At 40.8% G+C, this 71,031-nt stretch overlaps 6 protein-coding genes and 3 pseudogenes across 6 annotated transcripts; 6 read left to right on the forward strand and 3 right to left on the reverse strand.

Moving 5' to 3' along the window:
• Positions 1-699: 699 nt before the first annotated feature.
• LOC146629932 (protocadherin Fat 4) lies at positions 700-24,097 on the reverse strand. The gene is made up of 30 exons (XM_085355485.1): positions 24,022-24,097; positions 20,147-20,218; positions 19,189-19,352; positions 18,653-18,700; positions 18,459-18,548; positions 18,201-18,287; positions 17,769-17,876; positions 17,572-17,685; positions 16,934-17,027; positions 16,725-16,843; positions 16,320-16,493; positions 16,067-16,195; positions 15,709-15,864; positions 15,254-15,434; positions 14,633-14,766; positions 13,531-14,478; positions 13,223-13,348; positions 12,467-12,718; positions 10,977-11,075; positions 10,629-10,801; positions 7,617-7,768; positions 5,994-6,301; positions 3,811-3,921; positions 2,888-3,079; positions 2,566-2,663; positions 2,323-2,484; positions 1,844-2,032; positions 1,019-1,096; positions 899-935; positions 700-780 (listed from the first exon to the last, which is right to left on the reverse strand). Exons 1-30 carry the CDS (start codon positions 24,095-24,097, stop codon positions 700-702), a joined length of 4,752 nt encoding a protein of 1,583 aa, XP_085211611.1.
• A 13,974-nt stretch (positions 24,098-38,071) lies between these two features.
• Positions 38,072-39,839, reverse strand: LOC146629933 (pre-mRNA-splicing factor SLU7 pseudogene; annotated as a pseudogene).
• Positions 39,840-40,170: 331 nt separating this feature from the next.
• On the forward strand, positions 40,171-40,593 carry LOC146629934 (histone H3-like). Its single transcript, XM_085356712.1, has one exon. The coding sequence runs from the start codon at positions 40,171-40,173 to the stop codon at positions 40,591-40,593; it is 423 nt and encodes a 140-aa protein (XP_085212838.1).
• A 438-nt stretch (positions 40,594-41,031) lies between these two features.
• On the forward strand, positions 41,032-41,821 carry LOC146629935 (uncharacterized). The gene is made up of 2 exons (XM_085355386.1): positions 41,032-41,106; positions 41,198-41,821. The coding sequence occupies exons 1-2, from the start codon at positions 41,032-41,034 to the stop codon at positions 41,819-41,821; spliced, it is 699 nt and encodes a 232-aa protein (XP_085211512.1).
• An 895-nt stretch (positions 41,822-42,716) lies between these two features.
• LOC146629936 (histone H2B) lies at positions 42,717-43,284 on the forward strand. Its single transcript, XM_085356715.1, has one exon. The coding sequence runs from the start codon at positions 42,734-42,736 to the stop codon at positions 43,106-43,108; it is 375 nt and encodes a 124-aa protein (XP_085212841.1). The 5' UTR covers positions 42,717-42,733; the 3' UTR covers positions 43,109-43,284.
• Positions 43,285-45,915: 2,631 nt separating this feature from the next.
• Positions 45,916-46,536, forward strand: LOC146629937 (histone H1 pseudogene; annotated as a pseudogene).
• Positions 46,537-47,333: 797 nt separating this feature from the next.
• On the reverse strand, positions 47,334-47,769 carry LOC146629938 (histone H2A). Its single transcript, XM_085356719.1, has one exon. The coding sequence runs from the start codon at positions 47,738-47,740 to the stop codon at positions 47,354-47,356; it is 387 nt and encodes a 128-aa protein (XP_085212845.1). The 5' UTR covers positions 47,741-47,769; the 3' UTR covers positions 47,334-47,353.
• A 312-nt stretch (positions 47,770-48,081) lies between these two features.
• LOC146629939 (histone H3) lies at positions 48,082-48,492 on the forward strand. Its single transcript, XM_085356714.1, has one exon. The coding sequence runs from the start codon at positions 48,082-48,084 to the stop codon at positions 48,490-48,492; it is 411 nt and encodes a 136-aa protein (XP_085212840.1).
• Positions 48,493-55,872: 7,380 nt separating this feature from the next.
• Positions 55,873-56,717, forward strand: LOC146629940 (SAP30-binding protein pseudogene; annotated as a pseudogene).
• The last annotated feature ends 14,314 nt before the right edge of the window (positions 56,718-71,031 follow it).

Consider the following 71,031-nt stretch of genomic DNA (forward strand, 5'->3'; position numbering starts at 1 on the left):
TCAAGAATTAGAACAGACAGAGTCGGCCCTCCCTGAGTCTCTTCATAGGCTTTTCTGTATGTCAGTGTCTCTTTATCTATTTGTATGTGCTCTGTCTGGTGTGAGTGTTTAAAAGGGAGCACTAAAACCTTTGCATATCTAGAATATTCTCGTTCAGAAAGGCTAAACTTTTATTGGCCAAAGTTTTGCATTTGTGTTATGAATAACTTTCAGAAAATAATAATCATTCTTGTAGTTTATTTCTGTACATCTTGTGCATACACCGAGTGCCTCTCAACTTTTATTCACTGTCATTTTCATTCATGTTCATTCATTAAAAAATAAAATATCAAGACAAGTGGAAAAATTAAATGCATGTTCAGTTATTGTGTTTATGGCATAGGTGTCAAACTCTGGCCCGCAGCCTAATTACATTTGGCCCGCGAAGCCATACCAAATGACTATCAGAGCTGGCCTACTGGTATTATACAGCTAATATATATATTGTTTAGTATTAAGCTTTGCTTGTTCCATATTCAGTTTTCCAGCAAAACTTATTTGAGTCCATAAGAAAAGATTCATTCTTATATCTGGAGGAAGATTTTTTTTTCAATAAATATTGACTTTGTTCCAGTTTTGAATTTTGGCCCACTGTGTATTTGAGTTTGACACCCCTGGTTTATGGTGTTGATTCTTATGTCATGTAGAAACACTTTCAGCTCAGAAATGGTGGCTGCTGGTCATAGACTCAGACGACGGACTTGAAGGTCTGGAATCTGATGTGTCCCCTTTCCCTGGAACCTGTCAGGATAAACACATCAATCAATAAACTCATGTGAGCTTTTCTGTAACACAAATCACCGATCAGCAGCAGCTGAAGCAAACTGTGGTTTTTGGATTACATTTGGGTAAAATGTACCTGTTCAGAGGTGTGTGAAGGTTTTCGAGAACTATTTCTGAAATATAACAGGAAGTCAACATTTAAAAAATGCTTGACATACACAACTGTGATATAAAATTAATTTCTTAGACATCTTACATGGAACTCTCAGACTGTTCGTTCTTGGTAAGATGTTCTTTGTCTGAACTCTTCTGATGTTTCCCCTTCCTATGGAACCTGTCAGGATAAACACATAAATCAATCCCACTGTGAAGTTGCAGTAGAGGGCTTAATACATTCCAGTGATCCCAGAAGCTATGCTTTTGGGTGCAATTTCCCCCTGGGTAGGGGGGATCTTCAATATGATCTTTAAGGTGACGCAATATAGACTCAAAATTATTTGTACTATTTGCAGTTTGAACAGCTGTCGCAAAACAGTTATCAAACTCTACAAAGTACTGAAATAGTTCAGCTGATGCCAGGCAGAGAATTAAAAAAACCTCAACATAAGGTTAATTTATTCTATATATTCATACTTTTTTTTTTTTTTAAATCACTGTGTGTCTTTTCTCCACTCCAAACCAGTTGAGGTCTGGCCTGGTATTGCTTGCATGTTAAAAGGGCGTTTTTCTTTCGCACTGTTGACAAGTGCTTGCTCATAGGAGGTCGTGTGAATGTTGGGGTTTCTTTCTAACGTTGTAGGGTTATTACCTTACAATATAAAGCACATTAGGGCGATTGTTGTTGTGACTTGGCAATATATGAATAAAACTGATTTGAATTGAATGATATACAAATTGTTTTGGTAAACTTTACCATTTTTAAAAACAACAGTATAGAAATAATGAGTTAAATTACAAATCTGAAGCGGCAGTATTTTCTTTTTTGTCCACTTGGACAATTATTGTCTGCTTTTGAGCCGAGAAAACAATTTAACCAACTTGAAGAAAATGTGTAGCAACAGTTGAAACACTGCAATCTCACCTGATGAGAAACGCAACAGCAAGAATCAATCCCAGGGTGCTCAGCCCAAACAGGACGCCCAGAGCAATGACCAGCGCCTGATTGGAGGTGGACCCTTGAGGGTCCACCATCTCAACATCAAAATGAAGCTCCTCCCCAAACAACTGAGACAGCTCTGCATTCACAGCATTTGATTGGCTCTGCAGTTTCCTGGTGGATCAGACAGCAAGAGGTCAAAAGAAATCTGTCACATGACCTTTTTACACAGTTCACCAAGGTGATCTTTCCCTGATTATATCTAAATATAGAAGTTAATTTTTATGAGACCAGGTTTAGATTTCAAACTGGTCAAAATGGTAGGTGCCTCTGGAAAATTACTCAAAATCAACATTACTCAGACTAATGAATTTCAGGCAAGTTTGCTAAAAACCAAAGCAAAACAATACTGAGTGTCTAACAGATGGGCCTGATGTAGAACACATTAGAAGTCAGTCTCTTACTTTATGACTGCTTCAGAGGAAACAACCTCCCCTCCATCTACAGCAAAGAAACGGACCAAAGTCCTCACAGAAACTCTCAGGTTTCGGGTGCCAGTGGATCCATCGTTAGCGCTGAACACCTGAACGATGTTCACAGTCCAGCCCAGAACTTTGCCCAAAGACCTGGGAGACACAAAAATCTATTAGAAGTAACAGAAGTGGATTATAGAAAGCAATCTTTAACACCAGCTAAACCTGTCTTACGTCGATAAATCTTCAACTTTCTTCTCCACAATGTTAGCAGGCTGATTAAGTGAGATGGTCACAACGTTGGAGCTGCTTGCACTTGCCTGAACCATCACCTGGGGGCAGAAGAGAGATTAATTTAACTTGGAATTTAACTTCTTATTAACCTGTTTTATTGAACAAAATAAACAAGAAGATGAATTAAAAGGAAATACTTTGTATTTATGCATATGAAAATCAGCTATCAGTTCTTTTTTGTGTAATTATTATTAATAAAGACTTTTGCCTTTATTCGTTGGAGCAGAGTGGACAGGAAAGCAGGGGGGTCTTAAACACTCACCTCCACTACAGCGGTAGCATGAAGATCGTGGGGATCAGTGGCCTTCACCTCCATTTTAGCTGTCTGTCCAGCCAGTTCTGTTGCTGAGATCACATAGACCAGACCCGAGGATGGGTTAATGTCAAAATAAGGACTTTCTGCTGTCAAACTGTAGACCAGCTGCCCCACATCTCCAACATCAGGATCTGAAGCCTGGAGGTAGAGAGCAAAAAAAGCACTTAAAACCTTTATGAACTAATGTAGTCGATTGTAGTTGATACTAATTTGTGAGCTACTGGATTAAACCAAAAGTCTAAAACTAAGTTATCCAAACTAGCTGCACATCAGTGAGTGACAGCAGTATAATGCTGCTTAATCATTTATGCTTCAGTTTTAACAATGTAATTTATTTAAATTTGTAATAATTGTCATTCTTTTGCAAATTGTTCTTTTTATATTCTAAGCACAGTTAGCCAATAATATTGCTGTATTTTCATTTAATACACTATAAAAGCTTAATACTCGTTCCACTTAGGAGAAACAGCTTTTAGTTTTACATTTTTAAGCATAAATCTTCATCTTTGACGTATCTTTTTAACTTCACTAGATGTTTCTTGTCGCTGTGTTTACTGGCAGTGCACACGTCACACTGACTGATTTAGTGTTTTCATTGGTGATTACTCAGCCAGGACACTTGACATACTGGAAGATGTAGGAAGTGTTGCTGTGAATGCTTTTCTCTGATTCCTGGTGATGTGGTGTGTTTCATTGCTGCTCACAGACACATTAACCATGAACAGATTACTGAGTGGATTTCAGTTCAAAGTACATTGCATGATAGCAGATGCCTTTTATGTAAACATAAAATCAAAGGAGGCAAACATTCGCAGAACCATTATATTATTTCCAGACAGATGGAAACTGAAAAAGTTGGGTGTGTTTACCTTCACTTGGATGACGGGAGTTTTATAGGGGGCGATGCTGAATACAGAGGCACTATAAACCTCTGGGGGAAACTGTGGTGACTCGTTCACATCCTTCACCTGAACTCTAACCTGAGACAGAAAGAAACATTGAAGAGAATTTCTGTGCAATGCTTAAAGCATTTCAATGTCACATTCCTCTAGTTTGTAAAATGATTAGACGGCAATGAGAGTCTTTGGCTATCTTAATGCTTAGGTAACCTTGCCTAGAGCTTAAAAACAAGGCGATAAGTAAAGCATGATTTGAATGACTGTAGGTATTTGACCTTACAATTGCATTATGGACTACTTTAATATCTGTGTACATAATGCCATACCCACCGGGACTGTACTTTGTTTCTCTAACAATAAACTGTGGATCACTCATAATATCAAGGCTGCCCTTAAGCAGAAAAGGAGAATCAAGTCCACGCTCAAGTGAGGAATCAAGGAAGAAATGAAGGTTGTAAAGAGATCGCTGAGGAGAGGGGGAGGGGAAAACACCTTCAATCTCGGGCTTTAAGAAACAGAATTTTCTGTTGCTTGTTTGGATTACAGTGAGTAAACTCAGATAAGGCAGATTCATCATCTGCCGGGTCTGCTCCCAGTGCAGCAACTACTGCCACAACCATCATCATCTTGGCATTCTAGTGACTGCCCATCCCACCTTAACTCCTTTCACACTTATCCACTACATTGCCTGTGTGCTGCCCCTGACCTCCAGTACATAGCTGAGTATATCAGCATAACTGAGTATATCTTTTCCTATTGCTTTGAACACTATCATACCCACAATCATGGCAGGAGTACAAAGATGTGGACCATCACCTCACCACATGAATTCTGGACTACCTTACCAACAGGCCTCAGTACATATAGATCGAGAATTGTGTTGGTGATGGGCTCCCCGGCAGTATAGATGACCAACAAGCAGAAGTCCTGGATCCGTTTCTTTTCACTATATGCACCGGATACTTCTACAACTCGGCTAACTGCTTTTGAGTCTCTGATGACTCAGTTGTTGGCCATGTCCCCCATGGGTATAACAAGGACTTTTGCAGGCGCCAAACATCCTCCACTTTCAGAAGAAACCATCCATGGAACGGATATTGAGATCATGGACTCATAAGTACATGGTTATTAACGACTAACACAAATGCCATCTACAGAAACAGCTGGTATCTCCTACTGAGACTTGGGTGTTTTGGAGTGCAGGTATAGCTCCTATGACTCTGTGGTGGCATCAGCCATCTCTTATGGTGTAGTCTGCTGGGGCAGCAGTAGCTCTGCTGGGGACAGAAAGAAACTAAACAGTTTGATCAAGAAGGCCAGCTCTATGCTGGGATAACCTCTTGATTCAATGGAAACAGTGAGCAACAGGAGAACAGTAGCTAAGCTACCATCCTTGTTAGAGAACACCTCCCACCTCATGCAGCACTAAGAAGCTCCTTCAGTGACAGGTTGCCGTACCCAGGAGAGATTTTGGATGCCTTTTTTTTTCCAGAGTCTACTATGTCTAACAGAAATGAACATGAGGATACACACATGGTCTGTACATATCTCAATGTGCAACGCTGTCCACTGCACTATGAAGCATTTAGTTTTTGCTAGACTTCTCTCTCTCTCTCCCATCAACTGTATTTTGTATCATATCTGTGTATATACATATGCACAGATATACAGAACCAAACAAAAAACAAAACTCTGCAATACAGTACTACAGTATTGTTTTGGTATAGTATTATTGTAGTTAGGTTATGCTGTATGTATTTATCCCTGCTGTGTTCACTCTGCTACTGTAATAATAAATTTCCTGACTTTGAGACTAATCTCATGTTAATAACACTACAAGTAAACTCAAAGGATTACTTTACAATTAATTAATTAAAATTTAAAATACAAGGACACGTATTTGGTCATGCTTGGATTGCCAAGGAGCTCTAGTAACACTTCATGAAAACTTTATGCTAGTCTGTTGTAGACACACCAGATCACATTTGCTGTGCCATCTTGACATACCTTCTATCTAATTCTGTTCCCTTCCTCTGTTCCTCTGCAATCAGTGAATTTTATGAAGCGCCTTGAGGCGACTTATGTTGTGATTTGGCGCTATATAAATAAAATTGAATTGAATTGAAATAGCTCATTTTTGTTAAAGTCAATACCGTCGTCATTGCTGATGTAGGTGGATTCCGTGTGTCCACAACCTCCACTTCCAAGAAGTACCATTCCTGCTGTTCTTTGTCGAGCTGTGCTTTGGTGAAGATAGCTCCACTGAGGTTTATGGAGAACAGGTCTTTGTGTGTATTCAGCGAATACGTGACATTGTAAAGGTTGCTTCCTGAGGAGGCAGTGACCTTGCCTACCAAAACCCCTGCTTCCTGGTTCTCAGGCAGGCTGAAGTTATAGGAGGAGCTCAGGAAGGCCACAGTCTCAGTCAGACTGGAAATGTGTAGATTCACCACAACACGAGCTGCAGGGAAATTATAGCACAGAATGCTCATGGGTTAAACTCCCACACAGGTGAAGCTAATTTTTTAAATGCATCGAACAGGATCTTCACATGAACAATTAATTTGTTAATTTTTAGAAACTTAACGGTCCATACAAAATTTAGGATTTCTTAGTACATACTGAAATTTCTGTCGATTTTTTTGTGTAATTCGTAGCTGAGTCGAATAATTTTCCATGCTATAGAAATAAAACTGAACTGAACTGAATTGGTTAACATTGTGAAAAGATGCTTTTAAAGTCAAATCATGTTAACTTCCAATAAATCATTATTTATTAATTTATTCCTAATCCTGATCAAGCAGTGACTGGAACTGAAGACTAATAAAATATAGCATTATGTCTAAACATACGTTTTTCAAATGTGTCCAGTGTTTGAGTTATTCATAAACATTTTTACACATTTCTACATACTGCAGATGACACCTATGAGAAGATATTAACCAAGGAACCAGTTTACCCTGCCAGGGATAAGCTTATTGTGTCCCCACCCCCAGAGTGGAGGCACAATTAGCTGAGAAGGGAGCTCAAGGAAGAGCGTCTGTTTGCCCCCTTTGCTCATGGAGCCTGGCTGGGTGCAGCCTTAGAGGAGTCATGGGCCTGCCCTTCTGTAATTCCACCAATAGCACGAGGCACCATAGGGGTCAGGTGCTATGTGTGTTAGGCAGCAGTCAAGGGTGGTCCAATCCACCCTTGACAGACTACTGGGTCACCTACTTAATGGTTTTAATGGAATCTCCTACCATTACTATGCAGATAACACAGAGTTACACTTTTCTGTCAAGCCCAACAACCTCAACAGCCTTTGATACCACTGCCTTTGTAAATACAGATGTTGCTCTATAGACAATCCTACACTCAGGAATCCTGCTCATGTTGGTCACTTTATTTCACTCATACTGTAAACTTTAAAGCTGCTACATTGGTCACTTTAAACCACTTCAAGGTCACTTTAAATGTCAATTGTCAATTGTAACGTTAGACTGTTATCTCTTCATGTCAACTTCCTTTTTTTCACAGTCTGTTTTTGAAGATGAATTTTCCGCAAAAACACAACTCTAGATTGTTTATGCCTCACATTTTCCCCATGCAGGGCTGTAACATTTCAGTTTTACTTCTTTCCTTTCCTATCAATCTGTTCCCAATACAAAGCAGGAATGCATTTATTTCTAAACTTGGGAAGGTTAAAATGCATGCATACTATGATGTTATGGTTTACAGTTAAATCAAAAAATAAAGCTCAAATAACCAATGATGCCAAGAGCCGTTAGACTGACCCGTGGTGCTCAAAGGGGGCTGGCCGTGGTCTGTGGCCACAGCTGTCAGCACCAGTGCGGTATCTTCTGTTAAATCAGCAAATTTAGAGGTCAAAGTCACATTCCCAGTCTGGGTGTTTAGGTCCAAGTATGGAGAACCTTCTCCAGAGAAACTAAAACAGCAAAAATGAAAAAAATACATTTAAGGAACCTTAATAAATACTCCTGCTACAACAACATACAACAACACTAAACTATCTTGGAATATGTTTAATCCATGCATTTTAATAGATAAAAAAATTAAATACAAACAAACAAACAAAAAAATATTCACGTACACAATGACTCTTCCGCCAATACAATACTATAGAAAAAAAATACATGCTTCCCTCAGCTGAAAATAAGAACATGCTGGATCTACTTAATTCAACTGTGGACTTTGGTTGCACACATATGTTTTGCTGTGGCTATGGATGCTGTGCCCTGCCCACCGGGAGCAGCATGACAGTTAGGGCAGGAGTGCTGGACGTGTGGGTGGCCAGGAAACATTTGCCAAGAATGTCCACTCGTGGAAGCTGCGCAGATGATGTGCACCACCAGCCTTCTGACACCCTCACCCAGCCCAGGAGAAACATACAGAAGTATGTATGCCTGTGCTGTGCTCAGTTGTTACCTCGAAGTCATCAGACACCAACTCTGGGGAAGAAGAAATGGTGGGGCCTTCACGTGAGAGCCCACTGGCTCCGGTGATTTGCTCCACAAAAGATTTCCCACAAGAGCAGTGATGACAGTCTGAGCTCAGCCTTTCAGCAAGTGATCAAAGTTGATGTAGCACTGAAATTTCTGTATTTTGTAATGAGTGACAGTTTATATTGAGTGAGTCATGAGTAGGGATGGGTATCGTTTAGGTTTTATCCGATACCAGTGCCAAATCGGTACTTTTGAAACGGTGCCGGTGCTCAAACGGTGCTCAAACCGGTGCTTAAAGAATGGAGAACACAAAATTGGTCCAAAAACCTCTCATATTCAGCTGGTTTTATGTAAAAAGATAACAATGTTAGCCTTTTCTGCAGCTATGGGGCATATATGGTATCACTCTTGGCTGGAAGCAGTGCTTAAACAATGGAAAAAATACAAACTTTGTCCAAAAACCTCTCATGTTTAGCTGTTTCCCTCTTTTTCTTTGGTCATTTTAGCCTTTTTGGCCAGGGTGAAGGGAGTATCTGCCATCAAACAAGAAGACAGCCGCATGTAGCTATGATGATGTTTGCTAGTTCACCTTACATGCATTAATGTAATAACGTGGTTAGCCTACTCAACGTAAATTACACGCGAACAACAAAGAAGAACGGCTGCTGCTGCCATCAAATACGGTGCATTTCTCGGCTTTTAAAAAAAAAACGCTATGCGTCGCCAGGTGTTTCATCGGATTCTTGGTGTTACTTCCTTTGACAGTATCACAGTATCAGCTTAAAGCACTTGTTGCTGCTGAGTTTGCATATTTTGCTGTGAAGTACAGCCAGACTTTTGACCGCTTCGCCTTGGGCATTTCTAATCTGTAGCTCTGCTCTAACAGAACGTACGTACCTGGCCCCGCCTACTATCCTCGGAAACGTAAAATGATTGGCTAGAAGTGTATCACAGCTCAGGAAAAAAAAAGCACCGAAATGTGCGCTGCTTTTCGGTCTGGTTACTACCGTTTATGTCAGAACCGGTACCCATCCCTAGTCATGAGACTCATACACAGGAAGAGCACGCCTAGTTGTTGGTGCCTAAAAGCAGGCGGGAATTTATTTTCCAGGCTATTTTCCATTTACTCCAGAGTTATGATAAAAATCTGGAGTAAATCATTGCCCAATTTTAGTAGCTGGACATCTGAGGGGATGTGCGCCAGTGTTGCGCAGGTTGTCACGGGAGAATTTGTTCCAGGCCCAGGAATGTCAGCAGTGACTTTACAACATTTACAACTCAGACAGTTTTCACTGGGAGATAAATTGCTCTTAGCCCTGCGTCAGATTTGTGACCAAATCAAGCAAGCCACACAAATCATATCACCTGAGCCTCCTGAAAGCATAAAGACAGGCTGAATCCATCTCTGGCGAACCGATTTAAGGAAAGAAAGAAGTTGGGGCCAGAAGTGCCAAATTTAGCTTCCATCCTCACTCCATTGTGACAACCATCTCACACAGGCTCAGAGAGCAGATGTTGTTGCATTGCAACAACGTTTTGGAGATGTGTTTCTCACCTGCCCGGTCTTTCCACTCACATAGAGCACCATTTTGAAACATGCCCTGGCGTGACGATGCAGTCACTGCATTGCAGTGACTGCAATGCAGTGACTGCAATGTGAATGTTGGAAAGCAGAAACTGCGAGAAATTGCGTCAAAACCCTGTTCAATAAAACGCAACAGCATTCACTTTGGTGGTACCAGGTCTTTACTACACAGACAATTAAACCTATACTTAGAGCTGGATCAGGTAACCCTGAACTCTGCCATTGCAGAGTTGCTAGAATGTTGGGAGACTTTTCTATGATGCACTGAGCATTCCTCCTCTCCTCTTTTCACTCACGATGCATTTACATGCTTCTACCTCATGTCATTAACTTTTAACTCCTCTCTCCCATAGTATGATTTTTTGTCCTTGTCTTCCTATGTAGCAGATGGTTGCACCTCCTTGAATGTGTTCTTTACACCATAACCAGGTGCTTGCTTATCAGGGATTGCCTGATTGTTTGAGTGTTTTTTCTCTAATATTGTAGAGTCGTTTTTGTTGAGAAGTAGAATGATATAAGGAAACCAGAATCAAACAGAAAAGTCAGAATCATAAAAATAGGAGTTCGTTTAAAAACAGCCCAAAAAAGAATAACACTCGTAGTATTTATAGTTTGTAATGTATTATCGTGTTACAAAAAAACATAATTGCAGAGTCCCTGAAATTTCCCAAAGCCTTCCAACTTTCAATTTGTTACATAAAGAAGGTGAAATGACTTTGCAGTCACATTCCAAAAGCGTCCTGTCCATCTGAACTGACCTGTAGGTGACGAGAGAATTGTTCCCGGTGTCTCTGTCAGTAGCAGACAGCGTGAGCAAAAGCTTTCCTTCCTCTGCGTCTTTCAGCAGGATGGTGCTGACGTAGTCGCTGGAACTGAAAACGGGGTTGTTGTCGTTCAGGTCAGCTAGGCTCACTCTGATCGAGGTGAAGTTCTGGTGTTCAAAGTCCAAAGTTCAATTACAATAGTAATTGTCAAGTACAACTTAAGAGTGCCTTTCTGATGTGAAAATACTCAACTGGACCAAAAGTAGACCTAATTTTGTAAAATACAAGAACTTTTTTGGAATGTTGGCTGTTTCAGGGTCTGTAAGCATTTTCTGTAGTTACCTCTCTTGGAGGGTTGCCTTTGTCTAAAGCCGTCACAGTCAGGTCATATGTTTCCCTGCTCTCCCGATCCAAAGGACCAATAGCCAGCAATGTCCCATCCTGTAACACAACACATGAAACTGCAACACACATCCAACATAATTATACTATACCTACAACATAACTACAACCAGCCCAAGAGCACTCACATAATAGTGAAACAATCATTTTGCCCCTCTTTAGGACAGATTTTTCCATCCAATCCTAAAATATGCAGCACTGCGAACAATGTCTATACTGTAACTTTTGTTGCTGCTTCCCAATACAGTGCATTGTAGAGCCCACAACTACTGTAATTGATTAATTAATTAAGGCCCTATTATACATTTCTATTGTGAGTATGACTTTCCTTATTTTCTGTCATATACACTAAAATAAAACCAAATAAAAATAAAATAAAGGAAAACTTTTTCAATCAGAGTAGGATATTGATCTGGTCAGTTAAGTAGCAAAGGGGATTGTTAATCATTTTCAGCTGCTTTGGTGTTAACAGAATTATCATCAGGTGCTTTAGAGGAGCAACAAGGAGAGAAGCCCCCAAAACATGAATGAATGGTTTTACAGGTGGGGGACACTGACCTTTTGACCCTCAACATATTTTCTGACTGTTTTTTCACTGGGTTTACATTCAGCTTGTATCAGTAGCATGGCAGTGTGAGGTGATTCTTGGACTCTACGGAGGTTGCACAGGTATTACCACTCCTCCAGGATGGCACATCAACATGTGTCATTGACAGAAGGTTTGCTGTGTCTCATAAAGTCTCAGTAATATGGTGGAGATTCCAGGTCACAGGCAGTTACTCTACATAAGTGGAAAGGGCCATAGAAGGTCTTAATCCATCAGCTGGACTAGTATCTGCTCCTTTGTGCAAAGAGGAACAGGATGAGCACTGTCAGTCCTACAAAATTACCTCCTTCAGGCCAGTGCTATGAATGTCTCTGAGCAAACAATCAGAAACAGACTTCATTAGGGTGGACTGAGGGCCCAACATTATCTAATGGGCCCTGTACTCACTGTCTGGCACTGTCTGTGGAGCCTGATCAGAATTTGCCATAGAATTGGCAGGTCCACCACTTGTACCCTGCTGAAAGCAAATTCACCCTGAGCCTAACAAGAAAGGGTATGGAGAAGCATGGATAACGCCATGCTAGCCAACGGCATACCTGTCTGTGGAGGTGTATCCATGGATATCTGATGTGTTTTAAGCGTTCCTTTATTTGTTTTTCTTTCTTTTTTTAGAAGTTTATGTCCTCTTATACTGCATACTAAATAAGGCTCATTTTGTGCCAAAGGTTCAGACTTCAGATTGCGCTAATACAAATGAACAGAATTAATATGTGTGTGGCAATATATAACATCATGTCAGGTAAAGCAGTCGCTATAATAGACAAAAAGCGGAATTCTGGCATGTTGGAAAATGTTCCCAGCTGTTTTTTCCCTTTTGCCTCACCTCTCTGAATCTAAAGACTGGGTGGGGGGAGATAAGGGAGAGGGTGACCTCTCCATTTAGCCCAAGGTCTGCGTCTGTGGGTGTGATGGTAAAAATTTCTCCTGGGCTTTCCACTGAGTAATCGCCTTCAATGATCATCAGTGGGTCAGGAATGCTTGGGAATTGTGGAGAATTGTCATTGTAATCAAGGATTGTGATATTCAGCTGAGCCGTGGAACTCAGACCATCAGTCACCTGATCCACTGCGACAACCTGAATAGAGACACAGAAAACACAGAAAGTTACTGAAACCTCCCCCACAGGATTCTACTAACTTTAGCTCTTAGACACCAAGTTACTTTTTTTAACCAAAAAACATAAAATTTAGCCTGGGCACATAGTATTTGTTCCCTTTAACTTATTATTATTGTTATTTTTGCTTTTTAACATTGCACAAATTAACTACAGTAAAGTTATATTTTTACACATAAAAAGAAAATGGAAAGAGGACTGAATAATGAAAAAATGAGAAAACTATTGCTGAACTGATTCTGTGCCTCTCGTTCTTCTATTCCCAATGTAATAATTTCAAAAATGGTTCAGTGGCTCACCATTGGGTTATAAGTATTTAAGTTTTAAAAACAGAAAATATTTGATGTGTGTATACGTTAATACATGGCAATCTAAGAATGCCATGTATTAATTACGTTTTAAACAATAGTGCAAGACAATATAATATCACAATTTTCAGTATCCATACATATGTTGTATATTTACCTGTAACAAATAGCTGTCTTTTGTCTCTCTGTCCAAGGCTACATCTCTTCTCAGTGAGACGACTCCCTGCTTATTGATCTCAAAAGTGTCATTGTTGTAAAGGAAGTAGCCATTGGAGAAGCCACCCTAAAAAGGAAGGTAGTTATGTTAAATAAGACGTCTTCATAACCAAAGGTAATTATTAAGAACAAATCAGGTGCATATACTGATATATCAGTACAACTGTGGAAAAACACTTTGGTCTTTTTGCACAGTAGACCAAATAAGAACCAAAACTTATCATAGCTGGACCCGGTCATGTAACTCACTTCATCCTTGTCAGTAACTTCCAGCACCAGGATGGATGCACCACCGGGCAGGTTCTCATAGATGAGTATGTGATTGATTTCCTTACTGAACTCAGGTGGGTTATTATTCACGTCCTTTATCTTCACCACCACTGAGCCATTCCCATTTAAAGAGGGTGTTCCCCCATCAGTGGCCTGAACCTTTAGGGTATACATATTTGCCTCACTGTAGTCCAGAGGCTGGGCCAGTCGCAGGATCCCAGTGGATGACTCCAAATCAAAAACAGCAGGGTCTGATGAAGGGCTTTGCTGGAAAATGCTGTACGTAACTATTCCATTTACACTTTCATCAGGATCTAGAGCTGATAAGGTGAGCAAGCTTGCACCCACTGACTCTGTTTCTAAGATTTCAACCTGATACTCAGCCACTGAGAACTTTGGTGCGTTATCGTTGATGTCAGATACTTGTACCGTCAGAGTGGCTGTGGCTGACCTGGCTGGACGACCCTGATCTTCAGCCACCACCAGCAGGCTGTATTCTGCCTTGGTCTCCCTGTCAAGTGCGCCGGCCAAACTGACCATCCCAGACACAGGATCAATAGAAAAGCTCCCTTCTCCTCCTCTCAGTGAATATCTGATCTCCTTGTTGAAGCCACTGTCTTTGTCTGTAGCTGGAACTGCAGTAACATTGAATCCTACCTCTGCATCCTCCAGAACAGATTTGGTGACTGAGCTGGAGGCAAAAACTGGACTGTTGTCATTGATGTCAGTGACTTGGACCTCAACCACGGCGCTGTCACTGGTTGTTCCGTCAGTGATGGTAATTTCTACTGAGTAGTTTTGAGGGCCTTCGTCATGGTCAAGCTTAACCTTGGTGGTGAATTCACCACTGTTGGAGATTTCGAATTTGTCACCTTCTGTTGTAACTAAAAACTCTGGAATAGCTGGAGGTACTGCAAGGAAGTGAACCTGAAAGAAATACAGAATTGACAAAATCCTACTATGACATTTAAAGTTAACTATAGCAACAACAGTGAGTAGCTAAATGTAACTTGGCATTTGACACAGGAACATTTGGATGATAAAAACACTGGTTTGCACACAAATTCACTGGGAAACATACCTTAAGAACTGCAACTCCTGGCTCCTGCTCCTCCTCTATGGTAAAATGGTAAAGTTTTTGTAAAAACTGAGGTTTTGAATCACCAGGAGCAAAAATATTCACTTGTGCTGAGGAGGAGCGAGGTATGACGCCACCTAGAGGACAGATGAAGAAGAATATTATGCTACTTTAATGATGGCAGGCATTAAGAGGTCAGCTGGTCTACTTTAAGATTATGTAACAGTAGTTACTTCCATCTTAAAGTTACTCAGGTGACAGAACTGACTGTAAAATGCCTTGTTGAAAGCAATGAAGTTCTGTGAAAAATATGAATTAGTCATATGAGATTAAAAACCTTGGCACATGCAAGGTAACAATGTTATGATGCTAAAGTGGATTGATTGCTATGACATTACACTTAGGCATAGCAACTAAGAAAGCAGGCGGTGAAGTTGTGCACATATGCTGCAGTTGTGCTGCATACATGCCAAATAATCACAGTGTGTAAGTTATGATTTAGTGAATGTCAGAATAAGTGATTCTGAAATTGAATAACCTATTCTGGCAAGCCATGTCCGCAACCACAACAACCTCAACAATATTAACAACAACAATAATAAGAATAATAATAAAAAAATCTACCATCTTTTGCTGTTACATAGAGAGGGAACTCCAAAATCTGGTTTTCCTGCAGGGGAATGGTTTTAGCTAGTGTAATTTCTCCGGTGTTTTCATCGATTGTGAAGTATCCTTTACTGTTCCCAAAGTCAATAGAGTATTTAATCTGCCCATTTGCATCGACATCTGGATCTTCTGCCCTAACCTTGGAGTCACATAATACAAATCACAGTTTAAATGTCACGGAAATTAAAAAACAAAACACAAGATGATAACAGCAAAAACAAAAAACAATATCTTTGGATGATATGCATAAAATATGATTTAATAATGCCATGAGAAAGTGATTATCTTTTTTAGTTGTAAAAAATATTTTTCTGAGTTGGTATGATTGAATGCAATGCAAGCAAAAGAGTAAATTGAAGTGATTAAAAAAATACACATGCAGTTATATGTCTTATTGAGAAGAACTCACTAACCTGGACCAGCAACAATCCCTCTGTTTGATTTGCAAACACTTTTCCCTCATACACGCCGCTGGTGAATTTAGGAATGTTGTCGTTTTCATCCAGAAGAGTCACAGTAACTTGTGCTGTTGCAACATTGTTGGGTTCATGTTGCTCTCTTGCTTCTACCTTTAAAATTAGTACGAAGAACAAAGTTGAGATGAAAGTTGGGACAAACTTTACTCTTTGAAAAACACAGTTTTTCTCCCACGTTTCAATTATTTTAATCTGTTTAAAACTGAATGGCTCAAAATGAGTTTTCAAGTTTTTTTTAAACATGAATTAAGACCCAGTATATACTGACAGTTGTTTTATCTTAAATCTAAATGACCTGAAATGTGATTGTTTCAGTGGTCTCTCGGTCGAGAGCTGTAGAGTTTTTCACTCTGACTGTCCCATCAGAGCTGATAGAGAAAGGAGCAGACTCTGGGATGATCCTCATGGTTCCCACAAACCCTCCCTAGGAGTGAATATGAAAATGAAGAGAGTGAATGAAAATATACATGCAGTTTTTATATATTATTAACAGCATCAACTGACAGAATATATCTCGAAATCATATGTGTATTGTAACTGTAGACTACCTGGTCGAGATCAGTGACAGGAGCTTTGAACAGAACAGCATCAACAGGCGAGTTTTCCACAAGTGTCACAGAGTAGCTGGGTTCATCAAACCCTGGAGCATTATCATTAACATCCTCTACAGTGACAGACACTACTGTCTCAGTTGTCTTCATACTGTCGTCTGTTTGGGCTGCCTGAAGAGTATTAAAGCAGAGCGATATTTAGATTTAGATAATGAATAGCAGTATTTGTTCATATGGGCCACGTTCTTAACTTTTGTGCAAATTCTATATGTAACACAAGTGAAAATTGTGTGTTTAAAAAAAAGTGTGTTAAATTTTGATGAGCCTTCAGCTAAGACTGAACCATTTTGACACAACAGACCTTTTTACTCTTAATGAATGCATAGATTAAAATGTCAGTACCTTGATGCTGATAGAGATCATGCTGCTGTTCATTTCCTCTCTATCGAAGGCAGCAATCACAGACAAAACTCCACTGGAGGGGTCAATGTTGAAGTTTCTTTGATATTTGTCTGGAGAAACTAAACAAACATAAATAATTTAGAGGTTTTCACAGGTTTAATGTCGTATTAGTAAAACAAAAAACTGAACACATTTTTTTAAGCATTTACCAGCACTGATGGTATAAGTTAAAGTCATGTTGATCCCAATATCTCCATCTTGTGCCTTTATTGTCTCTGGTTGAATGGTATGGAATAATCCAAGCTGAAGTACACAACACACACGAGAGTTACATTCTGTATTTCAAAGCTGCCGCAGTGACGTTTCCAGAGCGTTGCTTGCGTTTTACTCTATAACAGCTAGGATGGGCCCCAAATAACTAACAGATTTTGACATGTTTAATTTAAAAAGTGAAGATATGTAAATGAAATCTGATTTGTGATGTTAGTCTAGATGTTTTGAAAATTTAAGGAAAAAGAAGAAAAAAAGAAGAAGAAAATTCTGGACTTCTGGCTGGTTTTGGCTGAGTTTATCCTCTCAGAAAGCATCAGCATTTCTGAATCTTGTTCATGTTTGTTTTTTTTGTCTTTGTATAGTTTTATTTGCATTTACTACTGCACTGTGTTCACCATGTAAACATGGCTATAAAATCAAATCAAATCTGTTTGTAAAAAAAACCCCCATGTCTTGTAGACATGAAATTCAGAAGGAACATAAAACATATTGGAAAAAACAAAATTTCCAGAATTAATATTTAAAGACTGTGATTAAAACACTACGTGTACAGAATTAAAATTTTGAGACTTACTTGGTTCTCTGAAATAAAGGCCTGGTACAGACTGTGGCTGAAATAGGGATTCAAGTTATCAAAGTCCTCTACATTAATCACCACCGAGGCTGTGTCATTCAATCCTCCGTTATCCTGCAGCGAAGGATAGTAAGACTATAATCATATAGATGTTCTTGATTGAAGTAGTTCAGTTGCTCGAAATAATTTTAACTCACCTTGGCCGTTACAGTAAAGTGGTAGTTTTGGACTGCGTTGTAGTTCAAACGTCTTTTCAACATAAACGCCCCTGAGTCAGTAACTTCAAAGTCTTCTGTGGCTGGTGTCTTATGAAAAAGCAACAAAAGCCCAAAACATCATCACCATGTTGTTATTGTTACTTTTTATAATGACAGATTAAATACAGACACGTTACCGACGACCAGTATGAATTACCTTATGTGAAAGCTTAATTATTTATATAATTTTCACTAACATTTGCATTAAAAATGTTTCTTTTTTACATAGAAAAATGCACAAAAAAAGAAACACAAAAATTAGTGAAGAGCTTTATTCTCAGCTAACACTGAAGTGACAAGTAAATAGACCTGCACGTTACTTAAGAAACACATACTCTCACTAGCTTTTCAAGAAATTTTAAATGTGTTTACAATGGAATATGTCACTCTGTTGTTTTGTGAGGTGGCGTCTGCATCCACAGCTGTCACTCGAATAACCTCAGCATTCAGATTAAGTGTCTGAAAGAAGAAAAAGTTAAATCATATACAGCCAGAGAAAAACACATGTTTTGTAGTTCCATCCTATCCTTCTTAATTTTCCTCTTAAGTACAGGTGTGATTCTCACATTTATAGAAATGTATCATGCAACTGGTCTACATTCCATTTTTTAACAGATTTTAGTGGCTAACCTCAGAGACATCTTTGGAGTACAGTTTCTTTTCAAATATCGGAGCGTTGTCATTGAGATCTATGATTTTCAGTGTCCGAGTGTTATTGTACTGTAAAATAAAAAATGAAATAAAATAATTTGACATATTTCATTTGTAATGTATATTTGTAATGCATAAATATTGAAACTTTGCAACCACAGAATATCACCCACCTTAATATTACCATCACACATGACAGAATAATACAGGGTGGTAGGACTCTGTAAGACAGGAACACAGTGGATTACCTTCAAATGAGTCATTTATGTTTAAACTAAACCGAACAGCATAAAAAAAAAAAAAAGATAATGAAATCTAATAAAAACTGCAGCTGATTATAATAAAATGTTGCATAATTGTAGAATTTCTTAAGTGTTGCCCATTGTGTGTGCAGCAGAATTTCACTTGGATGTTTTGATGTGTAAGACTATATGCTGCTGTGGTTATTTAGTGCACTGATTTACATATATTTTTTTTTACATATGTTTTTGGCATTTTATTACAAAAGGCTCCCATTAAGTTTTTAAAGGGTTTAGTATATTGGTCTTCAGCTGCAATGGGAAGATACTGTATTGCAATCAATAGGAGTATGCTTGCAGATCTTTAATTTGGCAGTTACTGAAAATGTTTCCTTTTCTTTTGATGTTTAAAATAAGCTGTATTTATAATACATATGGAATTTCTGGGAAATAGGTTTGCCCAAACTTACAGACATCGGAGCATCTGCATCTAGAGGTTTCTTGGTGCGAACAACTGCAAAGCTGTCCCCAGGTGTGAAACTCAGCTCCAGAAACTCAAGGTGGGGAAGAAAGACATAGTCCACTAACTTCACACTGGTTCCTGGCACGATACCATCTATCCTCTCCACATCCCCTGCAGCATCATGGAGAATTATGAAGAATACAAGATAAACACTAAATGTGTAAGTATGGATAGTTTTCCAGACCAGGAGAAAAAAAACATTGTATTTCTTGTTTCTTTCATGCCATAGTCTTCCTGTCACAATCCTGGGTGTGTGACGCAGTGTGTGTGCTTTCCGGTTAATGTTATATTCTTCAGTATACTTCCTGGTTCTGTTTCCTTGCCTCCCCTGAGGGAGTCTGCCATGTCTCTTGTGAATTTAAGTTCTGTCTCCGTGTTTATTCATCTGTTTCGTGTCTCTCACTTCCTCTGTCCCCTATGTTCACTCAGTCTGTGTCTTATAGTGTGTCTCCTGTTTCCTGTTTTACTTGGACAGTCTCGTGTCCTGTGTTATTGTTTTTTGTTTTGCTTCCTACCTCTCTCATCGTGTTAGATCTGTTCCAGCTGTGTTTCCCTCCTGTTTCTCATCCTATCGTTACCTCCCTAGTTCTCTGGTCCAGTCTTAGTTTTGCAGTTTCTTAGGTTTAGTTCTTTGTTTCTAGTTTTTGCGTTTTTGGTTAATAATACTTGTACTTGTACATGTTTTAATATTTTTGATACAGGAATAAAACTGCCTCCCTCATTTCACTCCTTTTTTGGGTCCTCACCCAGCCTGCCACACAGTGCATCCTTGACACTTGTATTACTACCATCACGCATTTATTCATTTCATACCAGACTAAATGATTGTTGGCACAGGAATATACTATGTTTGATTATTGTGTTATTAAAAAATTATAAAGTAAAGATGAAAGAAGACACTTTACCTGAATATCCTTCATTGACTTCACCTATATTTTTAGAAGGAGTCACCGCTTCACAATTTATGGTTGAAGAACCTTCAGAAACAAAACCGATGAATTAGCACCGAGTGAACAGATTATCGATATTACATAAAAACACTATTTCTAACAGCTGATATGCAGATGTAACTGGGCATGTCCATTTCACTGAGATTTCTTTTCCATTTTGTTTGTTTTGTTTTGCTTTGTTTACATTCTGATACCAGGCTTTTCTTTTATCTGTGGTTCCTTCTGTGCTAAAATGATTTGCCAATATTGTTATTTAACACTTTCTTCTCTCTGATGGTGTTAACTTCTAATCTCTTACAAGGTACCATGCATTGTTTTAAAAGGCACCACCGGTGCTGCTGCAGTAATATTTCAGATATGGACAATGGTTGTATTTTCTTTGCCTGACACCCTCCTGATTTTCAGTTTGGTTTGGCTCCTTGGATTTACTGCACTTACTCTGTCTTCCTTTTGATATGAACACTTTTGGTTGTAGTGATGGAATTTCCGGCTCTTTTTAGAGAACCGGCTCTTTCGGCTCCCAACCGGCTCTTCAGGTTGTTTTGTTGCTTTAATTAATTTATTATTAACAACAATATAAAATTATGCACAAAAGGAATTACTAATGTAAAAAAAACATGTTTTAATTTATATATGTTTATATATAAATATATGCGGTGGCCCCTAGAGACAAAGAACCTCCCAAACACATTTCTAGCATTAACTGAACTTCAAAACAGAGCTACCTAGATCACTTAAATTACACAATTGAAAGCATATGCGCATTGTTTGTGTATTTATACACAAGCACTCATATATATTCAAATAAAAAAAAAAAAATGTTCATTTACCTGTTACTACCACACACCAAATCTGGTCGTTGGTACTTCCTGGCTTGTGTAGCCACTAGGTAACAAAAGCTCAACACTGCCCTTACCATCCTGGAGCACTTCTGTTGTGTTTTGTACGTGTTTTGGAGTTTGTACGTGTTTTGGAGTTTGTACGTGTTTTGGAGTTTGTAGTGCTTTGTCTGTAGGGGCCACTGTAAATATACTTTTATTTATTCACTCCACATAAAATGTAATAAATAAATCATATAATACAAAAATCAACTATTCACATTTCAACTTTTAACTATTTAAATTTTCAGCTTTTTCCTTTTAAACAAATTTAAAGTGAAACAACACAAAACACTGCAAACCACAACACAATTAAATATAAATTAAAATATGAAAACAAAAAGAAGATGCACATTCTCTGTCATATGGGCCCGCATGAATCCGCACTTTCCGAATCCTTTATCATCTGCAACCGAAAATAGTTGTGGATGATTACTATACCTTTCTAATGTGACGTTGTTGTCCCTGGCTCTCTTTCTCTCTCTCCCTCCCTCTGGCTCTGTTCCTGTGCTACTGAGTGTAACTACCGCCCCTCCCCCCTCTGCCCAGCGTAAAGCACAAGGCTCGCGTGCAGAGTGAAGCGGGAAAAAAAGTGCGAGAGAGAGAGGGTGAAAGAAAAAAAAAAAAACCACGTGACTGCTCGCGATAAGGAGCCGGCTCGCGTCGTTCACGTCAAAGAGTCGGCTCTAAGAGCCATTTCGTTCGCGAACGACCCATCACTACTAAGAGCTGTTTCGTTCACGACTGACACATCACTAGCTGTATGACAAGGTGTTTAATCATTCCTCCATTTCAATCACAAAAGCTTTTGCTATGGCTGTTTAGGATATGTGCCACAAGTTAGCTTGTGGGAGACATGTTTGTGAAAACACCAACTGTAGAACTCCATAATGATTTAGTTTGTCAATTGACTCTTCACATTATATTTCCATTATATTCCCATGTATAGTGACTTTATGTTACCAATTAAAATTCATACACTCATGATGACCAAGTGGAAATTTCTATTTCCATGACATCATGACTATTAGAACAGGGCACATTGCTCCTGATATCAGCAAAGGGCCAAGGTTTAACGTACAAACCCCACCCTTTGTACGTGCTGTATGGGGTTTAATCATCATTATAAAGGTTTTTAGTTCCTTCAGTAAATAAATAAATCTCACATTTAATATTTAACAAATATTATAAAATAACTATATAATTTGATATAATTTGAGGGCATGTAACTGTAATTTTAATAGTATGAACATAATATTTTGCGTGATTTTATTAGCTATGATAAAGTTATTTAACCAAAAAGTAGTTGATTTGGAATAGAGCAGGTGGAAAATTTTGTCAGATTTGATTGATTTCAGTGGGGATAGGCCAGTAGATAGATGAATGTGAGTGCCAATTATCTGTTTGTGATTAGCCCTGGTGACCTGTCCAGGGTGTTTGTACACTGCATCTCACCCTAAGACAGCTGGGATAGGAGCCAAACCCCCCCCCCCCCCCCCCGCGCCACATATCCGGAACAGCAGAACAGAATGGATGGAATAGTGACTGATATTATGTGAAATCCTCCTTGTTCAAAGTTAATCTTTCACTTACCTGGAAAAAAAATATTTACTGTATTTTACCTTAGGGGATTGATCACATGTTCTGACAATAATATATAGGTATTAGTTTTAAATGAAGGATAGGATCATATATCTGATTTATACTTTATTCCACACAGTTAAGTATTGTAGTATTGTAATAGTTAGAGGTAGACTAGCACACCCAGGCACCATTAGACATTAGAGACATTAGACCAGGGGTTTCGAACTCCAGGCCTCAAGGTTTTAGATGTGTGTTGATCCAACACAGCTGATTCAAATGGCTAAATTACCCCCTCAACATGTCTTGAAGTTCTCCAGAGGCCTGGCAATGAACTAATCATTTGATTCAGGTGTGTTGATCCAGGGTGCTATCTAAAACCTGCAGGCCCTCTAGGCCTGGAGTTCGAGACCCCTGTCTCACCCTTGAAGAGGAAGGGGGCCTCCTGGGGGAAGCTGCAGCTTGTAATTAAACCCATTTCAAAGACACTCATCAAGTGCTTGTGTTTTATTAAACAAACTTCCATGACACAAACAAGACACACTGACAGGGAAAAATCTGTGAATAATTTACTCCAACACAAAACTGCAAAATCTGTTAGTAGCCTACTCCGGTCCTAATATCACGTTCATGGTTTTAGACAACAAACATAAAAGAAACAAACAAACAATCCAACAAAAAACAAATACTATTAATAACAAAATATACATATGAAAAATAAAAGCACTTAATTAGAATCGATCCTTACTGCTAAATTAAGCTTAATGTTGTTAGTTATATTGGATCCAAATGCTACTTCAGTTCCCACAAACAAACAAGAACTGAGGCACCAGTGAGAGTTAAAAATAGTCTAGATTTTTTTTTTATCGGCATTAAAATGATCAATGTAGCTTTTCTCTCACACACTACAACACAATCTTGTCTAAACTGGACTTTGAAACACAAATACTGAAATGTGAAATGAGTTTGAAATCAAGCATTATCAGCACAATTTGACATTGCTATAGTCTAAGCAGAAATAAAAAGCTTTATGGTACATTTAGTATGGGGTAGAAAAAGGTGTCACCTATGGATTACTCACTGCATAGCCTGATACCCTGCAGGACTTAATGATAGCTCAAAACGTTTACTATTAATCCAGGTATCCCATTGTCAGAATTTATCATCTATAACTACACAAATACCATGTATTTCTGTTTGATTTTTGTAACTATTGGAAAAACCGATTAATGATTCCATTATCAGTATAATGTAATATATGTATATAGTAAAAATAAGATATTCAGCATAGACTGAAAACAATCATCATCATTTTTCCAGCTGTTTATGGTACAAAATAACATTCTTTCCATCTATTCAGGCTGCACTCACCTATTGGACTTCCAGTGATGACACAAACAAAAATGGATAGAATGAGGACCACACAAATCTTATTCAACGTGTCCATGTCGGCACAGTTGTTCTTCCCCAAACCTGAAAACCGACACTGAATTGAACACATGAACAACAGGTGTTAAGAGGAACCTGCTGTTTACCTCGCCCTCTTTTGTCCCCAGTAATATTATTTTATGGCAGGTTGTAAAGGGTTATAGGTTTTATTGATAGTGGATCAGGCCAAAGTACGAGTTTCATTTCTCCTTATCAACAGTGCAAAGGAATAACATTTTACTTCCTTTGTTGTTATACAGCCAAACTAGATTCAACTTATATGAGAAGGAGTTGAGAGAAATGTTTGGTGTTTGGTGAACTGTGTTGTGATCAAAATCAGTTTAACATGGCATTAATTAACATATAATGACACTAAATAATGCAATAAAAGTAAGTCATATTAAAAGGTCCATTTAAACATTTCTTTTTCAAACTTAACATGGTTGAAACGGAATTGCTTAAAACACAAATATTAGACAAGTGTATTCACTGGGCAGGTGTATTTTATTTTACATACATTAACTAATTATGAGTTTCTGCTTTTGTCACCGTCCTGGATTGTTGACCTGTTGTTTTAATTTCTGTAAAGTTTATGGTTCTTTGAGTTTTGTATTTCAGGTTTGCTTTTTACTTTCATTGTAGGTAATATTTAAGTCCTTGTGTCATGGTCCTGGGTCTACATGACACCTTGGATTTTCAATTGATTTTACCTACCTCTGTTTCTTGTAGTCTGTTTTCAAGTTTTAGTTACTCAGCGTGTATTTTTCTGTTTTGTTACTTCCTGTTTTATTTTGGTACTCTGTTATCTCTTGTGCCTTATATTTAGTTTTACTCCCTCACAATCCCTATCTTGTTAGTTTGATTCTGTTCACCTGTGACTTGTGTACTCTTTATGTAATCCATCGCCTGAAGTGAGTGAGTTTGTGTTTGGTTCTGTTTGTCTGTCTGTTTGATAGCATTCTAGGGTCTACAGTTTTCAAGATATCATTTTCAAATTTTATGTGATGGTAGATACCAATAACAGCTTGAGCTGAAGCAATTACAGGCTGACATCAGCGAAAACATCGTAAAGCATCAAAGTTTTAGTACAGCCCTTGCCCTTCCGTGTGAGTTGAGCTCAAGAACCATATCCTTGAGGGATATGGGATATAGGAGAACATCATCAGCGTATAAACAAAATTTCATGTTCTGTTAAATTAATTCCTTTTATGGTAGAGTTTTGATGAATTGCAGGTTCAATGAAAATGGAAAACAAGGACAGAGAAAGTGAACATCCCTGCCTTGTACCTCCTTGTAAGATGAAGTTCTTTGAGGTCAAGAATGTCATGTATAAAATAGTTTAAACGAGTTTATGAATGAATCTCCAATTTAAATGTATTTAATATCAAGGACAGGAATGACAAATTTACTTTATCAAATGCTTTTTCTGCATTTAAAGTTATAATGGCTGAATTTTTATGACGTATTGAAACCATTAAATTAAAAGATCTATGTGTTTGATCAGGGTGAAATAGGAAAGAGATGACTTTCTCAATTCTGATTTTTTTTGTTTTTTTCAATATTTTATTTTAATTTTTTCAGCATAGAAAACCCCATCGCCGAACAAATACTGCTCGGCGCTGAGATGATAGGACAAGAAATAGCACAATAATAATAATCAATAGAGAAAGACAAAAAAAAAACAAAGAAAAGAAAGAAAACATTAAAATTAGAAACTACCAGTATCCATGATGAATTAAATGTCATGAATATGTAATAAACAGGGAAATTGCAGTGCCATGGTACATGTTTAGGCAGCACGGTGGCACGGTGGTTAGCACTGTTGCCGCACAGCAAGAAGGTCCTGAGTTCAATTCCAACATCAGGCCGGGGTCTTTCTGTGTGGAGTTTGCATGTTCTCCCCGTGTCTGCGTGGGTTCCCTCCGGGTACTCCGGCTTCCTCCCACCGTCCAAAGACATGCAGCTTGTAGGGATAGGTTAATTGGATAATCCAAATTGCTCCAGCGCCCCCCGCGACCCTGAAAAGGATAAGCGGAAGCGAATGGATGGATGGATGGATGGTACATGTTTATACAACGTAAGCTTTCTCAAGATGAGTAAAAAACGGAGTCCAGGATTTTGAGAAAACATTTGCTGCAGGTGTTTGCAGGTATCGAACTTTTTCCAGTTGAATGACTGATAACATAACTGTCTTCCTTCTCTCACCCCAACCGGTCGCAACAGATGGCCGCCCCTCCCTGAGCCTGGTTCTGCCAGAGGTTTCTTCCTGTTAAAAGGGAGTTTTTCCTTCCCACTGTCGCCAGAGTGCTTGCTCATAGGGGGTCATATGACTGTTGGGTTTTTCTCTGTATCTATGAAGCGCCTTGAGGCGACTTTTGTTGTGATTTGGCGCTATATAAATAAAATTGAATTGAATTGAATTGAATAACATGTCATTGAGCCAGACACTGAAGGGGGGAGGAGCAGTGGACTTCCATTCCTTTAGAATAAGTCTTTTCGCAATCATCATTCCAAGATCGATTGGCACCCGCACAGTCACGGGGATAGTTCTGGAACGTACACAGCCAAAAACTGCAATTTCTGGATTGGGTGAGATGGAAATTCCATAAGCTTTAGAGTACCAATCAAATATTTTGGACCAAAAATTAGTCAATGAGGGGCAATGCCAGAAAGCGTACTCTCTGGTGTTTTACATCTGTCACTTATGTGGGAAGTTGAAGGATAAATTTTGTGTAGCCGAACCTTGGAATAATGTAGCCGATGGACAATTTTAAATTGTATTAATTGATGTCTGCTGTTAACAGAGCAGGAATGAATTTTTGATAGGCATTTGTCCCACATTGATTCTGATATTTCCATGCCCAATTCCTCTCTCAATTCTGATTTTAATGTCTTGGTTATAATTTTGATATCTGCATTCATTAGTGAGAGTGGTCGATAACTAGATGTTATCGTTCTTGATATTGTGATAGGGAGAACTGTTCCACCATCTTTTTCTCTTTTATTATGATTTCAGTGTCTAATATCTTAATCCCAATAGCGTGCTGTCTTTTTTTCTGCAGAGTGGGCAATCAGTTTCCCTCTTATATATACTTTGAAGGGCTCCCAAATGGGCCTATTTTCAAATGTTTTCACATTTTTGTCTTGCAGCACTGATGTATTCATGCTGCCAGTATTATTTGTTGATCTATATCCCCTGACACTTTATTCACTTCATAAAAAAATAAATAAATTGTAATCTTCTTTATTTGGTGCATAGATATTGCATAATATTACCTGTAAGCCTTCTATTGGACACATATCATTTGACCTTTTGTATCCTCAATTTCCTTTTGTAAAGTAAAATGTATTTCCTTATTCCCTAGCAGAGATGGGCAGTAACGCGTTACTTGTAATGCGTTACTGTAATCTGATTACTTTTTTCAAGTAACGAGTAAAGTAAGGGATTACTATTACAACTGCCCCTCCCCTTTTGCGAGTGTGGACGCTTCATCTCTCTGCTCCTTAAATGCTTTTCTTCTTTTCTTCTTTTATTGATTTTTATGCTGATTTTTTCCCTTTTTTCCGTATGAGCTTACCTGCGATAGCTTCTGGACACTTATGGATCATTAGGACTAAAGTGTTCTTAACAGAAACAGCAACATTTTTATAGTTACCTTATCCTCAGCGCTCCGTGTGTCTGTGGCCTAGACACAGCTGAAGCCTGAATACAGCATTTGGGCACCGAACAGCCTCTATAGCCTGGAAAGGTGCTAACCGCTAGGCTAACTAGCAACAAGATGCCTTCCCTCTCCACAGATGACTACCACAGCCTCCTGCAGAAGATTGTAGTACTGGAGACAAAAATTCATCGCTTAGAAGTAAACGTGGAGGTAAATGGACTGTGTGGAAATGAAACAACCTTGCCTTTGATTAAAAACAATGGCGACGAGCAAGCTAGTACACAGCTAAGGAGCACAGATAACATGACCAAGAAAGTAGACTCTGTGCATTATTATAAATCCTCAAGTGATAATCCCCCCCTTGGACTGTCTTGGTGCAAAACCAAGACATAAATCATGTCTCCTGGAAGGGGGAGGACGTATCACGGGCAGAGCACAGCGAGCTGAAATCTCTGAAACCGACTGGCCTTCACTTCCTACGAGACAGAGAAGCTCTTCTACCCCTGTATACGAGAGGAAACAGGACTGGACAACCGTGAATAGGAAGGTTAACAACAAACCTCCAAAACAACTGAATGTGAAACTGCACAACAGATTTGCTCCACTATCAAAGGACCCTGGATCTATATCGGACAACCATCCATCTAAAAGCAGCGAAGTAAGGTCTGAAAATCTGTTGAAAAGTAAAAGACCACAGGGAAATCTAAAGGCTAGGCCTGAAACTCTGATTGTGGGTGACTCTGCCGTAAAGGATGTACAAAGGATGTGCGGTAAGAACACTAAAGTCCTCTGCTTTCCTAAGGATATGGTCAACAACCTGAAAGAGAGAATTCTTCAAATTGCAGATGAATATCCAACTGTGACAAACATTGTTCTGCATACAGGGTCAAACGATGTGTCCAAACAACAATCGGAGGTTCTGAAACGGGACTTTACTGGATTACTAAATACTGTAAACTCTCTGAATGCAGCTGTATTCATCAGTGGACCTGTACCGCCGGTCAGAGGAGGAGACGAGAGATTCAGCAGGTTGTTTACACTGAATGGCTTATATCAGCATGTACTGACCACTCGGTGCATTTTATCAACAACTTTAATGTTTTTTGGGAACGCAGGCATCTGTTTAAAGCAAATGGATTTAATTTTAACAAGTCAAGGGTGAAACTGTTCACCTCCAACTTGTTTTATTCCATACGTCATCCATCTGTGCTTGGTGCCAAGGCTGAGATAAACGAGGAGTTATCTCATAAAGAGGAACAAACAGTACTCCAAGAACAGACAAAGCCCAGCAGAAACCTTGAGGAGGAGCTCCATTTGCCCCCACCTGGGAAGAGCCTCAGAAAGGAGAGACATCTGAGGCAAGAAGAGGGGTCCCTATTTGCCTCCAACTCTCTCAACAACACCAACGACCAGGACCAGGGACCACGATCTTCCCCAGTCCCCCAAACCCCTGACAGGCCATCACCCTCCTCCCCCTCCCTTTCTACCCCCTCCCCACACCTGAAATTCACTGAGGAGATGATGGAGCGGGTCAATGCTGGGCTCAGATCTACCCCCCGGCCCAATCCCTTTTTGTCCCCCATAAACCCCCCACCAGAGCGGCCAAAGGTTCGCCATCGAGCCCCACCCTCAACAGAGCAATCGAAGTCACATTGCCCAGCCTCGCCCCCCTTAGTTCCTCCTTACCACCTTCATGCTCTGTCTCCGCAGTCTGATGTGTGATGTGTGAAGGGTCCGGGCTGCGAGGATTATGGCAGTGGTGACTTTTCCCAGGAGAAGCGGGGACCCTGTTTACTAGAAGGTTTTAAAATCTCTGTACTTTTAGGTGACAGGAGACATGTGGCCTGGTCAAAACACAGAGAGCTGCACTCTAAAAGATCTTTAAACATAGTAAACATACCTTGTGTGCCACAGACTGCTCCCAAACACGAGGGGACAAGTAATGCCTCTAAAACACTTAAGTTGGCTTTATTAAACGTTAGATCTTTAGCTGGGAAAACATTTTTAATTAATGATTTAATCACTGAGCACAGCCTTGATTTTATGTTTTTAACTGAAACTTGGTTGGACCAAAGTAACAGTGGAGCTGTTCTCATCGAGACGACCCCTCCTAACTACAGTTTTATCAGTGAGGCCAGGGTGAGCAGGAGAGGAGGAGGGGTTGCTGTCTTATTTAATGAATCATTTCAATGTAAGCAGCTATCTCCTGGAAGTTTTCAGTCTTTTGAATATGTGGCTTTACAGCTGAAGGCCCCATCCAAAGTTGTGTTTCTTAATGTTTACAGGCCTCCCAAATACTGCACAGACTTTTTTAATGACATTAGTGAACTGCTGTCTGTGATCTGTGTTGATTTTGACTGTGTAATTATTGTTGGGGATTTTAACATCCATGTGGACAACCCTCAGGACAAAGGGACTAAAGACCTGAGTAACACTCTGGGCAACTTTGGGCTGACTCAGCAAGTAACAGAGGCCACACATAATAGAGGACACACTCTTGACCTACTGATCTCCAAGAGCCTGAGCATTTCAAAGGTTACTGTGTCTGATGTGGGCGTGTCTGATCATTACTGTGTTTTCTTTGAAAGTAAAATCTCAGCCCACATAAATATATCAACAACAGTGATCACAAAACGGTGTATAACTGAACACAGTAGTGCAATTTTTAACCAGGTCTTCCCATTAACACCTGACCTGCCCAGAGGGTCAGTCAATGAGCTCGTCAATAGCTTCAATGCTAACATGTTAAATGTAATGGACACTATTGCTCCCATTAAGGTGAAGGTTATCTCTGGAAGGAAAAAGTCTCCATGGAGAAACTCCACACTGGTGAAAAATGAAAAAAGAGAGTGTAGGAAAGCTGAGCGCAGATGGAGAAAAACAAACCTCCAGGTTCATTATGACATCTATAAAGAGAAACTTCACAATTATAATTTACAACTGAGGAGTGCAAGGAGGTCCTACTTCTCTGACATCATCACTAAAAACAGCCATAATGCTCGGGTCTTATTTTCTACAGTTGACAGGCTAACAAACCCTCCTGTGTCAGTGGCAGCTGAACTTCATTCGACCATGGCCTGCAATGACTTTGCCAAATTCTTCACAGAAAAAATCCAAAAAATTAGACAAGCAATTGGTACATCAACAGCAGATCCAGGATATGTACTGTGTCCACCAAAAAACTGTTTAAACACCATGAAACAGTTTCACCCGATTAACAGCAAAGACCTGGAGGACATCTTAGGTCAACTGAACAACTCCTCCTGCTGTTTAGATGTCCTGCCAACAAGTTTTTTCAAAAAGGTCTCAAAGACTTTAGAGTCAGACCTGTTACAGATCGTCAACTTTTCTTTATTATCAGGTGTGTTTCCAGAATCACTAAAAACTGCTGTAATAAAACCTATACTGAAAAAGGACAATCTTGACAAGACACAAATGAACAACTACAGGCCGATCTCAAATCTCCCATTTTTAAGTAAGATCATTGAAAAAGCAGTTTCTCAACAGCTCAGTTACTTCTTAAAACAGAATAACTGCTACGATGCCTTCCAGTCAGGTTTTAGACAGAACCACAGCACTGAAACCGCTCTGACCAAAGTGTTTAATGACATATGTCTGAATACAGACAGTGGAAAAATGTCAGTCCTAGTTTTACTGGATCTCAGTGCAGCATTTGATACAGTTGACCACAACATATTACTCAAACGACTGGAGAACTGGACAGGTCTTTCAGGAACTGTACTAAACTGGTTCAAGACATACTTAGAAAACAGGAAATACTTTGTATCAATAGGTAACTTCACATCTGAGCAGACAAGTATCACATGTGGAGTTCCCCAAGGTTCCATCTTGGGACCCCTTCTGTTTAACATTTACATGCTCCCACTGGCACAGATTATAAAGAACAACAAAATAAACTATCATAGCTATGCAGATGACACACAAACAGAGGTGGGACCAAGTCATTGTTTTGCAAGTCTCAAGTAAGTCTCAAGTCTTTATCCTCAAGTCTCAAGTCAAGTCTCAAGTAATGTCAGGCAAGTCCGAGTCGAGTCTCAAGTCACTGGTGTAAAAGTCCGAGTCAAGTCACAAGTCTGAAACTTTGAATTTCAAGTCCTTTCGAGTCTTTAAAAAAAAACAAACGAAAAAATAATGTTGCAGTTATGCTAAATGTAAATATTAGACCATGTAATTTTAAAATCTGTGTTTTTCTCAACACATGACAAAATAGTGAACTTAGAAAATATACACAAATTGTGAAATTGCACCTCTTTAAAATGCAGCTCAATTAAACCTAGCTCCAAGAATAATTTTCACCAACAGTTCTGAGATAAGCTGCATGTTATTCTTGGATGCGGTTGTAGGACCGGCTTTAAAATCGCATGACAAAAATATCATACACATTAAAAAAAACTGTATCACCAACGTAGCCTGGACAACATTTGCTAGTTAGATGAAGTCAGCTATCTCATCTTAGCATATTTATATGCATATTTATAATCATACGGTTCTTGGAGTGAGTGCACACACTCATGAAGTTTAGTAACTTCAGGTCACTGCAACAAGCCCAGGTACAGTTTACCTACGGATGGGTACAGGACCTTGAAATGCACCGTGTAGAACGAAAGACCATCGTACGTATCATAAGTTTACCAGTCTCACAAATCGTCGTCATAAATACACATTCCTTAATAGTTTATTAATAGGACCTTTGAGCTCAACGGTAATTAATTAGTAGTGGAAATAATTTCGCAATATTGTGTCAGGACAATTCACTATTTATGCACAATAAATAAAGGAGCATAGCGCGACAATTTCTGTTCAGCGCCAGACTTGCTTGTAACCTATATCACCAATTATGTTAAGAAAAATGACGTATTAACTACTAAAAAACACTGACCTTCGTGTAAATGCTTGGAGCAGACTAACCTGTGAGCTGGAGGGTTCTGGGACATTATATTTGATCTTTGAATGGCTGCAATCCAGGCCACCCGTCGCGTCTTTGTTACTTCGGAAACATGGCTCGAACAATTTCTCTTCAACGACGTAATCCGATAACAACCGATCTCTTTACCCATCGGCTTCCCGTGGCTGTCATGCGACCGGCTATTGCAGTTAATAATACAACGGCTTCTTGACATTTTTGTGTTTCTTTTTATCGCTGTATAACTGATTTTAATTGAAAGCCTGCGTGCGCTAGTACCGCTTGCCACGAGTTCCCAGAATCCTTTGCGGTTCTACCCGTGAATGACGTCACATTTTCAATCTCTATATAATATGCATGTTAAATTTTATATTTGGGGTAAAATATCAAGTCTTTTCAAGTAAACCGGTTCAAGTCCAATTCAAGTCCCAAGTCATTGGTGTAAAAGTCCAAGTCAAGTCACAAGTCTTAGAACATTTTTTCAAGTCAAGTCTAAAGTCATAAAATTAATGACTCGAGTCTGACTCGAGTCCAAGTCATGTGACTCGAGTCCACACCTCTGCACACAAATATATATCACAATGTCACCAGGAGACCAAGGCCCTGTACAGGCTCTTGGTAAATGCATTGAGGAAATTAATGACTGGTTGTGCCACAATTTTCTCCAGCAAAACAAAAACAAAACTGAGGTAATAGTCTTTGGCGCCAAAGAAAAACGATTACAGGTCACCAGAGAACTTCAATCTATACATCTAAAAACTACAAACCAGGCGAGAAATTTGGGTGTAGTGATGGATGCAGACCTAAACATAGAAAAACACATTAAGACAATAACAAAGTCAGCTTACTATCACCTCAAGAATATTTCAAGGATAAAAGATCTGATGTCTCAACAGGACCTGGAAAAACTAGTCCATGCATTCATCTTGATCTTCAGCTTGATTACTGTAACAGCATCTTTACAGGTCTACCTAAAAAATCAGTCAGACAACTACAGCTCATTCAGAACTCTGCTGCTCGAGTCCTCACTAAGACCAAAAAAGTGGACCACATCAGTCCAGCTCTGAGGTCTTTACACTGGGTGCCTGTCCGTCAGAGGATAGACTTTAAAGTCCTGATGCTGGTCTATAAAGCTCTGAATGGTTTAGGACCAAAATACATCAGTGACCTCCTGACCCAGTATGAACCTTCCAGATCCCTCAGGTCATCTGGATCCGGTCTTTTATCAGTTCCCAGAGTCAGAACCAGACACGGAGAAGCTGCATTCAGCTTTTATGCTCCTCATATCTGGAACAAACTCCCAGAAAGCCTCAGATCAGCTGAAACACTCAGTTTATTTAAATCCAGGTTGAAGACTCACCTGTTCTCAGCTGCATTTGAATAAAGCACCAAATCCACACTTTAAGCTTAAATTTCAAAACTTACATTAACTACTGATTTTATCTACTGTTCTGATTTTATCTGTTTTGATTTTATATACTGTTTTGTTTGTTTGTTTGTTTGTTAAGTGGGTTTGGAGCTCTGGGTAGCTCCCCAGTTGGGTCTAGAGAGTATTTTAAATTCAGGGAATTTAAAATAGAAAGTAGCTCGTCCACAGAAGGACTGGTAGCTCCCCTTACAATAAGGGTTCAGATCGTCGCGAACAGGTGTGAATGTGAATGTGTGTGTTTAGTTAGTTTGTTTGTTTGCTTGTTTTAATCAATTTTAAATCATGCTTTTTATCTGTTTTTGTTTCTAATGTCTCTGTAAAGCACTTTGAATCACCTTGTTGTTGAATTGTGCTATACAAATAAATTTGCCTTGCCTTGCCTTGCCTTGCCTATTGCAAAATCGGTAATTAAATTACCGTTACTTTCCCGTAGGAACGCTGCGTTACTGTGTTACTAAAACCATGATTTTTTTGCGAGAATGTCTCACGACAGTGACGTAAGCGAGTGCGCCGTTGGTGGCAACAGCTGTGTGCAGATCAACAATGGATCATATATCAATTGTGGGAGAGAGATTTTTTTTAAAAATCCATCTAAATAAAACACACACATGCACACACAGTGACATTTTAGACCTTCTTCAGAATACTGTATATACTATGGGCATCATGGTGCTGATCCAGAATCCTTACATTATTATTTATTACTAGAGCTACAATAATAAAGCAATGAGGAGGGGGAAGTAATAAATATGAAATAATGTCATTATGATGATTCAATTTGTTTCACTATCCACTCTGTGCAGGGCAAAGCTTATTACATGTTTAAACTCTAGATACAATAATTTTACTGCTGTAAAATCCAAATTTTGTCTTATTTAAAATATAAATCTGATATAATCTGCTTCTTAATGTATGTTCTTTAAAATACAGCGTGTGTTTTTAATATATTATAATTATAATAATTATTATGTGGACATGCATATTAGATCGTTTTTAGTGAAATATAATCCCTCCAGAAAGGCAGGAAAAGCCCGGAAACTTACTTTAAAACTAAATATGTTCCCTAAAACGGTGACAGAGCTGCAGACCCATGACAGCCTTACACAGGTAGCCAGCAGCTGTGACCAGCACTACTTGTGCAGTTAATAAAAGGACAGGTAATGTTTGTCACGCTGTTGCACACACAGCACGCTCGTTTGTTTCAGTTCGTCAGTTGCAACAAGACAACTTACCAACGTGTACGTGATAAGGTTCAAGGTTCAAGGTTCTTTATTTGTCACATGCATAGTTATACAAGTATAACACACAGTGAAATGTGGCCTGACACGCTCCTCGACATGTGCAAAAATTGGGGGGGGGGGGGGGGGGGGGGGGTGTAGAGGAAGAACATTATAAATATATATATATAGTATATACACTGGGTGAATGTGCAGTAGTAGCAGCAAGCAGGTGAATTCTGTACATTAATATGAATAGACATCTGACTATTTTACAGGATAGACAATATAAACATATTTAAAATTAAAGGAATTTGAAATGTACATTGTGCCTTGGTTTAGTGTCTGGAAGAGAGTCCTGTCTCAGTCAATTATAGATGATGTGAGAGGGCGGGTGTGTGTGTTTAGGGCACGAATGGCTTGGGGATAGAAGCTCCTCTTGAGTCTCTCTGTCCTTGCCCGGAAGATGCGGAACCTTCTACCAGATTGCAGAAGTTGGAACAGTTTGTTGCCAGGATGGGACGGGTCCTTCAGTATCTGCGCTGCTCTAGTCCGGCATCTCCTGGTGTAGGTGTCCTGAAGCGGGGGGAGAGCAATCCTGCAGCAGCGTTCTGCTGTACGGATCACTCTCTGGAGAGCTTTTTGGTCCTTCACACAGCTGTTCCCGAACCACGATGTCATGTTCTGTGTGAGGATGCTCTCCACAGCGCCTGTATAGAAAATCCTGAGGATCTTTGGAGAGACCCTGAACTTCCTCAGTTGTCGAAGGTGATACAGGCGCTGCCTAGCCTTTTTGGTCTGGACCTGAATGTGGGCAGCCCATGTCAGGTCTGAGGAGATGTGGACACCAAGATACTTGAAGGACTGCACCCTCTCCACTGGAGCTCCATTGATGATAATGGGCTTGTAGTCTCTGTGCTGACCCCTTCTGAAGTCCACCACCAGCTCCTTGGTCTTGCTGACGTTCAGCTGGAGGTGGTTGTCCTGGCACCACGATGCCAGATTCTTCACTTCATCCATGTAGGCCGTCTCATCGTTGTTGGAGATGGCACCCAACACCACTGTGTCGTCAGCAAACTTCACAATGGTGTTGGAGCCATGGGTGGCCACACAGTCTGAAGTGTAGAGGGAGTAGAGCAGTGGCGAGAGGACACATCCCTGAGGTGCTCCTGTGTTGATGGTGATGCTGTTGGAGAAGCACCTGCCCACCCTCACCACCTGAGTTCTGCCAGTGAGGAAGTCCAACACCCATGCACACAGACGGCTGTTAAGTCCCAGATCCCTGAGCTTTGTGAACAGTCTGCAGGGCACTATTGTGTTAAACGCTGAACTGTAATCAACAAACAGCATTCGCACATAGTTACCCTGTTTCTTGTCCACGTGGCTGAGTGTGGTGTGTAGGACGTGGGCGATGGCATCCTCTGTGGATCTGTTGGATCTGTAGGCGAACTGCAGCGGATCTATGGTGTCTGGGATGGAGGAGGAGATGATGTTCTTCAGCAGCCTCTCAAACACCTTCATTACTACCGAGGTCAGTGCAACTGGCCGGTAATCGTTCAGAGATGAGGGTTTGCTGTTCTTGGGCACAGGGATGATGGTGGATCTTTTGAAGCATGTGGGGACCACAGACTTCGCCAGGGACTCGTTGAAGATGTAAGTGAACACACCTGCTAGCTGGTCAGCACAGCAGCGCAGCAGACGGCCGGTGATGCCATCTGGCCCCGCCGCTTTCCTTGTGTTCACTCTCCTCAGTGCCGCTCGGACGTCATGCTCTGCGATGCTGGTCACCGGTCTCTCGCTGATGACGTCACTGTCCTCGGTAGCCAGGCGGTAGATAGCATTAGCCGCCTGGTTAACCTCGAAACGGGCGTAGAACCGATTCAGCTCGTTGGTGAATGCAGAGTCGGCGTTGATCGGCGCAGTGTCCCTGGCTTTGTAGTCCGTAATGGTGCGTAGTCCGTGCCACATACTCCGTGGCATACTGTCGCCCAATAAGCCAATACTCCTGGGTGCTACACACTACAGTTTACGCTACACACCTACTTACTGGTTTTGTCGCATCAGTCTGTGTCTCTGAGTTAACTTGTGTTTCTCCTACAGCTCCGGACCGCTAAAAATGCGCGTGCTCTTAGTGAGCTCGTTCCCGGCTCGTAACCAGCGCGTTCTGCCGTCAAGGGCGATCATTGGTTAAATGTGATCATGTGACTGATGCAAGCCAGATCCTTTTATTTAGCAAAACTGTGATTACTAGTTAAATATTATTGTTGAGGGGCACAGACAGGACTCCGCACACACACACACATACATAAAAAAAAAAAATAAGAATTTTTTTTAAAAAAGTTGCCTCAACAAAAGGGCACCTTGGGTACCCATCAGGAAAGGGGCGGGTGCTCAAGCCCCTCTAGCCCCCCCCCCCCCCCCCCCTCTGCACGTGCCTGCGCTGCACATAGTTGCCTTTGCGCAGCAGCCTGTGGACACAACCCACGGGGAACTGGAGCCCGGCACGGGATGAAGCTCTGGCTTTGCCTCTGGTTTTGCTTTTTTTTTTTTTTCCCAGGCAAATGGATTTTATTATAAAAAGAAATGCAGTTACGTTTCTCATGTTTCCTGTAAAGACTGAATTTGAAAGCTTTGAAAGTATTTAAATGTCTCCTGTTGAAGTGAAACACCTTTTTTATTGTTGTTCTACATTTTATGGACATGCAGCTTCAAAACAATGTGTTAACATTAACTTTTACAAAATACTGTACAGTTTCTCCAGCACTTCTTTCCAAAACACAAAACTTGAGTGAATGTGGGATTTTATATTTTACTGAGCAGCTGCTCTAGTAGAGTCCTTGGGGAGAGTTTAGGGGAATCTGCCGGGACTGAAAAGGTCACTGTCCCAAGAAGGAAGCCATGGGATCATCTGGCCTGCTGCGTTTCATGCGGAAGGCCTCCATCTCCTCCTCAGTGGGCGCCTTTACTTCAAACAAGCTGTTGTACGGCCTCTTCCTCTCATCCAGCTGCATTAGCATCTCCACCTGCTTCACCCGCTTTTCCTCTGCTTCTAGAGCCTTCTTCAGCTTTTCCTTCTTCTTCTCCTCATCCTCCGAATCACTGCTGTCGGAGTCGCGCTTCTTGTTCTTTTTGTTCTTCTTCTTCTCTTTCATCTTATCTTGATGCATTTCTAGCAGAGTCTTGGGCTGTTCCTCCTCCTGTGGCTCAGTTATTGCCTCTTCAAATGGAGTGCACTCTGAGTTGTTAATTCCAATTCCAGCTGATCCTGTGCAGTAACTCTGTTTGACCATGGAGTGGCAACACTTGTACCCCCAGAAGCCGTCTTTCCAGTAGGAACTCCAAATACAAGTGTGGTTGTTGATGAGCACGTCCTCCTCATATTTGGAGCGAGCGACAGCCTTTTCGAGTCCTTTCAGCACAGCGCCGTGACGCGAATACTCCACGTAGTCCTCCGTCTGGGCCAACAGCAACTCCCGCGGTGGTGCATCCAAATGCTCCTGGCCTCCATACTTCTCCAGGATGCTCTCCCTCTGTTCTTCTTTGAAGTCCTCCTTCTTGACCTTGAAGGAACGATGTAGCAGCTCCAGTTTGGTGGGGTCAGCCTGCAGATGCACCTCGGAGCCTTTCTCATAAGCCTCCCAGGCAAACAATTGTGTTTGAGCCATGGAAATTGTGGCTCCACTGTAGCGAACAAAGTTGTCTCCAGCGTACCCCACTTCATCAGGGTTCTTGCCAGTGTTGGAGTACGGGTTCTCTCTCATTGCTCGCGTCTTTGGATCGTAGTACGCTGAATTTGGATCCAGATTTCTCAAGTATTTAGCTGTGTCTTCTCTGATACGCAGATTCCTGACAGTGATTCGTCTCTTGGAGTCAAAGTTCTGACCGGGCATGTCGATGTCATCTGCATATTTGTCTTCATCCTCATCTTCACTGTCATGTTCCCGCTCAGTCTGGTCCAGTTTTCCCGAGGCCAACTCATCCTGAAGTTTCTGTGCTTTCAGTGTCCTCTTGGCCAGATCTACTTTGGCGTACTCTTCAACAATGCGCTGATGTTCCTCGGGGTCGTAGCCATTCCAGCGATCACGCTTTCCATCATAGTCCATGGTGAGCTGGATCTGAGCGTGTTCATTTGGAGCAATCCCTGTTCCTGTGAATTTGGCACCAACTTTTCTGGGTGGCTCCAAGCAGTCTTTCTTCTTGTGTGTCATGGCACCACAGTTTTCACAAGCCCCTTTACGGAACTTAGTTGCAACTGCACTCTCCTGCACTCCTCTCTTGTACCACTCTCCAATTGCAGAGTACTGCTTCTCATTCTCACTCTGTGGTCTTTGATGCTTTAGTGTGGGCCTTTTTGATGGGTCGATGTACCACGGCACTGATGAAATGTACTGTGGGATGTGGGGGTTTATGTCCTTTCCCTCCTCGTCCACCTCAGCTGGAGCGTTTCCCAGCTTTCTCTGCTCCTCCAGCTCCTTCTTCTTCCTCCAATCCTCTCTGGTCATCTTCTCGGTTTTGCCACGCCCACTCATTTTGAACCTTCTCTTCGCAGTGTCAACACTCAAAGGAAATGTGGCCCGATCGGCACCGAGCCTGGCTTTTATTTCCGCAGAGCGCGGGCGGCTTCGTCACACACGCAGACAGGCTCGCGGCAGCGCGCCTTTTCAAAGCACCTTCCTCCAATGAGCACACCTAGGCGGGGCGGTGCTACTCTGAGCAGTGCTGAGCACCACGTGGAGCCCCTCACCAATCACGAGCCGCAGCGGCACCGCGTCACGGCCAGTCACACACTTTAAGAGCGGCGAGTCTCCTCCGCTTGTTACATTTTCTGTTTTAAACGCAGGAAAGTTAAAGATAGAAAGAATGGCAAGAACCAAGCAGACCGCTCGCAAATCCACTGGCGGCAAAGCCCCCAGGAAGCAGCTGGCCACCAAGGCCGCTCGTAAGAGCGCCCCGGCCACCGGAGGCGTCAAGAAGCCTCACCGTTACAGGCCCGGCACCGTGGCTCTGCGCGAGATCCGCCGTTACCAGAAGTCCACCGGGCTGCTCATTCGCAAGCTGCCCTTCCAGCGCCTGGTCCGTGAGATCGCTCAGGATTTCAAGACCGACTTGCGCTTCCAGAGCTCCGCTGTCATGGCTCTGCAGGAGGCCAGCGAGGCTTACCTGGTCGGACTCTTCGAGGACACCAACCTGTGCGCCATCCACGCCAAGAGGGTCACCATCATGCCCAAAGACATTCAGCTGGCTCGCCGCATCCGCGGAGAGAGGGCTTACAGTTTTTTCTGAATGCTTAAACCCTAACTGTGATTCCTGTAGCACAATTTCTAAAACTATTCAGACTTATAGCAAAACCACTCACTGAGTTTGCAAAACTAAAAGCACAAAAACTGCTTTGCATTCAGTTTGCAATTTTGTAACACACACTTTGCAAAACTGTAGGCACAATTCACTGCACAACACTCAATTACCAAATTTCCAACACACTCCTAGCAAAAGTATACACATGTATGGCTATCATTAACACTAATTTGCCAACTGTCTGGCACACTTTCACATGTGAAAACTGTTTTAGATAATTAGTCCACTTTGCAATCAGCCTAAGCACTATAAACAGGCCACAGGTAAGCTGTCTATGTGGAGTACAATGGAAGGAGCAGTAAGAGTAATATACACAGTGCAGAAATGCTTGCACTAAGTCGTGTACTTGCGCGCCACAGAATAAGAATGAAGCAAATTTACAGAGTTCCTTTCGAGAGAAACACAGAACGTGTAAAGCAACTGCGATATGACTACGTGCAGGTAAGCTAGTGTCATTGGTTCTGAATTTGGAGGTGCATACTGTAGTGCTGTGCATGGGCCTGATGTGTTGCATTTGTTTTGTCTTGTCCAGAGAGTGATGGAACTAGAAGCAGATGCAATGGGACATGAGCTACTTTTTGTAGATGAGGCCGGTTTTAACCTCAGTAAAACCAGGAGACGTGGCAGGAACATTATTGGACACCGTGCCATCATCAATGTCCCAGGACAACGTGGTGGTAACATAACCATGTGTGCAGCTATAAGCCAAAATGGTGTTGTTCACCATCATGCAACCATAGGCCCATACAACACTGCACACATTATTGCATTCCTGGACACCTTGCATGACATGCTCACTGTTCAGAGACCAGAGCAGACCCGATATGTCATCATATGGGACAATGTTAGTTTCCATAGGGCTGCTTTGGTCCGCAACTGGTTTACAGACCAACCATCCTTCATGGCACTCAACCTCCCTCCATACTCTCCATTCTTGAATCCCATCGAGGAGTTCTTCTCTGCCTGGCGCTGGAAAGTGTATGACCGTCATCCTCATCAACAGGTAGCCCTTTTACAGGCAATGGAGGAGGCATGTGGAGATATTGACCAGGCATCATGTCAGGCCTGGATACAGCATTCAAGGAGATATTTTCCCCGGTGCCTTGGACTGGAGGATATCGCAGGCGACGTGGCCGGACCCAGAAAGACGACATGATGTAGGCTGATTGTCTGTGTGGTGTGTGTGGTTTTTTTTTTTTTTTTTTTTTCCCCTTTTATTTGTGGAATTCCTATTTTGTGTTCTGACTTTGTCTTGGTTTTGATGAGTGTTAATAAACACCAATACTTGACGTTTGGATCCTTGTATGTTTACATGACACTATGACAAGGTGTGACCTCAAATTGACATCTGTACACAGAGAAAGCAAAAGCCAGATGTGTTTTGTATTCATACCATCGGTGTGCAGTTGGCGCATTGTGTGCTTAGTAGATGATGGCTTGTGTGTACTGTTTGATACGGAAACACCATTTTTACGAAGGTGTGAAGAGTTAATCTAGCTGTGTTTGCTTTTGCAAGAGAACTACAATGTTTTGATTATTGGGTGACAGGTTTTCTTATTTGTGTGAAGAGTTTTGCAAAATTAGCCAATAGTTACAAAAAAATGTGCTTAAGCAATCAGAAAAAACTGTAAATGTCATCATCATCACTCTGAAAACGCCAGCATGGTGTGAAGATAACAAAGCTCACTGCCCCAAAGAAACACTGCTGCTGCTGAGGCCCAATTCACTACTGTAGACTGTAGTCACATCTTAAGCATTTTCTAGCTTTCAGTCTGTGTCTCCCTAAATCCTCCATATTTGCCATACAGAGCACTACATTTACTGCTCATTTAATACAAATGACCGTTCCAACAAATGAGGAAACGATCACACAGACCACTTCTTTGTTAGACGCGCGCCTGTTGTAGCACAATTCATAGATTTCCTCCAACGCAATGTCCGGCCCACTGTGCAGCTCAGCCAATGAGAGCCGAGGGCCTGCGCAGTGATATTAGCATACAGGCTGTATAAAAGGAGCTGCTCTCTGTTACACAGCTCATTCGTTGCTGCAGAGTATCGAAGGAACAAAATGCCTGAACCCGCGAAGTCCGCGCCCAAGAAGGGCTCTAAGAAAGCCGTGACCAAGACCGCCGGCAAGGGCGGCAAGAAGAAGAGAAAGACCAGGAAGGAGAGCTACGCCATCTACGTGTACAAGGTGCTGAAGCAGGTCCACCCCGACACCGGGATCTCCTCCAAGGCCATGAGCATCATGAACTCGTTTGTCAACGACATCTTCGAGCGCATCGCTGCCGAGTCCTCTCGCCTGGCCCACTACAACAAACGCTCCACCATCACGTCCAGGGAGATCCAGACCGCAGTGCGCCTGCTGCTCCCCGGTGAGCTGGCCAAGCACGCCGTGTCTGAGGGCACCAAGGCCGTCACCAAGTACACCAGCTCCAAGTAAACTGATCCTGCTGTCAGTCAACCCAACGGCTCTTTTCAGAGCCACCCACTCTGTCCTGAAGAGCATACGTTCTACCTTCAAACGTGCAGTTACTATGTTGCCAACTACTGCAATCGCGGAAATGCTTCTTTGTCACTAGGTGCTATTGATCCGCTACATTGACCCAGACTCAGGAAATGTCGTGTGTGTGTGTGTGTGTGTGTGTGTGTGTGTGTGTTGTGGAACGATGACAAAGTAACTACAAATACAACATTAATGCCACTTTATGTTTGACAGTCTTTCAGTGCATTTCAATGGCTCCCCTGTGGGCGGCGCCTCTGCTGCATTTCCTGCAGGACTGAGAGGAGGAGAGCCACCTCTGTCCCCAAAGCCACTCTGCTTTTTAACTCCAGCCCTTAAGACCATTTCCCACACCTGTAAACATGAACTACTCTACGCTCTTTTTGTGCTGCCACTTTATTCACTTTTAGTCACTTAGTTATTTATTCACCTATTCAGTCACTTTAATTTTAAAACTGTGTATATGCTGTGTATTTATTATCTCATTCTTATTGCCTGTTTATGCCCTGTCCTTGTCTTCAATGTCGTGCTGCTCCATTGTATCTTATTTGCCCCTTGGGGATAAGGGCTGATTATTATATTATTTTTTTTACATATATATTCTGATTTCCAAATACATTCAATACAAAGCAAATTCCAAAGAACAAATTGAAAACAGTACTGAACACAAATGTTGCTCTGGCCAGTTAACTCATTTTGACAGTTCCTTTACGGTGTGTGAAATGGAAGTGTTTTGTGTGTTGTTGTTGTTGTTTTTTTTTTTTTTGTCCTCTGATATCCAAAGTTTGTCATTTCACAAAAAATTTGCATAGCAGAATCCAAAGAAGCAGTAAACTTAAAATTTAGTATCAATTTGTCTGTATCGTTCTGATCTGGGGTTGCGCCGTTTTTCTTATGTTGTACATTTGCACTTTATGTGGTCCTGTGTTGATTGTCCTATGTAGCACCACGGTCTTGGAAGAACGCTGACTTGCTTCACTGTGTACTGTAGCACTGCACATGGTTGAAATAACAAAGCCACTTGACTTGATGTGCTCGTAAACACTATAATCACTAGTGATGTGCGATACCACTGATTTCCTTTCCGATCCGATAACGAGTAATATTCAGGGTGGTATCGACGATACTGATCCGATACTTTGTACAAAAACGTATTTTATTTATTGTATCTCAAATTATAGCGTCATAATGATTACAGGACATAAGATTACTTGTTCTTATCACTTAATAATGCAGAGTTCATCATATAGAAATAAAAAAACTAAAGTTGTGCCTATTTGAATCTAATTCATAATTTGGTGGCTCCGTAGCCACCTTTCTATATGCCTTTAGATAGTACAACTATTATAGCAAGTGCTATGAATAAGATATATCTATCTGCTTAGCACTTTTATTTTTTATGTTTAGTTAAGTGTTGTCTTACAGTGTGTTTTGCACTAAGTACCGAAGCAATTTCCTAATGTTGTAAACCTGCTCAACATTAGGAAATAAAACCCATTCTGATTCTGATTCAGAGGTGAATTTTGGTCATCTCAGTCTCTCACTAAACGCTCTTCTGTGACTGGTCAAGCACACGATGGGAGGGTGGGAGGTATTGTGCAGCATTTTACTTATCTTGGACAACAATCTGTGGTTACATTTTTTTAGTGGGTGGACGAATAATAGAATCCTCCAGAAAAAGGAGCACAGATATACTGGGCATAATTAAATGCACTGTACTAGATTAGACTGAGGTCGCTATCCAGGACATAAGATAAGCTTTATTAGTCCCAGAGCTGGGAAATTCACCTTGTTACAGCAGCAACGTGGACAGAGCAGGATTAAATAAATGCCAAAAAAATAACAGCAATATTACTCTGATTAAATAAATGAAATAGATATAAAAATACGTTTGACTAGTAGCGACAAAAAGAGAATGTTTAATAGTGAGATGTTGGATGTTTTTTAGCAGGTATTGAGTATTGCACATTGAGATACTTAGTGATCAGTTGGTGGATGTGTGTATTCACGTGTTCATTCGCTGTTGTTGTTTATAGTAGAGTCGGTAACTGTAGCTGGAAGGAAACGGACTGATGCAGACTAAGAGATCAGGGCCAAAGTGTGGAAGTGAGCTGCCGTAAGGTGACTAACTAATGGTGATTTCTGATATACAACAACGTGAGTGAAACTCGAGGCCGCTGTGCTTTGGTTAGAAGTGAGCAGCTCTCACAGACGTCTCGCTGCTCCGTGGGCGTCCAGCTGCATCGGTGTGTTTGCTGGGAGTTCGCGGCGTCACTTTGTCCCACAGCTGCGCTCACCAGATGCTGCTTTTAAGTCAGAGTGCGCGAACGAACATGTGTCTGAGCTGGAAAAGGGCTTTTCACGGAGCTGTGCTGCGGCTCCTTTGTTTTAGGAAAGAAAAGAGCGCAAAAAGCCGCCGAGCAGCGCTGAGCTCCGCACTGAGTCGCTGAGCTTTGGAGGCTCCACAAAGCAAGAGCAGAGAGCACCAGAGCCCGACACGAGGCCTGCCCGAGGAGACACGAGTCCGCTGTGGACTGCTCCACTGTCGGCCTGCAGTGCTGCTCACACACTCACTTTGAGCTCTTTGATCCCGAGACACGAAACACAAACGGAAGCATTGCGTGGCGCACGCGAGAGCGGCGCGCGCTACATTCACTCTCCACGGTTCTCATGGTGCGTTTAAGTGCAGTGTGACGTTTCCGAGTTGCCATCACTGCACCGTGACTCGATCAGAAGGAAAGAGGAAAATGTCAGAGGAAGCACCCGCACCTGCTGCTGCCGCCGCCCCGGCCAAGGCGGCCAAGAAGAAGACGACGGCTTCCAAGCCGAAGAAGGTGGGCCCCAGCGTGGGCGAGTTGATCGTGAAAGCCGTGGCCGCTTCCAAGGAGCGCAGCGGCGTGTCCACAGCCGCTCTCAAGAAGGCTCTGGCTGCCGGAGGCTACGATGTGGACAAGAACAAGGCCCGCGTCAAGACCGCCATCAAGAGCCTGGTGGCCAAGGGCACTCTGGTGCAGACCAAGGGCACCGGGGCCTCCGGATCCTTCAAGATGAACAAGAAGGCTACCGAGAGCAAAGCCAAGAAGCCCGCAAAGAAAGCCGCTCCCAAAGCCAAGAAGCCGGCAGCAGCCGCTAAAAAGTCCCCCAAGAAGCCAGCGGCAGCCAAGAAGCCCGCAGCAGCTAAGAAGTCCCCCAAGAAGGCCAAGAAGCCCGCTGTGGCGGCCAAAAAGCCCAGCAAGAGCCCCAAGAAGGCGGCAGCCAAGAGCCCCAAGAAGGTCACCAAGAAGCCTCCCGCAGCCAAGAAAGCCCCCGCCAAGAAGGCCGCCAAACCCAAAGCCAAGAAGGCGGCCACAGCAGCCAAGAAGAAGTGAGCTGCCAACACTCTCGCACTCAACAACGGCTCTTCTCAGAGCCACCACAGCAACACGCCAGAGCTCCTTCCTCACAATCACGCAACATTCTCTTATTCACAATAATAGCATTATTGTCAAAGCAAGATAAGATACTTTTTGGGTTTGTTTTTTTTCTCATAACACTTGCAGCTTGTATTACTATCATGGCTCACATTTCACAATCAGAAAGTGAACAGAGCAGGAGGGACAGAGAGAAAGAGAGCCAGGGACAAAGTTTATTCATGCAGGTCCATATGACAGAGAATATGCATCTTCTTTTTATTTTCATATTATAATTTATATTTAATTGTGTTGTGGTTTGCAGTGTTTTGTGTTGTTTCACTTTAAATTTGTAAAAGGAAAAAGCTGAAAATTTAAATAGTTAAAAGTTGAAATGTGAATAGTTGGATTTTATTATAGTTGATTTATTACATTTCATGTGGAGTGAATAAATAAAAGTATATTTACAGTGGCCCCTACAGACAAAACACGTAAAAACTCCAAAACACCTACAAAAGACAACACAAGTGCTCCAGGATGCTAGGGGCAGTGTTGAACTTTTGTTGAACTATTTTTACATTAGTAATTCATTGTGCATAATTTTATATTATTGTTAATAATAAATTAAAACAACCTGAAGATCTGGTTGGGAGGCGAAAGAACCCCCCACACACACACGAGAATAAGGTAATACTACATTTCCATATACACGAGGATGTTTGCTCAGAAAGAAGTGTGTGGCTCTGAAAAGAGCCTTTGTTTATTGGTTTCGTGCGTGAAGCAGAGGCTTTGGCATTTACTTGGCCTTGACAGGCTTCTCGGTCTTCTTGGGCAGCAGCACGGCCTGGATGTTGGGCAGCACACCACCCTGGGCGATGGTGACTCCGCCAAGGAGCTTGTTGAGCTCCTCGTCGTTGCGCACAGCCAGCTGCAGGTGACGTGGGATAATACGAGTCTTCTTGTTGTCGCGGGCTGCGTTGCCAGCCAGCTCGAGGATCTCAGCGGTCAGGTACTCGAGCACAGCTGCCAGGTAGACGGGGGCGCCGGCACCCACGCGCTGCGCATAGTTGCCTTTGCGCAGCAGCCTGTGGACGCGACCCACGGGGAACTGGAGCCCGGCACGGGATGAACGGGTCTTAGCCTTAGCTCTGGCTTTGCCTCCGGTTTTGCCACGCCCACTCATTTTGAACCTTCTCTTCGCAGTGTCAACACTCAAAGGAAATGTGGCCCGATCGGCGCCGAGCCTGGCTTATATTTCCGCAGAGCGCGGGCGGCTTCGTCACACACCAATCGCAGACAGGCTCGCGGCAGCGCGCCTTTTCAAAGCACCTTCCTCCAATGAGCAGCGCACACTTAGGCGGGGCGGGGCTCCTCTGAGCGGTGCTGAGCATCACGCGGAGCCCCTCACCAATCACGAGCCGCAGCGGCACCGCGTCACAGCCAGTCACACACTTTAAGAGCGGCGAGTCTCCTCCGCTTGTTACATTTTCTGTTTTAAACGCAGGAAAGTTAAAGAGAGAAAGAATGGCAAGAACCAAGCAGACCGCTCGCAAATCCACTGGCGGCAAAGCCCCCAGGAAGCAGCTGGCCACTAAGGCCGCTCGTAAGAGCGCCCCGGCCACCGGAGGCGTCAAGAAACCTCACCGTTACAGGCCCGGCACCGTGGCTCTGCGCGAGATCCGCCGTTACCAGAAGTCCACCGAGCTGCTCATTCGCAAGCTGCCCTTCCAGCGCCTGGTCCGCGAGATCGCTCAGGATTTCAAGACCGACTTGCGCTTCCAGAGCTCAGCTGTCATGGCTCTGCAGGAGGCCAGCGAGGCTTACCTGGTCGGACTCTTCGAGGACACAAACCTGTGCGCCATCCACGCCAAGAGGGTCACCATCATGCCCAAAGACATTCAACTGGCTCGCCGCATCCGCGGAGAGAGGGCTTAAGCTGTCTGCACGCCCTCCTACAAACAACGGCTCTTTTCAGAGCCAACACACTCACACAGAGAGCGCGCTCCTTTCTTACAATAACATTAACCTCATACAAGACAGTACAAGACAGTTTTTTTTTTTTTTTTTTTTTTTTTATATAATAGAAGCCATATGCTTGGCATGAAGGTGGCATCCAGTAACTTGATCTAAGCACCAGTACTTCCAATTCTTTCCTGCTACACATAAGTTTACATTACTTACAGTAGAAGAAGACTGTGACACCCCTGCTCTAAAGTACCTTTAGAGTTGTTTAAATTGGCTATAAACTATGAATGTACATAACAATAAGCCTAACATGGATCAGATATTTTTCACAGTTCATGTTCAGTTCACAGGTGCGGTTGTTTTTTTTTTTTTTTTTTCACTCCCCAAAGATGTATAAAAAACTAACAATTTAACACAATTCTTTGAACTAACTTTGAGCATGGAAACACAGCATCGTCATGTTCCGCTGGCGTTGATCCAATACCTAGGCCACATCGCTGATGTTGCATTGAAGCTGACTTTTGGGAACTCTGTTAAACTAATCTCACTGCACAAACTGTGTTCAGACTTTGACACTAACATTGATAACATACAGAAAAATTATACTGTGAAGCTGTCCAGATCAGTCCAGTCAAGTAGAGATCATAGATATAGCGCCCCCAGAGAATGACTCGCTGCCACTTTCAAGTCAGAAACTATAGTATTGACATTCTGAATAATCTGTTGCGATCATCTGTGAATGCTATTGCATGTACTAAAGCCACTTCTAAAACTACATTGATTCTGGAAGTATGGAAGTTCTGGTATTCAGAGTTTCAAGGTAAAACCTCATTAACAACCTATTTGATCTGGGGACAACTAATAATATTTCATGGCATGACCTTCCCCCCTTTTCTGGCTCTGTTGGAGGCACCACTGGTTATTGGCCTTTAATAAAGATATTAACTGGATATAAACTGTTGGATTGTCTCTGTGACACATGTAGTACTCAATCTCATATCGTGTGTAGTACACAGCTACTTATGGGGCGCCGTTTGTAAAGTGAAACATGCTGAAATTAACGGCAACATTTTTCCACATTTCGCTCAAAACCTTACAAAAACATATTTTTTCGAGTAATTTTTACAACATTTAGTAAAATATTTGTAACTTTTCATCAAATGTTAAATATTAAATCTAAATGTTAACTATTAAATCTAAATATATTTAAATCTAAATGTTAAATGTTAAATCTAAATATTATATTTAAATCTAAATGTTAAATCTTAATCTAAATGTTAAATGTTAAACCTAAATGTTTAGGCTAATATGCAAATTTATTGTACGGATCAACGGAAATACCAAAATAAAAGCTTCCCGAAAACCTCCGGTGCAACATTGTGTCTGTTCTCCTCCTCACTTCTCCCCGCCATGTGCTGCTTCACTTCTTGCCTACGAGCATGTCCAGCGATTTTGCTGGACATGTGCTGCAGCGATTGTGAAGTGGAGACTGCAGCTGCTAAGAGTGCACTACTGCTGAACCTTTGGATGGCCGACAAAACGGATCTTCCGATGTTTTCAGCTAAATCGCCGGACGTGCTTTCTCATGGTCGGGTTATGGCTGAATTCCAGTGGAATGACGGTCCCGCCATAATAGACGTTCCAGCCATGTGTTCCAGCCCTAAACCTAACCTTATCCCTAACTATAACCTTATTCATAACCTTTACTAGCAGTTAAATGACGTAAAATAGTGTTTTCCAAATCGATCTTTAGAAAATGAACGAACATGTGTAGATTGAGCTCTCCTTTTTCCGATGCTATAATTTAGGAACGTGTTGGGTACCCAAAAGCATAACATGTTGACAATTTGTCACCTAGAGAAAATTATTACGCTTTGGGAGTGAGAACGTGTCTGACCACTACCGGCACACTTTTGCACTGGAGGTTTTCGGAAAGCTTTTATTTTGGTATTTCCGCGGATCCGTGCAATAAATTTGCATGTTAGCCTAAACATTTAGATTTAACATTTAGATTTAAATATAATATTTAGATTTAACATTTAGATTGAATATTTAACATTTAGATTTAACATTTAAAATTCTGTTTTAAATATGAAAAGTTACAAATATTTTACTAAATGTTGTAAAAAATTACTTGTTTTTGAGCTAAATGTGGAAAAATGTTGCCGTTAATTTCAGCATGTTTCACTTTACAAACGGCGCCCCATAGCTACTGCACCCCAGGCACAGTCATGCTGTTCCTCGTTTCCGCCAAAGGCCAGTAGATGGCCGTAGTTTCAAGCACTCCTGTTTTCTTTTACGTCCTCAAATCAGATGTAAATTCAGGAGTCCGTCAAGCAACGACTCACATTTGTTTCTGAACAGCCAAAATGAGTGGACTTTGCTCGTTCAGAGAAGAAATTATAACCATGAGTGGAAGAGGCAAAGGAGGTTTTGTCGCCTGAGTTTATCCCTTCCCTTCTGCTTGTAGCCCTTGTGTTCTTGAACATGCCCCCTTATGTGCCTTTGCCCTATGCCTCTAAATTTGGCAACCTATGGGTAAGGTTGAAATATGGTGGAAGTAACGATCCACCCTCCCGCGATTATGTGGCGGAGGAACTCCTTTTCCAATCTTCTTGGGTAAATCCCCAGGACATCTATTCTTTCATTTCATTACCCAATAGAAGAGAGTTTGAGCTGTGCTTCCTTCAAGAAGCCCCCTTACGACGGTTCTTGGAAATTCATCATACCAACTTAAATCACCCGAAGTGGAAGGAATGGTCTGTAGAATCTCCAGTCCAGCTAGAAGTCACAACAATTGTGGTGAAATTTTGGACAGGGAGAGTTCCAGACCAAGACATTGAGCTCTATCTACAAAGGTACTGTGAAGTCTTGCAACCTCCTGTGAAGCCGGTTGACAAATTCTGCTTATGGTACGGAGTAAGAAAATTCAAAGTACGAATGCGGAGAGATGGAGCAGGTCATATTGTTTTCATCCCTAACTCCATCTCTTTGGGCCCTTTTAATGGGCGTGTCATATATCCTGGACAGGCAAACAGATGTTTCGTCTGCCAAGCTTTAGACCACCAAGTAAGAGACTGTCCTACCTTTAAGTGCTGGAAATGCGGGGAGTTGGGTCATAAAGCTAAAGAATGCCAAAATGACAGCGAGTGTTCTCTATGCGGACTGAAGGGACACACCTTCTTTAAATGTCCCAAATCCTTTGCTAATATAACTAAAGCTTCCCAGCAGCCCTCCACGGGTGCTTTTCGCACGAACCTTCCAACCATCTCAGCGCTGTCAGTGGCTTCAAATCCAGCCCCGCTACAGGAAAGGCCCGCACATGGAAATGTGTCCTTGATAAATCCATTGGCTGTCTCAGATGCTGCCTCAGGACAAGAACCAGGCAGTCGTAACACAACAAATCTTCCGAGAGTAACGGAGCCGCAGACACACAATAACAACATAAAAGAGGATTTGACGCTTTCAAGACAACCCGAAGAAATGGCAGTTGGAGGTGGAGAGGAACCGGGAGACCAATCCTTCTCACAAACCTCTGATGTGGAATGTGAGAGCGATGACGAGCGAAGAGAAAGCGAGGAAGAAAATTCATCTGAAAGCTATCTAAGTGCAAGTGATAGTGAAGAATCACCCATTTCGACTCCTGTGGAGATTTCTCCTACAGATGATCCTGCAGGACAAGATGATGTGGATCCACAAATAGGGATCTTTCTTAACAAACAGCATCCTGCGATGGAGGAATTGGTCAATGAAACAACGACAGGAGGAAGGAAAAGAAGTGTCTCGATGGCGTCTTATGGCAGAGATAAGAGAAAAGACGATCGATCCAGCCCTCCGCAAGGTAATGTTGAATCCACAATGTTCCCTCCCTCTACTGAATAACCCTCCTACTACATAAATATGAGCATTCTTAAAATAATAACATGGAATGTTAGAGGGTTACAATCAGAAAGACTAAGGAAGAAGAAAGTGCTTTTTCTGCAAAAACTGGACTATGACATATTATGCCTACAAGAATTAAGATTGAAAACCAAGGAAGATATTGAAGAACTGATTAAATTATGGGGTCCAAGCCACTCAGTAGTCTCAATAGGGGAAGATAGTGCAGACGGGGTGGGCTTTTTCTTCAAAAACACTCATGTGAACATCATAAAGAAAAGAGATATAATACCAGGACGGCTTTTACTTGTTGATTGCCATTATGGTGGTCAAAAATTTCGGTTAATTAATGTGTATACCGCACCAGAAAGAACAAAGAAAATGCAATTACTAAAGAAAATGAGACATTTGTTGGAATGTGGGTTTAATACTGTTCTATGTGGGGATTTTAATATGGTTACGGAAGAGAATGATAGGATTGCTAGTACGATTTTCAAAGAGTCCAGGGAAGGCAAATTACTTACACAAATATGTAATGACGCATCTCTTAGGGATTTATATAGGATCTTAAACCCTCAGACAATTCATTTTACAAGGTTTGACTCATCCTCTAAAACTAGAATAGATAGGATTTATATATCTTCCGAGATTGTAGCTTTAAGATATAATGATTTCGTAACTGATTTCTCTGATCATAAGGTAGTCAGAGCTACGATTTTGTGTGGCACTGACCCCCCTTCCACTTATTGGAAATTAAATACGAGCTGTCTAAGTGACGGGGCACTAGTTTTGGAATTAAAGGTAGAAATTGTGAAAGTTTTGCAACTTAAAAAACTCACAACATCTGATATACAATTGTGGGAGATACTGAAAGAACGGATGCGAAATTTTTTTAAATTTAAATGTAGAGAAATAAATTATGCAAAAAATATAAAGTATAACGAACAAGTAAATCAATACATAGTGTTGAAGAATAAAAAATTTAGAAAAGAGGATGAAGAGAACCAGATTGAAGAACTTAGAGTTAGTATTGAAAAAGTAAATAATGAAATATTATTTAACATACAAAAATCAATGGGAGGTGATATAAATGGTAATAAAGATTATATGATTGGTGCTAACCAAAAGAAACGTAATAATGAGTTCATTTCTTCTATAAGAGATGAGGGAGGAAACTCCTTCGTAAAAGAAGTAGATAAAAGGCGAGTTATCAGAAGGCTATGTGCCCATATGTTCTCTCCGTTATCTACAAAAACAAGTGCAGTAAAATATTTGTTAAGTAAAATAGAGCCTCTGGACTCCATCCAATATACCTCACTTTTAGGAAATATTACTAAAGAGGAGGTAGAATGTGCGATCAGTCAGTTAAACATAAACAAAACCCCTGGTTTAGATGGGCTTCCGTCCGAATTTTATAAAATAGTTGTGAATGAAATATCCAAATTTTTAGCCACTGTTTTTAATGAAGGCATGCATGAGGGAACTTTGGGTGACTCCTTTTATAATGGATTAATGTGTTTGCTATATAAGAAAGGGGAAAGAGATAATATAAATAATTATAGACAATTGACAATAATGAATGTTGATTACAAAATATTTGCTAAAATAATTATGAATAGGTTTGAAGAGGTATTAGATAAAATTATAGAAAAAGAGCAAACATGTGCAATAAGAGGTCGTCTGATGTGGGATAATTTATGTACTCTGCGTGAAATAATTTACAGTAGAAAAGACACAGAAATTTTTATTTTAAGTCTTGACCAAAGGAAAGCTTTTGATTACATCTCCCACTCTTATTTGTGGGAAGTAATGAAAGCATATAATATGCCTGAAACCTTCATCTCCATGATTAAAGTATTATATAAAAAATCCCTTGTCCAGATTAAAGTAAACGGAAGACTGACCGAACCCTTCCATGTCGAATGTGGAGTGAAACAAGGATGTCCTTTAAGCGCAGCCTTATATGTTCTGGCAATAAATCCGTTACTTAAAACAATCAATAGTGATAGCCGTTTTACTGGATACATCCTAAATGACACCTACAAGGTGACAGCCCTTGCTTATGCGGATGATGTCTCTGTAATTATTAAAGATCAAAAGGAGCTATCAATACTTAAGGATTTGCTAACAAAATACGAACAAGCTTCTGGTGCTAAGCTAAACCAGGAAAAGACCGAAGGAGTTTGGTTTGGACAAAACTTAAAAGAACCTGTAATTGATTTAAAAACTAACAAGGAGATGAAGATTTTAGGTATTTGGATTACTAAAAATGATCCATGTCTTTTGAATTGGAAAAAGAAAGAGAGTGAAATAGAAAACGAAGTAGCTAAATGGGACAATAAAAATACAAACTATAAAGCGCGTGTGAATATCGTGAAAACACACGTAGTCTCAAAGTTGTTGTTTCTGGCTACTGTCTTTCCCCCTCCTCACAAAACTGTTATTAAATTAAGTAAATTGTGTACCAAATTGATTTGGGGGACAAACCGCGAAGTAACACAGAGGAAATTAATGTATAAAGGAAAAGAAAATGGAGGATTAGGAGCGCCAGATCTTAGCGTTAATTTGATGATTCCTTTTCTAAAAAATGTATATAGCGCATTTGAGCGAAGCACCCACTGGATCCAAGGGAAGGAATCTTTGTGGAAAAAAATGAAAGGGAGAGCCCGAACGGGAGTACCATACTTTAAACTTGTGTTTGGGGATCTTGTGGATCAGTGGAAATTGGATGATTTAAATCTTTTACAATTAAATTCAAAACAGATATATAATAAAATCAATCTAAAAAAAAATGAAGGTATGATACAATATAAGGCTGTGGAAAAAGAAGAAAATCAGAAAATAGTTAAAAACATATATGACAAAGTAATATCCGAGAACATGGGAGATACAGTGTGGCTTATCTCTGTCGGACGTCTCCCAGTAAGAGCTGTGGTTCTGTGGAGTTGCTTCGTTACCACTAAGAAATGCCCTATGGAGAATTGTGATGAAGACGAAACTCTTGATCATCTATTGATATCGTGTTACAGGACGGTTGAAATAAGGAGGAGGATGGAAAAACTAGGTTTTAATATTGAAAATAATATAAAATCAGTAAGATATGGTTTGTTTAAAGAAAAGATGAGTGAAAATAAAAGAAGATTGTTTTGGTTGGTGATGTGTATTATAAATGTCCACATATGGAAAACAAGAGCTAAATGTGTTATAGAACAAAAAATGATAAGTAGTTTCACCGTATGTAAAAACATTGTCACTGAGCTGAGAAGAAGAAAAACGAGAGATATGAAATTAGGAAATGATTTGCCGTGGGAGCTTTTATTATTGTAATATGTAAAATAAGATGTGAATAATTTGTGCATGGCGCTTGTATTATGTGTATTTGTAATTGTGAATATTGATATTTAAATAAAGTGATTTTAAAAAAAAAAAAAAAAAAAAAGAAAGGGAGGTTTTATGCGACACTACACAGAAATGGCGAGCGGTAAAAAGAGTACGCTGCTGTCGTCTTTAGCGGTCTATGGAGATGATTCGGAGCCCGACTCTGACCCTGAACAAGAAGAATCAGGGGGGCGTGTAGGAAGCCTTGTATATCGCTATGATGAGGATGACTTGAACCAAACTGTGGACCCAGAAGAAAAAGAGTCTGCAGATGAAGACAGCAGAGAAAACAACTCAGAAGTGGACGAATCTGACGAGGGGAGAGACGCAGATGACTTTGAGATCTCAGAAGCAGAAAAAAAGGACCCCAAGGAGCTAGTTGCTCTGTTTTCAGAAAAGGTGAGAAACATGTCACCTGACGAGATCAAGATCCCCCCCGAACACCCCGGACGCTGCTCCAGCCATCTACAGGAGAAGATTCATAAGCTGTATGAGAGGAAGCTCCATGGAGATTTTGACGTAAACGCCCATATCCAGCAAAAGAAGGAATTTAGAAACCCAAGTATTTACGAGAAGCTCATTCAGTTCTGTGCCATAGATGAACTGGGAACCAACTACCCAAAAGATATGTTCGAGCCTCATGCCTGGTTGGAAGACTCTTACTATGAAGCTCTCGCCAAAGCTCAGAAGGTGGAGATGGACAAACTGGAGAAAGCCAAGAAGGAACGGACCAAGATTGAGTTTGTCATGGGGACTAAGAAGGGCACCAACCCCTCAACAGCACAGCAGCCTCCACCACCAGCAACACCACAACTACATCCACAGATGCCCAGAAGAGGAAAAGTAAGTTGGACTCTGCACTCCCTGTGACCCTGGCCCAGCCCACCCTCATCACAACCACAGCCACGCTGCCCGCTGTCGTCTCTGTGACTGTGTGAGGCTACTAAAGGCAGTGCTATAACATTTTTCTGTCATCATTTTATTTTCGATTAAGTGCAAGAGTTGTTAGGTGTGAATAATTAGATTATAGTTTATTGCAATAGTTTATTCCATCCCATCCATGATGGGAGGGAAGGAAGAAGAGAAGCAAAGAGTGATTCACAGGCAGAGCCTAAATTATTTCTCAGTTTTTTGTTGCCTTATGGTTCCAAGCGCTGCCACCAATCTTTGCATTTTGTTATTATCTCATGACACTTGTTTAATCAGTTACCATCTCTCCTATGGACTTTTTAATGTCTACAGTCTCAGATCAACACAGCCCTGCCCTCCAGCACTATCCACAGCAACGCCTCAACGGCAACATTGTACCCATCAGGTAAAGCATCGGCTACGTTTGCTTTGCCTTGTTGCCCATATTAGATTCTTGATGAATGTGTGTTGTTGTTATTCAGCCTGGTTCAATGTGCCCCTTTTTAACTTTGAGCACCCGCCCCTTTAAACCTCTCTGCACAGCCCTGCCCAGGAGAAGTGTGGAGCGCTAGACAGCAGCCAGCACGAGGGGTGCTGAGACACGGACTATTCACGGAGAGACACGACACGGGAGTCAGGGAAAGCACGGGGATTTATTGTTGTTTGTACCATACACTGTAAATAAACGCACTGTTTGTACATAAAGCACCGCGCCTGGGTCCTCCTTCCCCACACCTCCCACGGTTTGCCATGCCGAACCGTGACAGAATGATCCCGCCACGCATGGACCCAGCGGTCTCTGAGGAGAGGCTCAGGAGGGAGGTTATGGACAAAGTTTACACACACACACACCTACAAGCATGGAGAAGAGCAGCAGCAACACCAAAATACATATGATGATAATAATAATAATATAATTCATAACTGCTCAGGGATCCTGGGTCGCTCAGACCCAGGACCCTGACAAAAAGTGATTTGTGAGGAGGAGGAAAAACCGTGGCAAGGAAGAGAAGTTTAGATACTATATGTGTTTTGACTATATTAACTCGCGCTTTATAGTTAGTATTTTTATTTTCCCATTTAGCTACTTCTTTAATTTTGCATTCCTTTTTAGACCAGTTTAACAAACAGGGGTCCCCTTTGTTGATCCAAATTCCCAAGACTTTCATTTCGTTATTTACTTGTATGTTTATTTTGGGCTTTTGTAGTGAGGAACCAAACCACACGCCTTCTGTTTTTTCTGGGTTTAATTTTGCCCCTGATGCCAATTCATATTGTTTGAGGTGAAAAAATAACCTGTCCAACTCATCCTGGTTCCTAATAATAACTGTAACATCGTCGGCATAAGCCATAGCTGTCACTCTATAGCCATCATTAAAACAGTAACCTTTAATATTAGTGTCTTTATTAATTAGTTTCAATAAGGGATTGATGGCTAAAACATACAAAGCAGCGCTTAGCGGGCATCCCTGTTTCACTCCACAGGAAGCATGGAATTGTTCGGTCAAACTTCCATTTACCTTGACTTGTATGATGGATTTTTTATATAACAATTTTACCATGGCGATGAAACCGTCCGGCATCCCATAGGCTTTCATAACCGCCCATATATACGAATGAGAAAGATAATCAAATGCTTTCTTTTGATCTAAGCCAAGAATAAAAAAGTCAGAGTCTCTTCTGGAGTATATTACCTCTCTTAGGGTGCACAGATTATCCCACATCTGGCGACCTTTTATAGCACATGTCTGTTCCCTCACAATAATTTTATCTAATATATCTTCTAGTCTATTCATTATTATTTTAGCTAATATTTTATAATCAACATTCATTATTGTTAGTTGTCTATAATTATTTATATCACTTTTATCACCTTTTTTATATAATAAACACATCAGGCCAAAATAGAAAGACTCGCATAATACTCCTTTTTCAAGCCCTGAATTCAAAGCTGAGGTTAAAAGTTCATTTACTTCTGCTATGCCCAGCTTGTAGAACTCAGCTGGGAGACCATCTAATCCTGGAGTTTTATTATTATTCAGTTGCTCGATAGCAGCTGCAACCTCTTCTTTTCTTATCGCCCCAAGGAGTGAATCAAAAACAGAAGGTTCAAAAGGTTCAATAACTCTTAACAATGATCGTAAAGCATTACTGTCTGAAGGTAATGTAGAAAACATGGAAAGGCATTGTTCTCTGACAACGTATCTTTTCTCACTCTCATTGGCGGTTAATTTTCCACTTCCATCTCTAATAGAGGGGATAAAGTTGCTACCACGTCTCTTCTGACCAGTGACAATCGCAAAGTCAGTATTTCCGTTTTCATCACACCCTGCTGTTATCTGCGTATTAAATAATAATTCTTTATTTATCAATTCTATTTCTTTTTTCAACTCATCCATCTGATGTTCCTCTTCTTCGTTTCTTTTTTTATACTTTAGACTTATATATGCTTTTACATCTTCATTATATTTCATATTCTTGGCATGATTTAACTCCCGACATTTAAATTTGAAGAAATCTTTCAATCGGCTTTTAAGCAAATCCCACAGTTCTATCTCAGAACTTACCAGAACTCTTAATTGCAATATTTTTTTAATTTCACATTTTAGTTCTTGTATTAGCGCCAAATTCCTCAAACACGTTGTATTTAATTTCCAATAGCTTTTAGGATAGTCAAGACCACACTGCATTGTGGCTTTAACAATCATGTGATCAGATAGATCAGTCATATAGGTGTCATAGTTAAGGGCGTGTATTGAAGAAGAAATATAAATCCTATCTATTCTAGTCTTGACATTTGTGTCAAATCTAGTAAAATGAATCTTTGTGGGATGTAATAAGCATCTGAGCAAACCTGCGCTAAAAATTTACCTTCATGATTGACCTTAAAAGGCGTTGTAGCAACTCTATCACTTTCCTCCGTTACAATATTAAAATCGCCACACATTATTAAATCAAAACCCACTTCCAAGAGCTGCTTCATTTTTTTTAACAGCCTCATTTTCTTTGTCCTTTCAGGTGCAGTATAAACATTGATGATCCGCATCTTCTGTCCATAATAAAAACAGTCAACTAAAAGAAGTCTTCCAGGGATAATGTCTCTTCGTTTTATTATATTCACATTTGAGTCTTTAAAAAAGATACCAACTCCATCTGCACTATCCTCCCCGATTGAAATTATTGAGTGCCCCGGACACCACATTTGAGTTAGTGCAGATATATCATTGTCACTTTTCAGTCTCATCTCTTGTAGACAGAGAATATCATAATTTAGTTTTGATAAATTTTCAACTTTCCTTTTTCTTAGTCTTTCTGATTGTAACCCTCTAACATTCCATGTTATTATTTTAAGAATACTCATATTTATGTAGTAGAAGGGTTATTCACTAGAGGGAGGGAACATTGTAGATTCAACATTACCTTGCGGAGGGCTGGATCGATCGTCTTTTCTCTTATCTCTGCCATAAGACGCCATCGAGACACTTCTTTTCCTTCCTCCTGTCGTTGTTTCATTGACCAATTCCTCCATCGCAGGATGCTGTTTGTTAAGAAAGATCCCTATTTGTGGATCCACATCATCTTGTCCTGCAGGATCATCTGTAGGAGAAGTCTCCACAGGAGTCGAAATGGGTGATTCTTCACTATCACTTGCACTTAGATAGCTTTCAGATGAATTTTCTTCCTCGCTTTCCCTTCGCTCGTCATCGCTCTCACATTCCACATCAGAGGTTTGTGAGAAGGATTGGTCTCCCGGTTCCTCTCCACCTCCAACTGCCATTTCTTCGGGTTGTCTTGAAAGCGTCAAATCCTCTTTTATGTTGTTATTGTGTGTCTGCGGCTCCGTTACTCCCGGAAGATTTGTTGTGTTACGACTGCCTGGTTCTTGTCCTGAGGCAGCATCTGAGACAGCCAATGGATTTATCAAGGACACATTTCCATGTGTGGGCCTTTCCTGTAGCGGGGCTGGATTTGAAGCCACTGACAGCGCTGAGGTGGTTGGAAAGTTCGTGCGAAAAGCACTCGTGGAGGGCTGCTGGGAAGCTTTAGTCATATTTGCAAAGGATTTGGGACATTTAAAGAAAGTGTGTCCTTTCGCACCACAGAGTGAGCACTCACTTTCGTTTTGGCAAATGTTAGCCTTGTGGCCCAACTCACCACATTTCCAACATCTGATAGTGGGGCATTCTCTCGCCTGATGGTCTGGACCTTGGCAGATAAAGCACCTTGCCGATTGGCCAGGATAAATAATCCTGCCATTGTAGGGGCCCAACGAGATGGAATTAGGGATGGAGATTATATGTCCAACTTCATCTCTACGCATCCGAACTTTGTATTTTCGGACTCCATACCAGAATCCGAATTTATCTACTGGCTTGACTGGGGGTTGAAGAATCTCGCAATACCTTTTAAGATATAGCTCGATATCTTGGTCTGGAATCCTTCCAGTCCAGAATTTAACAACAAGAGTCACTACCTCGACCTGGACAGAAGACTCCACTTGCCAGTCTTTCCATTTCGGATGTGAAGCGTTGGAAAAAGAGATCTCCAAGAAGCGACGTAAGGGCGCCTCTTGGGTGAAACACAGCTCAAAGTCCCGTTTATTGGGCAGAGCAATGAAAGAGTATATGTCCTGCACATTCAGCCAAGATGTTTGTAATAACAGCTCTTCAGCAACATAATCACGGGTCGGGGGGGTCCCCGTCTCCGATGAATTTAAGTCTCACCCATAAATTGCTGAAGTTTGAAGCAAAAGGTAATGGGGCATACGGGGGCATGGTTACAATACTAATAACCCTTGCCACCTTTGCTTTTTTTTTTTTTTTTTTAAATCACTTTATTTAAATATCAATATTCACAATTACAAATACACATAATACAAGCGCCATGCACAAATTATTCACATCTTATTTTACATATTACAATAATAAAAGCTCCCACGGCAAATCATTTCCTAATTTCATATCTCTCGTTTTTCTTCTTCTCAGCTCAGTGACAATGTTTTTACATACGGTGAAACTACTTATCATTTTTTGTTCTATAACACATTTAGCTCTTGTTTTCCATATGTGGACATTTATAATACACATCACCAACCAAAACAATCTTCTTTTATTTTCACTCATCTTTTCTTTAAACAAACCATATCTTACTGATTTTATATTATTTTCAATATTAAAACCTAGTTTTTCCATCCTCCTCCTTATTTCAACCGTCCTGTAACACGATATCAATAGATGATCAAGAGTTTCGTCTTCATCACAATTCTCCATAGGGCATTTCTTAGTGGTAACGAAGCAACTCCACAGAACCACAGCTCTTACTGGGAGACGTCCGACAGAGATAAGCCACACTGTATCTCCCATGTTCTCGGATATTACTTTGTCATATATGTTTTTAACTATTTTCTGATTTTCTTCTTTTTCCACAGCCTTATATTGTATCATACCTTCATTTTTTTTTAGATTGATTTTATTATATATCTGTTTTGAATTTAATTGTAAAAGATTTAAATCATCCAATTTCCACTGATCCACAAGATCCCCAAACACAAGTTTAAAGTATGGTACTCCCGTTCGGGCTCTCCCTTTCATTTTTTTCCACAAAGATTCCTTCCCTTGGATCCAGTGGGTGCTTCGCTCAAATGCGCTATATACATTTTTTAGAAAAGGAATCATCAAATTAACGCTAAGATCTGGCGCTCCTAATCCTCCATTTTCTTTTCCTTTATACATTAATTTCCTCTGTGTTACTTCGCGGTTTGTCCCCCAAATCAATTTGGTACACAATTTACTTAATTTAATAACAGTTTTGTGAGGAGGGGGAAAGACAGTAGCCAGAAACAACAACTTTGAGACTACGTGTGTTTTCACGATATTCACACGCGCTTTATAGTTTGTATTTTTATTGTCCCATTTAGCTACTTCGTTTTCTATTTCACTCTCTTTCTTTTTCCAATTCAAAAGACATGGATCATTTTTAGTAATCCAAATACCTAAAATCTTCATCTCCTTGTTAGTTTTTAAATCAATTACAGGTTCTTTTAAGTTTTGTCCAAACCAAACTCCTTCGGTCTTTTCCTGGTTTAGCTTAGCACCAGAAGCTTGTTCGTATTTTGTTAGCAAATCCTTAAGTATTGATAGCTCCTTTTGATCTTTAATAATTACAGAGACATCATCCGCATAAGCAAGGGCTGTCACCTTGTAGGTGTCATTTAGGATGTATCCAGTAAAACGGCTATCACTATTGATTGTTTTAAGTAACGGATTTATTGCCAGAACATATAAGGCTGCGCTTAAAGGACATCCTTGTTTCACTCCACATTCGACATGGAAGGGTTCGGTCAGTCTTCCGTTTACTTTAATCTGGACAAGGGATTTTTTATATAATACTTTAATCATGGAGATGAAGGTTTCAGGCATATTATATGCTTTCATTACTTCCCACAAATAAGAGTGGGAGATGTAATCAAAAGCTTTCCTTTGGTCAAGACTTAAAATAAAAATTTCTGTGTCTTTTCTACTGTAAATTATTTCACGCAGAGTACATAAATTATCCCACATCAGACGACCTCTTATTGCACATGTTTGCTCTTTTTCTATAATTTTATCTAATACCTCTTCAAACCTATTCATAATTATTTTAGCAAATATTTTGTAATCAACATTCATTATTGTCAATTGTCTATAATTATTTATATTATCTCTTTCCCCTTTCTTATATAGCAAACACATTAATCCATTATAAAAGGAGTCACCCAAAGTTCCCTCATGCATGCCTTCATTAAAAACAGTGGCTAAAAATTTGGATATTTCATTCACAACTATTTTATAAAATTCGGACGGAAGCCCATCTAAACCAGGGGTTTTGTTTATGTTTAACTGACTGATCGCACATTCTACCTCCTCTTTAGTAATATTTCCTAAAAGTGAGGTATATTGGATGGAGTCCAGAGGCTCTATTTTACTTAACAAATATTTTACTGCACTTGTTTTTGTAGATAACGGAGAGAACATATGGGCACATAGCCTTCTGATAACTCGCCTTTTATCTACTTCTTTTACGAAGGAGTTTCCTCCCTCATCTCTTATAGAAGAAATGAACTCATTATTACGTTTCTTTTGGTTAGCACCAATCATATAATCTTTATTACCATTTATATCACCTCCCATTGATTTTTGTATGTTAAATAATATTTCATTATTTACTTTTTCAATACTAACTCTAAGTTCTTCAATCTGGTTCTCTTCATCCTCTTTTCTAAATTTTTTATTCTTCAACACTATGTATTGATTTACTTGTTCGTTATACTTTATATTTTTTGCATAATTTATTTCTCTACATTTAAATTTAAAAAAATTTCGCATCCGTTCTTTCAGTATCTCCCACAATTGTATATCAGATGTTGTGAGTTTTTTAAGTTGCAAAACTTTCACAATTTCTACCTTTAATTCCAAAACTAGTGCCCCGTCACTTAGACAGCTCGTATTTAATTTCCAATAAGTGGAAGGGGGGTCAGTGCCACACAAAATCGTAGCTCTGACTACCTTATGATCAGAGAAATCAGTTACGAAATCATTATATCTTAAAGCTACAATCTCGGAAGATATATAAATCCTATCTATTCTAGTTTTAGAGGATGAGTCAAACCTTGTAAAATGAATTGTCTGAGGGTTTAAGATCCTATATAAATCCCTAAGAGATGCGTCATTACATATTTGTGTAAGTAATTTGCCTTCCCTGGACTCTTTGAAAATCGTACTAGCAATCCTATCATTCTCTTCCGTAACCATATTAAAATCCCCACATAGAACAGTATTAAACCCACATTCCAACAAATGTCTCATTTTCTTTAGTAATTGCATTTTCTTTGTTCTTTCTGGTGCGGTATACACATTAATTAACCGAAATTTTTGACCACCATAATGGCAATCAACAAGTAAAAGCCGTCCTGGTATTATATCTCTTTTCTTTATGATGTTCACATGAGTGTTTTTGAAGAAAAAGCCCACCCCGTCTGCACTATCTTCCCCTATTGAGACTACTGAGTGGCTTGGACCCCATAATTTAATCAGTTCTTCAATATCTTCCTTGGTTTTCAATCTTAATTCTTGTAGGCATAATATGTCATAGTCCAGTTTTTGCAGAAAAAGCACTTTCTTCTTCCTTAGTCTTTCTGATTGTAACCCTCTAACATTCCATGTTATTATTTTAAGAATGCTCATATTTATGTAGTAGGAGGGTTATTCAGTAGAGGGAGGGAACATTGTGGATTCAACATTACCTTGCGGAGGGCTGGATCGATCGTCTTTTCTCTTATCTCTGCCATAAGACGCCATCGAGACACTTCTTTTCCTTCCTCCTGTCGTTGTTTCATTGACCAATTCCTCCATCGCAGGATGCTGTTTGTTAAGAAAGATCCCTATTTGTGGATCCACATCATCTTGTCCTGCAGGATCATCTGTAGGAGAAATCTCCACAGGAGTCGAAATGGGTGATTCTTCACTATCACTTGCACTTAGATAGCTTTCAGATGAATTTTCTTCCTCGCTTTCTCTTCGCTCGTCATCGCTCTCACATTCCACATCAGAGGTTTGTGAGAAGGATTGGTCTCCCGGTTCCTCTCCACCTCCAACTGCCATTTCTTCGGGTTGTCTTGAAAGCGTCAAATCCTCTTTTATGTTGTTATTGTGTGTCTGCGGCTCCGTTACTCTCGGAAGATTTGTTGTGTTACGACTGCCTGGTTCTTGTCCTGAGGCAGCATCTGAGACAGCCAATGGATTTATCAAGGACACATTTCCATGTGCGGGCCTTTCCTGTAGCGGGGCTGGATTTGAAGCCACTGACAGCGCTGAGATGGTTGGAAGGTTCGTGCGAAAAGCACCCGTGGAGGGCTGCTGGGAAGCTTTAGTTATATTAGCAAAGGATTTGGGACATTTAAAGAAGGTGTGTCCCTTCAGTCCGCATAGAGAACACTCGCTGTCATTTTGGCATTCTTTAGCTTTATGACCCAACTCCCCGCATTTCCAGCACTTAAAGGTAGGACAGTCTCTTACTTGGTGGTCTAAAGCTTGGCAGACGAAACATCTGTTTGCCTGTCCAGGATATATGACACGCCCATTAAAAGGGCCCAAAGAGATGGAGTTAGGGATGGAAACAATATGACCTGCTCCATCTCTCCGCATTCGTACTTTGAATTTTCTTACTCCGTACCATAAGCCGAATTTGTCAACCGGCTTCACAGGAGGTTGCAAGACTTCACAGTACCTTTGTAGATAGAGCTCAATGTCTTGGTCTGGAACTCTCCCTGTCCAAAATTTCACCACAATTGTTGTGACTTCTAGCTGGACTGGAGATTCTACAGACCATTCCTTCCACTTCGGGTGATTTAAGTTGGTATGATGAATTTCCAAGAACCGTCGTAAGGGGGCTTCTTGAAGGAAGCACAGCTCAAACTCTCTTCTATTGGGTAATGAAATGAAAGAATAGATGTCCTGGGGATTTACCCAAGAAGATTGGAAAAGGAGTTCCTCCGCCACATAATCGCGGGAGGGTGGATCGTTACTTCCACCATATTTCAACCTTACCCATAGGTTGCCAAATTTAGAGGCATAGGGCAAAGGCACATAAGGGGGCATGTTCAAGAACACAAGGGCTACAAGCAGAAGGGAAGGGATAAACTCAGGCGACAAAACCTCCTTTGCCTCTTCCACTCATGGTTATAATTTCTTCTCTGAACGAGCAAAGTCCACTCATTTTGGCTGTTCAGAAACAAATGTGAGACGGTGCTTGACGGACTCCTGAATTTACATCTGATTTGAGGACGTAAAAGAAAACAGGAGTGCTTGAAACTACGGCCATCTACTGGCCTTTGGCGGAAACGAGGAAAAAAATTATTATTATTATTTTTTTAATGTGTGTGTGCGTGCGGAGTCTTGTCTGTGCCCCTCAACAATAATATTTAACTATTAATCACAGTTTTGCTAAATAAAAGGATCTGGCTTGCATCAGTCACATGATCACATTTAACCAATGATCGGAAACGACGTTCGCGCCGCCAGCGTTCCTCACCGCAGCCTAATCCACGGACTTCTCAAGAGCCGGCTTCAAACAAACAGAGGTGACTGATCTCGAAACGGTTTAATGTATTTAAAAATGGCTACAGCTACCGTCAGCATGCTTGCTAGGTAACGACTACACGTGGCTACTGCAGCATTAGCCATTTAATCCAACGATGATGGATTAAATCTATTACAAACGTTAAAGGACCTGTGTGCTGCAAAATACCCTCACATGGTGCGTAAAGCAGTTTTTGCGCTAAGAGTTCTGCTAGCTCTTTACAAACTGATGATGCTAACGTTAATTGCTAACGTTAACCGGAGCGCCAAGACTGAAAATAATTTGAATTGCGTTAGTTATGTGTTTATGTCACTGAGTTCTGCAAAAATCTCTTTCCTCTTTAGCTTGAAAATGAGTGATTCAGAGGATCCCGAGCTGGAGGAAGAGCTTCAGGCTGCTGAGGAACTCCTTCAAGATATGCAGGTAACATTTTTAGTGGAAACAGTTGTTAAAGAGGGAACACGCTTGTCTAATATTTTGTACGGAGTAAACGTTATGTTATTTGAATTTTTTTTAAAGTTTATGTCAAATTAAGTTGGTTAACTTAAGATGTTTGATAATCTTTGCTTTAATCATAGACTGTATTTTAGGTGTTCCCTTTTTTCCTTGTTAATTGCGTAGAATGATGCACAGAGTGAACTTTAGCCAAGACCAGTGCGCTGGAAAAAACGTGACAGACAGGGAGATTTTATTCCTCAAAGACCATCAACCAGTCGATGTACTAGTTGCATGCCATGTGGTCAGTGTTCACACAACCATTGATTTTATCTCACAACTTGTTTTCACCAAAGAATTTCAGTAAGTAAATATTCTTCAATTCCCCCCCCCGCTCTCTGGACTTCTCCTCCCCTTTTGCGAGTGTGGACGCTTCATCTCTTTGCTCCTTAAATGCTTTGCTTCTTTTATTGATTTTTATGCTGATTTTTTCCCTTTTTTCCATATGAGCTTACCTGCGATAGCTTCTGGACACCTATAGATCATTAGGACTAAAGTGTTCTCAACAGAAACAGCAACATTTTTATAGTTACCTTATCCTCAGCGCTCCGTGTGTCTGTGGCCTAGACACAGCTGAAGCCTGATTACAGCATCTGGGCACCGCAATAGCCTGGAAAGGTGCTAACCGCTAGGCTAACTAGCAACAAGATGCCTTCCCTCTCCACAGATGACTACCACAGCCTCCTGCAGAAGATTGCAGTACTGGAGACAAAAATTCATCGCTTAGAAGTAAACGTGGAGGTAAATGGACTATGTGGAAATGAAACAACCTTGCCTTTGATTCAAAACAATGGCGATGAGCAAGCTAGTACACTGCTAAGGAGCACAGATAACATGACCAAGAAAGTAGACTCTGTGCATTATTATAAATCCTCAAGTGATAATCCCCCCTTGGACTGTCTTGGTGTAAAACCAAGACATAAATCATGTCTCCTGGAAGGGGGAGGACGTATCACGGGCAGAGCACAGCGAGCTGAAATCTCTGAAACCGACTGGCCTTCACTTCCTACGAGACAGAGAAGCTCTTCTACCCCTGTATACGAGAGGAAACAGGACTGGACAACCGCGAATAGGAAGGTTAACAACAAACCTCCAAAACAACTGAATGTGAAACTGCAGAACAGATTTGCTCCACTATCAAAGGACCCTGGATCTATATCGGACAACCATCCATCTAAAAGCAGCGAAGTAAGGTCTGAAAATGAAAGTGAAAGGCCACAGGGAAAGCTAAAGGCTAGGCCTGAAACTCTGATTGTGGGTGACTCTGCCGTAAAGGATGTTAAATGTAATGGACACTATTGCTCCCATTAAGGTGAAGGTTATCTCTGGAAGGAAAAAGTCTCCATGGAGAAACTCCACACTGGTGAAAAATGAAAAAAGAGAGTGTAGGAAAGCTGAGCGCAGATGGAGAAAAACAAACCTCCAGGTTCATTATGACATCTATAAAGAGAAACTTCACAATTATAATTTACAACTGAGGAGTGCAAGGAGGTCCTACTTCTCTGACATCATCACTAAAAACAGCCATAATGCTCGGGTCTTATTTTCTACAGTTGACAGGCTAACAAACCCTCCTGTGTCAGTGGCAGCTGAACTTCATTCGACCATGGCCTGCAATGACTTTGCCAAATTCTTCACAGAAAAAATCCAAAAAATTAGACAAGCAATTGGTACATCAACAGCAGATCCAGGATATGTACTGTGTCCACCAAAAAACTGTTTAAACACCATGAAACAGTTTCACCCGATTAACAGCAAAGACCTGGAGGACATCTTAGGTCAACTGAACTCCTCCTCCTGCTGTTTAGATGTCCTGCCAACAAGTTTTTTCAAAAAGGTCTCAAAGACTTTAGAGTCAGACCTGTTACAGATCGTCAACTTTTCTTTATTATCAGGTGTGTTTCCAGAATCACTAAAAACTGCTGTAATCAAACCTATACTAAAAAAGGACAATCTTGACAAGACACAAATGAACAACTACAGGCCGATCTCAAATCTCCCATTTTTAAGTAAGATCATTGAAAAAGCAGTTTCTCAACAGCTCAGTTACTTCTTAAAACAGAATAACTGCTACGATGCCTTCCAGTCAGGTTTTAGACAGAACCACAGCACTGAAACCGCTCTGACCAAAGTGTTTAATGACATATGTCTGAATACAGACAGTGGAAAAATGTCAGTCTTAGTTTTACTGGATCTCAGTGCAGCATTTGACACAGTTGACCACAACATATTACTCAAACGACTGGAGAACTGGACAGGTCTTTCAGGAACTGTACTAAACTGATTCAAGACATACTTAGAAAACAGGAAATACTTTGTATCAATAGGTAACTTCACATCTGAGCAGACAAGTATCACATGTGGAGTTCCCCAAGGTTCCATCTTGGGACCCCTTCTGTTTAACATTTACATGCTCCCACTGGCACAGATTATAAAGAACAACAAAATAAACTATCATAGCTATGCAGATGACACACAAATATATATCGCAATGTCACCAGGAGACCAAGGCCCTGTACAGGCTCTTGGTAAATGCATTGAGGAAATTAATGACTGGTTGTGCCACAATTTTCTCCAGCTAAACAAAAACAAAACTGAGGTAATAGTCTTTGGCGCCAAAGAAAAACGATTACAGGTCACCAGAGAACTTCAATCTATACATCTAAAAACCACAAACCAGGCGAGAAATTTGGGTGTAGTGATGGATGCAGACCTAAACTTAGAAAAACACATTAAGACAATAACAAAGTCAGCTTACTATCACCTCAAGAATATTTCAAGGATAAAAGATCTGATGTCTCAACAGGACCTGGAAAAACTAGTCCATGCATTCATCTTTAGTAGGCTTGATTACTGTAACAGCATCTTTACAGGTCTACCTAAAAAAATCAGTCAGACAACTACAGCTCATTCAGAACTCTGCTGCTCGAGTCCTCACTAAGACCAAAAAAGTGGACCACATCGGTCCAGCTCTGAGGTCTTTACACTGGCTGCCTGTCCGTCAGAGGATAGACTTTAAAGTTCTGATGCTGGTCTATAAAGCTCTGAATAGTTTAGGACCAAAATACATCAGTGACCTCCTGACCCAGTATGAACCTTCCAGATACCTCAGGTCATCTGGATCCGGTCTTTTATCAGTTCCCAGAGTCAGAACCAGACACGGAGAAGCTGCATTCAGCTTTTATGCTCCTCATATCTGGAACAAACTCCCAGAAAGCCTCAGATCAGCTGAAACACTCAGTTTATTTAAATCCAGGTTGAAGACTCACCTATTCTCAGCTGCATTTGAATAAAGCACCAAATCCACACTTTTAAGCTTAAATTTCAAAACTTACATTAACTACTGATTTTATCTACTGTTCTGATTTTATCTTAAATTTCAAAACTTACAGATTTTATATACTGTTTTGTTTGTTTGTTTGTTTGTTAAGTGGGTTTAGAGCTCTGGGTAGCTCCCCAGCTGGGTCTAGACTGGGTCTAGAGAGTATTTTAAATTCAGGGAATTTAAAATAGAAAGTAGCTCGTCCACAGAAGGACTGGTAGCTCCCCTTACGATAAGGGTTTAGAGCTCTGGGTAGCTCCCCAGCTGGGTCTAGACTGGGTCTAGAGAGTATTTTAAATTCAGGGAATTTAAAATAGAAAGTAGCTCATCCACAGAAGGACTGGTAGCTCCCCTTACGATAAGGGTTCAGATCGCGCGAACAGGTGTGAATGTGAATGTGTGTGTTTAGT

Source organism: Diplotaxodon limnothrissa, linkage group LG6 (genome assembly GCF_057381915.1).
Source record: "Diplotaxodon limnothrissa isolate DT_005_m linkage group LG6, D_limnothrissa_male_GT1.1, whole genome shotgun sequence".
Lineage (NCBI taxonomy): Eukaryota > Metazoa > Chordata > Actinopteri > Cichliformes > Cichlidae > Diplotaxodon > Diplotaxodon limnothrissa.

What these genes read in the sequence shown, in the direction of transcription:
- LOC146629932 (XM_085355485.1), bottom strand. Translation starts at nt 24,097, where the DNA reads ATGGACACGTTGAATAAGATTTGTGTGGTCCTCATTCTATCCATTTTT. An exon ending in GCCCCCTTTGAGCACCACGG is followed by an intron (nt 6,302 to 7,616) that starts GTCAGTCTAACG and finishes ATTTCCCTGCAG; the next exon opens with CTCGTGTTGTGGTGAATCTA. An exon ending in ATGCTACCGCTGTAGTGGAG is followed by an intron (nt 2,664 to 2,887) that starts GTGAGTGTTTAA and finishes TTCTGCCCCCAG; the next exon opens with GTGATGGTTCAGGCAAGTGC.
- LOC146629935 (XM_085355386.1), top strand. Translation starts at nt 41,032, where the DNA reads ATGAAGCAAATTTACAGAGTTCCTTTCGAGAGAAACACAGAACGTGTA. An exon ending in TGCGATATGACTACGTGCAG is followed by an intron (nt 41,107 to 41,197) that starts GTAAGCTAGTGT and finishes TGTCTTGTCCAG; the next exon opens with AGAGTGATGGAACTAGAAGC.
- LOC146629939 (XM_085356714.1), top strand. Translation starts at nt 48,082, where the DNA reads ATGGCAAGAACCAAGCAGACCGCTCGCAAATCCACTGGCGGCAAAGCC.
- LOC146629934 (XM_085356712.1), top strand. Translation starts at nt 40,171, where the DNA reads ATGGCAAGAACCAAGCAGACCGCTCGCAAATCCACTGGCGGCAAAGCC.
- LOC146629936 (XM_085356715.1), top strand. Translation starts at nt 42,734, where the DNA reads ATGCCTGAACCCGCGAAGTCCGCGCCCAAGAAGGGCTCTAAGAAAGCC.
- LOC146629938 (XM_085356719.1), bottom strand. Translation starts at nt 47,740, where the DNA reads ATGAGTGGGCGTGGCAAAACCGGAGGCAAAGCCAGAGCTAAGGCTAAG.